The sequence below is a fragment of the Dendroctonus ponderosae genome, unplaced genomic scaffold, assembly GCF_020466585.1.
Source record: "Dendroctonus ponderosae isolate FM_Combo_2020 unplaced genomic scaffold, Dpon_F_20191213v2 Dpon_F_20191213_1, whole genome shotgun sequence".
NCBI classification, from domain to species: Eukaryota; Metazoa; Arthropoda; class Insecta; order Coleoptera; family Curculionidae; genus Dendroctonus; species Dendroctonus ponderosae.
Window position 1 is genome coordinate 27,916,106 of NW_026017110.1, and position 53,778 is coordinate 27,969,883.

At 36.2% G+C, this 53,778-nt stretch overlaps 3 protein-coding genes across 4 annotated transcripts in view; 2 read left to right on the forward strand and 1 right to left on the reverse strand.

The window, feature by feature from the left end:
- Positions 1-27,404: 27,404 nt before the first annotated feature.
- On the reverse strand, positions 27,405-35,664 carry LOC109536089 (peflin). Of its 2 annotated transcripts, XM_048660572.1 has the most exons (5): positions 35,551-35,664; positions 31,025-31,201; positions 28,291-28,374; positions 27,906-28,119; positions 27,405-27,846 (listed from the first exon to the last, which is right to left on the reverse strand). In XM_048660572.1, exons 2-5 carry the CDS (start codon positions 31,044-31,046, stop codon positions 27,483-27,485), a joined length of 684 nt encoding a protein of 227 aa, XP_048516529.1. In that variant the 5' UTR covers positions 31,047-31,201; positions 35,551-35,664; the 3' UTR covers positions 27,405-27,482. The 2 variants fall into 2 exon arrangements, with proteins under 2 accessions (XP_048516529.1, XP_048516530.1); XM_048660573.1 differs by lacking the exon at positions 35,551-35,664 and having other exon boundaries at positions 27,906-28,083; positions 31,025-31,176.
- A 5,136-nt stretch (positions 35,665-40,800) lies between these two features.
- Positions 40,801-41,757, forward strand: LOC109545281 (glandular kallikrein-3, submandibular). The gene has a single exon (XM_019915870.2). It carries the CDS (start codon positions 40,854-40,856, stop codon positions 41,733-41,735), a length of 882 nt encoding a protein of 293 aa, XP_019771429.2. The 5' UTR covers positions 40,801-40,853; the 3' UTR covers positions 41,736-41,757.
- Positions 41,758-51,247: 9,490 nt separating this feature from the next.
- LOC109536090 overlaps positions 51,248-53,778 on the forward strand; it is an 8,024-nt gene continuing 5,493 nt past the window's right edge. The window contains exons 1-5 of the mRNA XM_048670419.1: positions 51,248-51,311; positions 51,420-51,683; positions 51,740-51,820; positions 51,904-52,014; positions 52,067-52,199. Coding sequence (XP_048526376.1) covers positions 51,491-51,683; positions 51,740-51,820; positions 51,904-52,014; positions 52,067-52,199 — 518 coding nt within the window. The 5' untranslated portion in view covers positions 51,248-51,311; positions 51,420-51,490. The remainder of the gene's footprint in view (positions 51,312-51,419; positions 51,684-51,739; positions 51,821-51,903; positions 52,015-52,066; positions 52,200-53,778) is intronic.

Sequence of the window (53,778 nt, forward strand, 5' to 3'; positions counted from 1 at the left end):
TAAACATGAAAAACTTTCGTAGGACGTATTTTCTTGTAAAGTTCATATTTACTGAGATATCGCACTTTGACGCACTAATGAGCAACCCTGTATAACTCACATTTCAGCCGGAAAAAATGTAAAATTCTGAACATTCTTAGAAAAAGACTCGAGTTCAATGCCTAAAAAGTTTCAAACAATTTCCAGTACCCATTGAGAAACCATTGAGTTTTGAGGGATTTCAATACTAGGTTAAAAGTAGGAGTTTCCCAGTTGAGCAGAATTGACTCTAAAAATTCCGTTGAATAGCCGTTGAAAGTCCAAATCTTTGGGAATTGATCGCAAATTTCTTGGGCTTATTTTGCAGAAGATTTCACTCATTTCGCCCAAGCCGATTAGCACTGGGAATATTTTGAACCTTACCAGAGACAGTGGTGTTTCGATATTGCGCATAACTGCCCCTAAAAATTCATTACTCCTAAATAGTAAAAGCTAAGAGCCTGAAATTTTGAAAAATCATAGTAACAGACGCTAGCTGAATATGTTTAAAGTTGTGGGCACAAAGCTTCACTCGAGCCATCAAATCAAGCTGGAGAAGTGACTGTCGTAAACGAAACACACTTACGCCTAAAAATTCATCATCAATCCCGTCAGCAATGAACCTCCTAAACCTGATGAGAAAAGCTTCAATTTGGCTTCATTGTACGCAGACATTGAAAGTGAAGAACGAAGTTCGTTAACATGCAGCGAATTTCCAAACCCACCAAACTTTTGCAATTTTAATAAAACAAACCGCCAAATGGACGTGGCGGGAAACGTTTTATGTATATAAATATTCAAATAATGTAAATAATCAGATTATCAAGTGAAGTTCTCGTATGTTGTTGTGGTTCTGCCGAACTAAGTCACTTGTTGGCACCTGGCAGGCTCCCAGCGCTTCTGCCACAATTATGCTGCAGTAAAACCCAGTGGCGCACGTTCTGCTGAAAGTTACCACTTCAAGGGGTGTTAACCCTTGAATAAGAATCCAGTGTGCCCGAAAGCCAGTTAGTGTGACAGAAAACTTTTTATAAATCAGGAGCTTTGGGGCCCTTTTTCCCCAAACAAAACCAATCTTTAGATTCCTGCAGGCCTGGGCAGCTACGCCTCTGCTGGAAGATTATCGACCCTCCAATGCGACCGGGGGGGTTGTTTTAAAAACCATCCTGATACAGTTGGGCTTAAACTCTCGCGAAACTTTTAAACATACAAAAAGCTTTCAAAGCTCCCAAAGTATGCATTAATATTTCCTCGGGTTAAAAATGCAAAAACCCACACTACTGATGAAGAAAAACTACAACTGATTTGCTATTGACTTTGGGGGCTTTTTCGCCTTTTGGCAGCTACAATGTATAGGAAATGCTTGTCGCTCAAGTTGCAACACAATAAAATTACAAGCCAAAGCGTTGAAACGGAGTATTAAGCGATAATATTTCTGGAGTTTTACGATTCAACAGAACAGTGATTTTAATTAGAGACTACAATGGGCTTTATCTACAAAAAGCCGTCATTACCATTTCGCATGTTTAACGATGCTGTGTGGATTCCTTGCACTCGTGCAGCAGCATTACACCGGCCATAAATCATCTTTATTCCTCCTAATTGCTATTGACAATGTTTCAAAGCATTCACTTTGAATCTGAAATTTGCAGTTATTGCCGGCCCGAGAGCTTCTGGGGCTTTTGTGCGGATCCTTAAAAACCTCATCAACCAAGCCAAGTTAATTAAATTGAGTTAGAGCCCTTATAAACCCGGTCAATTAAGTCTAAATGCGGCCACATGATGTGGCTGTGCGGAATCAAGTTTCATTGGACGATAATTTACCCGCACAATCTGAAAATAAACAAAAGCAGCAAGCGGGCATTTGTTTCCCTGTGCGATGTTCATTTGGTTCAATCAGGAGCTGTCATAACCGCGGCCGGATGTTTCATTCAGGAAGAGTTTGACGAGATGGATTTGGTCCAGGGATTTAGGTTTCCTGTAGGATCGGCATCATACGGAAATGTAGCCAAATAAATATTGATGAAATCGAGACTTTATTAGCTGAGCAAATCGCGCGGCTAAATGAGAGTGTAATGGAATCGCTACATCTGGCTGCAAGAGTTTAGTCGCTCTAGTCGTAGAATCCGTAAATAGTTCTCAACCTGGCATTCAACATTTTCGCGAAGGCTTCCATAATGAAGCCCGCACAACAAAAGAAGCAAAAATCAAGGAACAGGGGTAGAAAAAATCCTGTTTTTTTCAGGTGCAGGGTGTCCCAACGATAAAGCAAAGTAAGTGCACGTTTAACCGGTTAATGTGTTTCAAAATTCACATCGTCATAACGTGCAGGTACTAAAACCACCCGAAATATTTAACTTTTAAATTTTGAATTATTATATAAATTTCAAGTTTTTTTGGTTTTATAAAATATGAAAAAATTTTGATATTTTTTAAGTTATTTTCGAATCGAAAAAATTGATTAGGAAGAATGTTTCAAAAATGAAAGGTTTTCTTATTCTGAATAAAACATTTTTTCCCAAATTCAAATTCTGTCTGCATCGAGGCCTGCGTCTCTCGAAAATTTCAGTTTTTTGCCTTGTTCAGTGCAGGAGTTACAAATTTTTAGAGACAATTTTGAAAAATCTATTTTTAAGGTTAAAGGAGAAAAAGTTAAGGCATTTCGCACAACTCCAAAGCGTTTGGAAATTGTTTACAGTCTTTTTTCGATTTCTGATCTGCCGCAATAGGGTGTTTTCACTTTTTTTTAATGTTGGTATATAGAAAGTAGTTAGGCAAACATGATATAATTTTTTTGCAAACAAATTCTCCATAATAATTTTAAAGCGAATTTAAATTCAACTCAGATATTTTCATCCAAAAACGCCGAATCCGTATTGTCGGTTGCCTATCCCGATTGTGACGTAGCAGGTCATATCAACAAAGTGTCTCATGTTTATTTTGTTGTTTTTGCAGCTTTGTTTTATTATTTAAGTTATTGTGATTATCATTATTTTATTGACTATTATTATCTTGCATAATGGAAAATAGTGACATGTATGGATCACAAAATAAGTGGTGTTTTGTGCCAGGATGCAAGAATATTTCAATAAGTGCACCGAGCAAACTCTTTCTAACCGTTCCCCATAATTATGCACGTAAAGTTTTATGGTTCTAAGCAGCTAGACGTGATGTTCCTAAATCAAAATCAATGTTTTTTGGTGCGAGGATCATTTTAATAAAAGTACGAACAAAAAGCTAATGGCGAGGCAGACAGAATATGCCTTCGATCGTACTCTGTGTTACGTGTGTTGTACGGGCAAATTCTACCTTGTACAGTGCACAAAGAACTCTCGCGTTTCAATTCCTCATATCCCATATCACGATATTGTTCTCTTGATGCCCAAAATACAAATTTAAGAGATCATTTTATTTTTAAACCAGCCATGTGTATATTATTTACCTAATTTAAACCAATACAGACAGATTAGCATATTAAGGAGAGAGTAACTAATAATGAATTTACGGATTTTCACTTACGCTGCTGCTTTGACACCCTTAAATTCGGCTGAGTTAAAGCGTTCGTCGCTTTTTAAAAATTTGGCAACCATAAAAATATGTACACATGGTAAATTGTTTGTTAACGCTTTAAGGAATCCTTCTGAAGCCATGTTTTAGTTTAACACAAACTATAAATTATTTAAATCTACAAAATAATTAATGAAACACAACCATACAACTAAAAACTATGCACAGAACGTAAACATTCAGTCGAGTTGTCAACAAGTTGTGAGTCGTCACAACCAATAGGATTGCGTTTTAGAGATTCATGAATAATTTGAATTTTAGCTGAATTTGTTTATTAAATATTTAACAAAATAGTTTTGATGGCTTCAAGGCAAGGTTTTTCTAAAAATTGTCCTCAAAATATTGAAATCGAGCCTTTTGCTGTGAACGACCAATATTTGAGTCTGTGATCTAATGCAACTCAAGAGTTGCGAATTTTTAGAAACTCGTTTGCTTTATGTAGGAAAGTCACTGCTTTTATCTGAAGCACTGAAAATTCTGCAAAATTCAGTAACTTTGAGCAATTGAGTGAAACTTTGTACACAATGAGCAGTGGACATTTTATATAAACTCGGACAGTTTGCGAGTTCTATCTTGTCCAGGGTAGCAGATATGAATTTTGAAAAGCGACCTAACGTAATTTCAAAAAACGATTTTTTAAGGGAAAGTTGGAAAATTTGGTAAACCTTCGCAGGAGCTGGAAATTGGCTCTAACTTAACAAATAGTGAGTTCAGGTCCTTTGCTGAAATTGTGCAAAATTTCTGGCTTTTCGCTTGTGCGGTGTCAGAGTTATGAATTTTTACACACAGGTATGCACAATATCGAAAAACCACTTTTTATGGCAAAGTTTAAAAAAATTCCAGAGCTCAACGGCTAGGGCTAATTGACTGCAATTTTTCACTGGCTCCCCTCAAGGGTTTTTCTATAAACTCGGAAAGTTTTGGATTTTAAAGCTCTCAACGTTTGGAGATGAATTTTTAGAGGCAGATCTGCTCAACTTGGAAGATGTAACTTTTAAGCTTTTACAACTTTTTACAAGCTAAACGGCAGCCTTGGGTTATAAATGTTCAGAAGCTCACATTTTCAGCGGCTGAAATTTCTGAGTTATAAATTTAAAGAAACACACATGTTTAATTAAGGACCTCAATTGGTTCTAGATATCGGCTTAAATTTTCCACATTTTTAGCTCGAGTTTTTAACTATACATTTTTAAATATACGAAGGACAATATACAGCGTGTGTAATTAAAAAAAGTGATAGCAAATTGAGCGAATATTATAAGCGACATGTAGTTGAAAAAAATATTTTGCAATTCGGATTTTAATATAGAATTAATCCTTTTGCCTGAAACATTTTGAATTGTGTCTCAAGACGACTGAGAAATTTGCGATTGATCAACATCAAGAAAATGCGAATTTTCATCGTGAAAGCCGAATAACTAAAGAAGCTATCCAATTTGTTTTATTGGAAAACATTTATTCAAGACGGCGACTTGAAAACAGCTCAGGTAAAACAGCAATAAACTCGTTAACAAAAATATAATTACTTGGCAAAAAGCTCTAGAGAAAATCATTGCCTGATGACGATTGAAACTGATGCTTTTCCATGTCAGAAAGATTATTGCGTTTTCCCAAGCAGATTTTCAAGCAAAACAGGTGTTTTTGCGAAGATGTTTTTGAATTATTTGATTATAAGGAAAAGTAAAAACATGTTGAATCTCCTGAGAAACAAAGCAAATTCGTTTGGTAAAATCTCGGGACATTTTGTAGAGACTTTCTAGTCGAAAACCAATAAAAAGACGACTTGAAAACAGCGCAGGTAAAACAGCAATAAAGGCGTTAAAAAAATACAATTTTACTTGGCAAAAAGCTCAAGAGAAAATCATTGCTTGATGATTTTTGAAAATGACGCTTTTCCAGGTCAGAAAGTTTATGGCGTTTTTCCAAGAAGATTTTCCACCAAAATAAATGTTGTTGCGAAGACATTTTTGAATCATTTGATTAGAAGAAAAAGTAAAAAAATGTTGAATCTCATGAAAAGCAAAGCAAATTCGTTTGGTAAAACATCAGCCGATTTTCTAGGGACTTTCTAGTGGAAAATAAATAAAAAGACGTCGAATTGAAAACAGCGCAGGTAAACAACAGCAATAAACCCGTTAACAAAAATACAATTACTTGGCAAAAAGCTCTAGAGAAAATCGTTGCTTGATGACGATCGAAAATGACTCTTGTCAGCAGATTTTCAACCAAAACGGGTGTTGTTGCGAAGATGTTTTTGAATTATTTGATTTTAAGAAATAGTAAAAAATCTTGAATCTCTTGAAAAACAAAGCATGTTCGTTTGGGAAAACATCAGGACATTTTCTAGGAACTTTCTAGTGGAAAACAAATAAAAACAGCTCAGGTAAAACAGCAATAAACCCTTTAACAAAAATACAATAACATGGCAATTGCTTGATGACCAATGAAAATTACGCGTTTCCAGGTTTGAAAGTTTATTGCGTTTTCCCAGGCATATTTTCAACCAAAACAGTTGCTGTTTGCAAGATCTTTTTGAATTATTTGAAATGTTCTGCAGACTCACAATGTTCGTTCAGTTGAGTAAAAAAATTGGTTTGAAAACAATTGTAATGCGAAATGTTACTGGGCACATTTGCATAGTGAATTTAGCGTTTGATAGACCACTTTTTAGGAGGGATTATTGGTTCTGATTACTGATGATTACGGTTCTGGCTGAAAGTGCGAAAACTAGACAATCCGGATCACCTGTTGTTCTCTTCTCGCAAATAGCGATCGCCAAAAAACGCAACAAATGCCCCCATAACTCATCGTGTCATCCCAGGTATATCTCGGTTAAATTTACTGTTCCTAATTGCCGGGATCAGAGCTACTCTCGCCCTGGAGGTGCGACTCAAACAGCACAAACCCGTGATGCATTGATATTTTAAGATAATTATTTCAGTCACACCCATTTAGCACCCGATGCCGCCATGATAGGGACTTAATAACTGGGAACAGTGATGGACAAGGCGATTATAATTAGCATGCACAACGTATTTATTAAGCCGTTGGGCTGCAACCAAGACGTACTTGGGCTGGCCGAGCCCTTTTTCCCATATTAGGTGAATAAGGGCCCTTATTCTTATCACTCTTAAGGGAACTGGAGTTAATTCGGCTGGCGAAACTCTCCAAAGGGTCGGAAAAGGTGAAGCACACACACACACGGCAATGACTTTGATTCTTCCGGCAAATTGCATTAGGATGGGCGAATCACTCGACACTGTTGACACATGGCTCAAATCCGACATCAGGAAATCGATTTGTGAGTCAGCAGTGGCATCTTGGAAATATACCTTGAGGGCGATTAAATGGGGATGGAATTGGTAAAAGGGTCAGGTCTGCGACCTTTCTTAAAAATTGCCCCCAAAAAAGATGGGAAGTGGCAATGAAGGTCGAGTTAATAGTATTTTGCACCTTGTGCCTGTCCCTAGAGAGTTGCAAAGTTGCAAGGTATTACCTGTTCCAGGATAGGTGTTATCAATTTTCAAAGACGAGTGGGTTCAATTTTGATTAATCACTTTTTGGGTAAATTTGAAAAATCCCCCGAAATTCACAGGATATTGGGAATTGAGTGAAACTTTTCACACGTTGATGTGTAAAAGTCTGTTGTAACTGTTGCACTTTCAGCGTCTTACCTTATCCAGGTTAGGAGATATGAATTTGTCGAGGCGGCTGTGTACAATTTTCAAATTCTATTACTCTTTATTGCAAAGTTGGAAAATTTTCCAAAAACACATTTCGGGAATTGAGTGAAACTCTACCCAGACTGAGCTCTAGATGTCGTAATTTACGATGCGCTTTTTCTCATGGCCCTTAAACTGGAAATTTCAAACTTTCTAAGGAGAGTTATTAAAAAAACTGCCACTAAAAACCGAAATTCGGTTGACAATGAATTTTAGCCCTGTTGAAATGCAACAAATGCAATTTTTTGAGGATATAGCTTTGAAGGACTTGGAGATTTTGGGTAATTTTCACGTTCTTTTGAAACTGAGGCTCAAAATTGCAATTTTAAACATTTTAACATACATTTTTTAAAAAGCTGCCACTCAAAATTTGAAGTTTGTCTTGATTTTATTTTAACACTCTTTATGTTGAGAAACTTCGCTCTCTATAAACTGACAATTTCAAATTCTTGCAAGTCTTATAATTTTTTTTCTGGGCGTTTGAACCTGAGGCTAAAAATTGCAATTTCAAACATTTTCACAGAAACTTTTTTATCAAAAAACTTTACTTGAAAATTAAGGCTCGCTTGAAAATTAGTTTTAACAGTCTGTAGATGAAAAAAATGCACTTTTAAGGTTGCAGATTTCAAATTTTAGGAAATTTTTAATAATTTTATACGTTCCTTTGAACCTAAAGCTGAAATGGTTAATTTAAACATTTTATCGGCAACTATTGAAAAATCTGTTACTTAAAACTGAAAATCGACTAATACTTTATTTTATTTCAGTTTTTGTGACAACGTTTCACTGTTTTGTAACTGGAATACATATCGGCTTTGTCTATGTTTTGAGGCGCTTTTGAACCTAGCGCTGAAAACGGAAATTTAAGCCTTTTTAACAGAAGCTTTTCAAAAAGTCGCCTTTCAAAAGCCATATTTGTGTTATTTAAAGCTATATAAAGTTATGTTAAGCCATATAAAGTTATTTTAGCGCGGTTGAAATGAAAAAACGTTAGTTTCGTGACATTGCAAATATCACATTCTTGAAGATTTTTAATGATTTTTCAAGTGCTTATGAAACGGAGGCTCGAAATGATAATTTTAGACATATAAAACATATAGTTTTTATAAAGTTGTCACGTAAAATTGGCGTTAGACTCAATAATTGATTTTAATACTCTTTATATGAGAACGCAAGACTCTTTAGGAACTAAAAATTTCAAGTTCTTGAAAGTCTTCGACAATTTTTTATGTGCGTTTGAATCAGTTGCTGAAAATGGCAGTTTCAGGAGGTTTATTCCAAAAACTAACATTTAAACCTTGGATTTGCTGATAATTTATTTTAGCTGAAAACGTAAATATTTGAAGTTTTAATAATTTTGGACGTTTTTTGAGCCTGAACCTGAAATATTTTAACAGAAACTTTCCTGAAAACTCTTGGAGATTTTCAGTAATTTTTAACCTGCACTTGAACATAGAGCTGGAAACGGTTCTTTAAACGCTGGCACACCAAATTGAAGCTTGACTCAAAATAGCAAAACTTAACCCTTTTCAGTTGGGAAATTCAATTTCGACAATTTTAACAGAAGCTTTTTCAAAAGCTGCAACTCAAAATTGAAGTTTGGAGGAAAATGGAGAAATTTTCAAAATTTTAACGCGATTTTTGATACGATTTTTTCCGTCCGGTTGTACATGAGGATAAACATAACAATTTCAACAAATCTTACAGAGGCTTTTCAAAAACTGCCACTCAAAACTGAAGCTTGACTCAGAATAGCAAAACTAACTCTTTTGAGATGGAAAATTTCAAAGTCTTGACGGTCCGAGACGATTTTTTACGTCCGTTTGAACAAGACAGTAAAATTTCAATTTAATAAATTTTTGCAGCAACTTTTTCAAAAAGCTGTTACTCAAAATTGAGAAGCTACTCCAAGTTAGTTTTACCATTGTTTAAATGAGAAGACTTCGCTCTTATAAAGCTGCAGATTTTGAATTCGTGCAGGAATTTGGCTTTTTTTACGCGCATTTGAGCCGAAAACTGTAAATGCAATTTCAAACATTTCTAAGGTTTTATTCAAAAAGCTCACATTCAGTTAATTAAGAGTCCGAAAATTCAATTTCGAAAATTTTATCAAAAGCTTTCTCAAAAGCTGCCAAGCAAAACAGCAAAACTTCAACTTTTTGAGTTCGAATATTTCGAAACCTTGACCATCTGAGACAATTTTATACGTACGAACCTGAGGGTAAACAACATAACAATTTAAAAACTTTTCAGAAGATTTTTCCAAAACTGCTACTCAAAATTTGAGCTTGACTCATAATAAGAAAACTTCACTCTTTTGAGGTCAAAAATTGTAAAATCTTGGCGATCTGAGACGATTTTTTACGTCAGGGATTACCTGTTCCAGGATAGGAGGTAAGAATTTTCAAAGACCGGTGGGTACAATGTTGATTAATCAGTTTTTGGGTAGATTTGAAAAATTCCTCGAAATTCACGGAATATTGGAAATTGGGCGAAACTTTGCAAACGTTGAGGCCCAGGCATCTGCTGTAACTACTGCAAATTTCAGCCTCTTAGCCAGGGTAGGAGGTATGGATTTTTCGAGGCGGGTGTGCACAATTTTCAATTCTATTACTCTTTATAGCTGGCTTAGCTTAAGTTGGGAATTTTTTTAAAATTCGACCGATTTCGGGAATTGAGTGAAACTCTGCCCAGACTGAGCTCTAGGCGTCGTCTACAAAAGTTGATAATTTGAGTCTTTTCTCTTGTCCAGGGCAGGAGTTATGCATTTTTAAAGGCAGCTTTAAACATCTCTGTTTACGATTAAGTTGTAAGTTTTTCCAAAACGCCATGGCTTGCGCGAAAAGCCAAAATTCTACACGAGTTAACTTCAAGGATTTTTGGTATCATTTACTGAAAATTGGCGTTTTTCTACTGCTGTAGGTTAGAGGTTACGAATTTTTAGATGAGAACGCGATGAACTTGCTTATAAGATAAAGTTGTAAAATTTCGCAGAACTCCAAAGTTTATGGAAATTCTTGAAGATGGAGTTGAACTTTTTAATAAGAACGTCCAATTTTTGGGTCTTTAATCTGCCGCATTTCAAGAACTATACATGTTTTTAAACAAGTGTGCGCTTAGTTTAGAAAGTTGACGACTTCAAGTAAACTTTTTAGTAATTTTTGCAAAGTTTCGCAATTCTCTGAGTGAAACTTTGGCCACTTAAAGCACTAGGCCTTTAACCTTTTAAAAAGTTGGGAAATTTGAGCGTTTTGCCTTGTCCAGAGCAGGAGTTCTGAATTTTTAGAGACAGGCTTGCACAATTTTGAAAAATCGCTTTTGGTAAAGTTGGGAAAATTCCCAAAATTTAATTCCCGTCGGGAATTTATTGAAATTTATTGCAAAAAGATCTCCAGACGTTGTCTATCCATTGTCGAAATTCTAGGCTTCTATCTTATTCAGAGCAGGAGTTACGAATTTTTAGAGTCACGTATGCAAAATTTTCAAACCACTCAATTGTTTTTGAGTTGTTGAGAAGTTGAAATTATTTCCAAAAATCAACGATTAGGATTGATTGATCAATTGTTTTTTTGCAAAATACTCCGAAGAATTTTTCTATTAATCCTGAAAGTTTTGGGCTTGCAGCGGCTCTAGGTCAGGAATTATGAATTTTTAAAAGCAGGCCTGCTTAACTTTAAAAAATCTCACTTTTAAGGTAAAATTTTAACATTTCTCAAAACTCTTCGGCTTCTCAAAGGCCTTTGAAAAGTGACCAAAACTTGCTACACGTTTAACATGAATCTTTTGCCATAATTTTTCAAAATTCTGCCAACCTTCCTGCTGAGATTTAAGAATTATGAATGTTAATTGAGGAAATTCCACTTTTTCAGGTTGATTGGAAAAGATTTGCAAAATTTCAGACATTTCGGGAATTGAGTGAAACTTTATGTTCATGGCGCTCGAGGCGTTTTCTATAAACCTTTGAAATGTATTTACTTGTTTCTTGTCTTATCTGAGCGAGGAATTATATATTTTTGAGTTAGGAGTGCACAATTTTGAAAAACTACTTTTTAGGCAAAATTGTCATATTTTTCTAAACTCAACGGCTAGCGCTAAATAAATAGAACTGCTTGCAAAATACAAAATCAAGCTTTCGATATTCCATGTTAGGAACTATGCATTTTTGGAACCATGTCGGCTCAACTTAGAAACGTTCGCTTTAGAGACAAAGTTTTAGTTAAAAATTACCTTTAACTGAATGGCCAGATGATTTAGTTCAAACTTTGCACGGATTGATCGGGATTCATTTTCTATAAGAGCTCAAAATTTCAGTTTTCGATCCCGTGCATCTTAAGACTTATGAATTTTTAGAACCAGGCTTGTTTAACGATCAAAAAGAGCAGAATGAAAATAACTTTTTCAAGCAGCATGAACTAAAAAATTATGGACATTCAGAATTGGGCCAACTTTGCGCACATTGAGATACAGTGCCATAAATGCTGAAAGTTTTAGTCTTTTCCCTAGTCCTGAGTAGAAATTTTGCATTTTTAGACGCATATTTTCACAATTTTGAAAACCCATTTTTATGGTAATGTGGGAAAATTTCCCGAAGCTAGTAAACTAAAGTTAATTGACTGGAATTTTGCGCAAGAGGAGCTCAATATTTTTCCTATAAATGTGAAAGTTTTGGAATTTGGACTGCTTGAGCTTGAGTTACGATTTTTCAAACGCAGGTCTGCTCAGCTTGAGAAAAACTAACTTTAAAGGTGACTTTAAAAAATCTCTCAGCACTCGATTGTTCCTGAAAATAAGTTTAAAGAAAATCACCTGTTGAGGCAGATTTGAAAAATTTTGCAAAACGCAATGGCAGTTGGGAGTTTGCTGAAACTTTACGTATGCTGAGCCTTAAGTGTCTGCTGAAAATGTGCAAAATTCGAGCTTTACGTCCTGTCCAGGGCAGGAGTTGTGAACTTTCGTAGACCGATTAGCACAAGTTTGATAAATCACTTTTCAAGGTAAGATTGAAAAATGTCCCAGCCCCCTTAAGCCCTTAATTGCTGACAATAATAACTGAACTTTTGTGGACATTTAGTGGAAAGTTTCATCTATAAAAATTAAAAATTTCAACTTTATTCCGGGTTCGAGATGGGAGTTGTGAATTTTTATAGGTAGGTCTGCTCACCTTGGAAAAAATGTCTTTTATGTATTGATATCGAGTCCTTTGCTCTCAGTAGAGGTGTGCTTAACGGTTATTTTTCTGGAACAAGGTTACAACGTTGCAGTTTCACTTTGGTATTAGGTTCAAAATGCGGTTTTAAAAGTAACATGTCCCTTTTTAAATTTTTCATTAAAAATTCACAATGATGATGGTAGAAATAGTGGTGATAAATAATGATTTAGTTTATTAAAAAATAATTCTTAGCATTGGTAAACTAAAAATAATATATTCTAAAAACGAAAACAAAACATGGGTCATAAGTAACTACTTAAAGGAAAAAAAAACTGATAATAAAATCGAATGGTGTAAATAAAATATACGTTTTGCATGCAAAAATGTTTAAAACTATAAATTTCATTTAAACTGAATTAACATTTAAGAATAATCTTTATGCGCATGTTTTTTGCTAAGTCTAGTTCTTCGCTGGTTTATGATCGCAGTCGCTTTGAAAAATAATAAAAATAAGCTCTCCCATGAAACAGAAGCACTAATATACCTGTCTTGTGTTTTTTGGTATGAAATAAGTTTGTGAAAATTTTGACAAATTGAAAAATCTTCTTCATGTCTATCTTTAAAACATTAAATAATCTACATTACAGTTCTGTGCGAAGTTCGTACCACTGTTTCGGTTTGATGAGACGGTTCCAAAAACAACCGGTTAAATCGGCTCGCTGTAACTACGGTTCCAGGTTACACGTTTAGAACACTGTTATTTTAGCGGTTACGTTAAATATCGACCATCCCTAGCTCTCAGCCTCCAAAACTTATCTCTCGGATCTGCTGAAATTTAAGAGTTATGAATTTTTAGAGACACGCTTTTTTAATTAAGAGAAATCACTTAATTCGATTACTAATGAGACCATGTGGTCGTTTTCTGGCTGAAATTGCTCCTCGCATCGGGCACGATAATGAATCGTGTAAAAAAGCCCGAATGTTCCTCTTCTTGTAGTGCGAACAACAAGAATATCTGTCATGTTGTCAGTCGGATTTGATCGAGTGATTCATCCCGTGAACCGTCCGAAACTTGTGCCAATTCAGTTAGACCCCCTTGTTCGGTTTCCTTATTGTTTCTATCAGATTGATTTTGTGTTTGATTTGTACGGAAACAGGCTGCTAACTATCGGATTTTATTACTGCTGGTGATTATTTGCGCGAATGCCGATCAGTGTCGTATCAGGTTTCTTTGAAAGTGTTGCGTTCTTATTTGGACTGAGAAGCATTTAAGCGACTTGGGAAAATTGTTCAGTAATGATTGTAAACAATCAGCCCCCGTTGTCGGAACAAACGCTAATCCGTCAAATAAACAATTTAGCCGATGGAAACCATTCCCAAACAAAACACTTTATTCAGTGCAAACAATCAAACGGTAGCAAGAATCCGAATTTCGTTTCGTGTTGTTGAACAGCCGATGTGCTGTGTAATCCCGAGGAAAGGAAGCGAATCAGCAGACGTTTTGCATATGAACGCCTGATGAATATTAACGCAAAGCCACGTCCGCCGATCCCCATCTCCACCCCATTCAAAGCCGAAACTTTACAGTTTACTTTATCCGCAAATTCAATTCAGCGATTCTCAAATCCCCCAACTTCTTAGTTAAATGATGGCATGTATTCGTAACGAGACGGCGCAAAATATACGGTTCACTCGGGATGTTATGTAGATGATGCTGAATTTCTTTTCGATGAATGAATGGGCCAATTCGAGGTGTCGAACGCCACGTTAAATATGGAAATTGCTCCATTTTCACACGATACATTTTACTTTATCGATTTTATTTTATTGGGGGAGTCTTAAACAGGCAAAGCATTCAGCTCAGCTTCATGATCATTAATTCTTTTAAACCAAGTTTTATGTGGTTTCTGAGCTTTTCAGGGTTTTACCCGCGTTCCAGTAGTATGTAGAAGTAGAAACAAGGCACAACTATCATTGTGTGCATCTGACAAGGAGCAACGCCCCCAAAGTACGCGTACATTTAGTTCTCTTGTCTGTTTTCTAGCTCTTCCCATACCGTTCAAGCAGCCAACTTCCTTGTCTGACTTATTGCCTTTTTACAGTTTAGCTGCTTTTGATCACATTTTCCATGTCTCTCGGACTGGAAAGGTTGAAGCTTTCAAACGAACTCCACTCAGCCGTCTTTGGGTTGCAATGGTTTTCATTTTTTCCACAATTTTTAATTAATTTTTATAAGTGAAACAAAATCAGGCAGACGCAACATCTTACTAATTTCATGCGTTTTCCTGCTCTTTTGATGACGTCCATTTGGTCAACTTTCTTGTCTACCCCATTTCAATTTTTTTTGTGTCTTCAAAGGCTCTCAATTCAATAAGGGATTAGGGATCAATGAGCTCAACATAACACATGAAATAAAAACTATTTTTGCATGGATTAGGCAGAGACTAAACATATTCAAGTCCGCAGCAACTGACTGATTTTTTGGGTTTTTAGCTCTTTCCATTACGGGGATCCGACCAACTATCTTGTCTCACTCCTTTGCTTACAACGAAAAAATGAAAATGTTATTTGTATCCGTTCAAGGATTTTTACACTGGAAAGTTTGAATTGCCGAACAAATTTCGTTTTGCCACTGTTGACCAAAGTTGTCAAATTATTTTAGCTGTTACTTACTGCACTCAATACACCGTTTCAATAAATTTTCAATCAACTGCATTAGACAGAAACCAAACATACCCAAGTGAGCAGCAGCTGACTGCGTGCATTCGACCCACTTTCTTGTCTCTCTCAAGGCTTTACTTCCAAGAAAAATTTAATTTGTCTCTGTTTTAACGAATGTTAGGCTAGAAAGTTTCAACTTCCAAACCATTTGCGTTCATACATCGTTGCGTAAAGTCTTTAGATGATTTTCCCTATTAATGCACTCAATCCACCATTTTAAATACGGAAAACAAAAACAAGACTGTTTTTGGATACATTAGACACAGACAAATTCACCCAATTGCGCAGCAGTTGACTGATTTCTTGTTTTCCCTCTCTTTCGATGCTGTGCATTCGACCAACTTCTTTGTCTCACTCATCGGTTCAATTCCAAGAAAAGTGGCTTTTGGCGCTGCTCACTCTTATTGTCTCTCAATATTAAATAAGGAGCTCCACAAACCCTAGTAAAAAAGTTTCAATAAGTGAAACAAAGACAAAATTATTTATGCAAGAATTGGATAGAAACCAACCACACGCATGCGCGCAACGTGTTCCTCATTTTAAGTGCTTTCGGCTCTTTTATAACGTGTATTCGACGAATTTCCTTGTCTTACTCATCGCTTCACTTTGAAGAAAAATGCCTTTTACGCTGTTTGAATCAGTCTTAGTCCAAGAGGTTTGAATTTCCAAACAACCGTTGATGGAAAACAGTTGCGTGGAGCCTGCATATGATTTACATCATTAATTAGTGAGTTAAACCCATTTATTTCACATATTTTTCACTCACCAGGCCGAAAATGGAACGATCCTTGCATGCTGTAGAAAAAGTCGTAGTGATTTCGTGTTTTTTTCTCGCTTTTTCTATGACGTGCATTCGACCAACCTCCTTATCTCACTCATCCCTTCAATTCCGCGAAAAGTGGCTTTTGCCGTTGTTCACTCTTATGCTGGAAAGTATGGGAATGTAAACAATTTTCGTCGCATAAAGCCTTTGGATCAATTTCAATATTAAATAAGGAGCTCAACAAACCCTTGTAAGAAAGTTTCAATAAGTGAAACAAGGACAAAACTATTTATGCAAGGATTAAACAGAAACCAACCATACGAAAGTGCGCAACGTGTTACTCATTTTAAGTGCTTTCGGTCCTTTCTTTAACGTGCATTCGACGAATTTCCTTGTCTTATTCATCGCTTCACTTAAAAAAAATGCCTTTTACGCTGTTTTAGTCAGTCTTAGTCCTAGAGGTTTCGAATTTCCAAACAATTGTTGAAGGAAAACAGTTGGGTGGATCCTGCAGATGATTTACACCATTAATTACTGAGCTAAACACATTTATTTCACATATTTTTCGCAACAGACCGAAAATGGAACGATCCTGGCATGCTGTAGAAATAGTCGTACTGATTTGGTGTATTTTCTCGCTTTTTCCATGACGTGCATTTGGCGAACTTCCTTATCTCACTCATAGTGGTTTTATTTTCAAGCTGCTTAATCGCTGTCTTCCTTGTCTCACCCAAATAAAGTCTAGTTTTCGCACTTCCCATCGCTTTGGGCCGAGAAAGTTTGCCGTTTCCACTTTGTTCTCAGGCAATGTTCCCTGTTATTTAATGGTCTAATCACCCAACTTTCATCCTCCTTCCCTGGCCAACAGCAATTTTTTCAGTTAAAAATCGCCCAACATCCCATTGAAGCTACGCAACGACAACATGCCACCGTTGCCGGCGCTGTAGATCACTTAATTCCGGCAGTAGAGCCGCTATGTCAACCCAACAGCCTGATTACTTATGTAAACATGATCTCGGGGGTGTAATTGGGCATGCAATCAATGACGTTTGCGGTTTAGGGGGGTCTTCGTTTGGCATTGCAAATGAATGTACAGAAGCTGCGGCTTCGTTAGCTCCGGACAGTGGCGGTCCGGGGTTAGTTTGGCCCGCGGAAGGTAAACGAGCCATTTCATAACCAAGCTGTTGAATCCTGCAAGTCATAACTACTTAGGTCTGGTGTTTGTTCAGGCCAACTGCCACTCAGCGGTAAGTGAGAGCTTAATTTCGACTGCGGTTTAAAATGCAACTCGTTTGATGCGTTTTGCCTTGTTCTGGGGTGTTCTGATGGAATGCTACCTGAGATTCATTTGATTGAAGTGGAAAACGGGAGATTGCGAGTAATCAGAACAACGGAAAAGTTCACTTCTTTACAATTAGATGATTTTACAATCCGAAGTCAGTTTAGATGGTTTAAAATCTCAATGATTTTCTTCCTGTGAAGAAGAACAGAAAACTTGGTCAGTTGAAGATGGATGAAGATCTGGCAAAAAAGGCTTTGAAACATTTATCTTTTACCCACAAGCATTTGGAGAGAAAGCAGATATTTGAAAATTGTGCATCAGTCTCTTAGAGACTGAAAGTAAACTGTGTAATCAATTCGGAGGGAAGAACCTGCTCAGGAGAAAAAACGCGTTGGAAAAACCCAATGAAAAATAGATCGTTATTTAGCCACAAGGAGATGAGCTCTGGAGCGACTCACTTCTTCACAATAAGAATTTTTTAAAATCTAAATTGAGCCCAGATGGCTCAAAATCTCATTCACTGTTTTTTTTAAGAAGAACAGAAAACTTGGTCAGTTGAACATCGATGAAGAACTAGGAGGAAAAGGTTAAAGGAAGTTAACTTCTGTCCACAAAGATGGGACTAACCAGAAGCGATTGCAGAGAAGGAAGGAACTTGAAAATTGTCCACAAGTCTGTTGGTCAGACAGAGTAGATGCTGAAGAAAAAGAACCTTTGAAAGACCCAATGGAAAACGCACTGTAGATCCAACAAGAGTCTGGCTAGATGTTTATTGGGCTATAGTACAGAAATGGTCCAGAGCTTTTTGGCACCTTCGGGAATAAATACTTAAACAGATGACATGCTGGAAATCGTGGACAAAATCAATGGACTGGTCATTGCTGCATTGAAAGAAAAATCTGCTCTTGCACAATAGAAAAAAGCGTTGGAAGAGAGCGGCATTAAACGATCCCCACATTGTCTTTTCTAAGGGCCTTCCGGCTACTAATCTGCTTCCTCCCATTACGTTTCTATTAAAACTGGCGGTTTTTTCCACGTGCCAAAAAATTACCTGTCAGACCGACTTTGGCACCCCAAAACCGCATTTTTTAATCAACCAACACACCATTAAGACGGATTTGTAACAAATGACGCACTTTTGTCAGCTCCATGCCCTAATTGATGATGGTTCGGTGTTCGCAAATTACGCCATCTGATCCATTAGCCCCCGTTCAGCTACCAAGCGCGCAAATTTTATTTTATTATTAATATTATTATTATTTTTTTAATTAAAACCAACAGATCGTTTGTTTTACGCCGAAGAGCTTAATGGTCATTTGCCATTTTTCCACGGGTCATAAAGTTTAGCGTTAATGTAAAGAATCAATCATCAATCATCGGGGCCGGAACGAATTTTTAGCGCAGGACGCGTATCATTAAGAAAGTCGTGCGTGCTGTTGAATCTTCCAGTTTCAAAGATTGGGCCTTGTGTCCCGGCTTAACTATTGTACAGGTACAGAATGGGCCTTGTTCTACTGAACAAACGTTGTTTAAACCGAATTTCTTAACAGCGGAAGACGATCGCAGTTTAGGGGTGCTAAAAGTGTACACGGTTTTGCAAATGGGACTCAATTTGCTGAAGTCCTTCGCAAGACGCCGGACGCTTTCAGCAAAACAGAGCCGAAAAGTACATTTCGTACTTGACTACTCGAAATGTTGCGACATATCCAAATATACAAGGCGATTTACTAAAGTTTGCCTAATAGAATATGAGCAAGTCATAGACTGTACAATTTTGCGAAAAATATATTATTGATCAAATAAATAATTCGCCAGAAGACACAATTACTACGATGTAACAAGGAACCCATTTCTTCTTAAAAAGTCAGTCGAACTCGACCAGTTATTAAAATTAAGAACATTTTTGAACATTTTTGAGTTGCTGGTGGCGCCAAGAGCATGACAAAGTTATAGTAACTTTTTCGAAAAAGTAAAAGCCGCCCATTTCATTAGAAACTCTTCCAAAAAAGTTACTACGATTTAATTATTAATCAGATAATTTCAGTTGTTTGCGTAATCCTTGACTCAAAGTTTTGCCAAATGTTGCTGCTCAAGAGACTGTTTAGTAACATTGGAAAAAGGGTTTTTAATACTAGAGTCCTAAGAGTTGAGCTCCTCAAACTATCCTCTGTAATCTCTCAAAAAGATCTAAACAATCTCTCCAAGGAGGGCGCCAAGATTAAAATCACTCGATGTAAAATCTATTAGTTTTAACCCAATAAAACTCTATTGTTTTATACAAATTGAAACCAAAAATCGAATAAAGAGAAAGTCTGGAATTAATTAGCTGAATAATCTTGAAAGCTATTGTAGATGTTGGATAGTTTCAATGCAACCGCCAGTCTGGAAGAATTAAATTTAAAAATCTCGAAAAATTGCGCCCATTTTTGTCGCTATAAAACCGGTAATTTTAAAGACTTTTTTTTTAAGTAACACACCCGAATACAACAACCCAACAAATTGTAGAGAGTATTGTGACTTTGAGAATATAAAGGTGCAACATTTGTATTTTTCAAGTTTTCTGTAAAGACTCACTCAGCAACAGAGTAGCAAAGCAGCAAAAATAGCACTAACTTGCAGTTTTTCGAACCAAGCTAAGAGCATGGCAAAGTGAGTCCAAAACCAGCTTTTTCCTTTTTGTTGCTTGTTTCGTAAACAAAACTGAAAAAGCTTTTCTGTTCCCAACAGCCTGTACTATTAGAAAATGGTTTTTGTTTGCAGAAAATTGATTAGATGCACCGTGCTTCCGGTTGGGGATTATTAAATGTTTAAAGTCGTTTTAATTCTATGAGACAATCCAAAGGTTTTATTTTTTTAGTCAAAACTGTGCCCTTTAGAAAAATAATCTTAAAGCACTTTTTTATTTATTGTCAACTGATGATTTTTTAGTCGAAAATTCATTCGTTTGCAACGTTTTTTGCTGGAATATCAGCGCATTAAATAAAGTATCAACTATTAAATATAGCGTTAATTTTCGACAGTTTACTTTTTTTCATTGAAAACGAGGCATTTTCGCGAAGCAACCAAAAGAGATTTTTGTTCCCAACTAAATAAGAAACTAGAAAATAATTTTTGTTGCCAGAAAAACCTGTTGTTTGCTCCGTGTCTTTTTCAGCGAAGTATTAGATGTTCAATGCAGCTTTAATTTTCTCGCACCTTCTAACGGTTTTCATGTTTTTAAATCAGAAATTTCAATTATAAGTTGATTTGAAAAATTATTTTTATTTGCAGAAAAACTATTGGGTTGCACGAGTTTTTCTTTGCAATTTATTACGCTTGTGTTTGCAGCAAAAACCCCCAAAAAATCGTTTTTCCGAATGAAATGTAAAATTACAAAATTTTTTTGTTTACCGATAAACCAATGGCTTGCACCGTATGTCTTCTGAAAACTTAAGCATTAGTTGCCGCTTGCAATATAACGGTTTTAATTTTTCAAATCTGAAACTGTTTATATTTAAAAAAAACTTTAAATAACGTTTTTGTAACGAACTGGATGCAGATTTCCAAAAGAAGTTTGTTTTCAGGAAAATCAATGGAATGTAACTTCTTGCTTCGTGGAATGCATTCCAATTACCCCTTGGAATCACCACTCGACAGTTTTCGTTTCTTAAGTCAAAAATGGTGCTTTTCAGCAAAAAAACTTAAAAACAATATTTTCTGCAACTCAATGTACGATCAGAAAATAATTTTTGTTTGGCAAAAAACCGTTGGTTTGAAACGTTTTTTTTTGAAAATTATTAAATGTTTAATATAACATTAATTTTCGCACATTGAACACACAGTCCAAGAATTTTCAGTTTTTTAACTAAAAACAGAGTATTTTAGCAAAAACCAGCCAACTAAATTTTAAATTAGAGGATATTTTTTGTTTGCAGAACAACCATTCACAAGCACCGTTTTTCTGTCTCAAAAATATGAAATGTTGAATATGTACAAGATTAATTTTCTCGCACAATCTCATGGTTTTCATCTCTTCAACCCAAATCTCTGCATGTAAGCAAAAGCATCGAAAACAGTCTTTTTGCTCCAAACAGAATCCAGAATTAGAAAACAATTTTTGCTTGCCGAAAAGTCATTGGCGTGCACCGGGTCTCTCTCTGGGGAGAATCAAATGAAACTGTTGGGTAAAATATAAAAATTTGGGACCGATATTTACCAGGGAGGCAAACATTCGTTTTGGGGATGATTCTGATGAAAAATTCCGCATATTTAAAGCCAAGTTTCATCTAAAGACAGACAAAGTTTTACATTAGTACCTAATTGCTTTAGTTTAGACGATGCAAACTTCTGAATGGAGAGCAGTTGCGTTAAAAATTCCATTATGAGATCTCAGCCTACCTATGTTAACACCCATATTTACTAAACTGGCCAATATCAGGATTATTTACGATTTCTATGAAACTTTCAGGAAATTTAGTGTCAAGTACACTCTAGAGATAGTAAAACATTCAAGTTCCTACACATAATAGTTTCGAAGATACCAACTTTTTTATGAGAGAGCGCACTTTAGTCAAATTATCTATTTTCAGACCGATGTTTATTTAGCACTCAAAAATCAGTACTTTGCGCGATATTTGTGACATTTTGAGTATATATAGATAGTCAAGTTCTGTAAAAAGATAGTGAAAATATAAAATGTTTAGCTGTTTTAGTGTGGAAGCTACGATCTGTTTATGAGAAAGCGCCGTCGGGTAAAAAAGTTTTTAAATCAATATTTTCTAAGCTGGAAGAAACAGTTCTCGAGGCGATCCTAGTCCGACTTTCAGTTTCCGTATAGTCAAGTATCTTTCAGGCTATGGCCAAAAGTCGAAATTGCATCTTTATATATTTTAGAAGAAGCCATTTTTTGAACAAGAGAGAGTAGTTGCGTTAAAAATCCATTATAATTTTGAAACCCATTTTTATATTTTTAAACCCATATTTATAAAGCTTTCAGTGCCTTAAGATTCAAGTATTTTCTAAAGATAGCGAAAGATAGGAAAAAATATCAATTTTGAAACCGATATTTACTACGCCATCAAAAAGCACTTTGGATGATGCTGATCACACTTTCAGCAATTGTAAATTTAAATATATTTTAATGAATGCGAAAATTTAACAATTTTACATTCTTTTCTTTAGAATATGCGATTTGTTCAGCGAGCAGATATTCCAAACTAAAAAGTTTAGAAACCGATATTTACAGATTTACCAAAACTGATTTTTCAGGGCGATTCATATAAAATTTTAAGCATTTGTATGGTCAAATGTTTGTTAAAAATGTTGAAATTTTCCTTTGGTTTGGAGGTTTCTTTTGGTTTGGAAGCCAGTTTTGAGCGAAGAGAGGGCAATTGAACAAAAAGATCAATTTTAGAACCGATATTTATTATTATTACTTACTTACTTCCTAATTCGGAAAAAATCTTGATTCTGGGCGTTTTTCTTGGAACTTTCAGTATCTGATGACTCAAAAGTGTCTTAAAAAGATGGTATGTATTTCAAGTTGCTGCTTGCTCTAGTTTGAAAGATACACAGTTTTAAAAAGAGGTCATATTTTTACTAGCTTTTCATTTCCAACTGAATATAAAATAAGAAAATAATTTTTACTTCTGTAACAACGACGGGCATGCCCGTTTTTCTACCTGGAAAGTCCCAAATTTGGATATACGTAAATTGAGGGGCAACGGTCTTTGTTTTTTCGCAAAAACCGTACATTTTTTCAAAGAACCCAAACCAGCTTATCTGTTCCCAACTTGATTGAACTCATTTTTCCTTTGGGAAGCATTTGAGAAGGAAATAAGTCATTCAGCCGTGGATTGTTTTACGACTATGGCCAAAACATGAACAAATAATGCACATATTCAAAGAGTTTTCTGATAGTGAAAGTTTCCCAGTGCAAGCCGATGCATCGAATCCAAACGCAGCTAAAGCTCTTGAGCATATTGAAATCATGCACAATACCATTGTCTGGATGTCTTCGACGGCACAAAACCGCGGAAGTTGAATAGTGGTACCCTTCCAGTTGAAGAGCTGTGAATTAATGAATTGAACGCTCCAGCAAAGAATCTAAGCTCGTTCTAGACTCATTAATTATGGCGATGATAGCGACTTTTACCCATACAATATTTTTTTAATGATTTAATGTGTACGCCGAATGGACAACAATGGCACAATGCGCGCTGGTAGCTCAGCAGCAATGACTTGCAGCTCCTGATAAACCATTCTGGTGTCACAACATGTCTTTTGTGTGTGATGAGGACAGAAGCTGATGGCATTAAGGGCACGGTTCACTTATATGGCACACAAAAATCTTTAATTGGAAGAACGACTTCTTGTTCGGATAATTGGCTACCGGATAATACCGTGTGAATGAAACTCGGACGATCGCATCAATTTAGATGTCTACCATGTTTATTCATAATATTTAGTTATCAATGCAGGCTTAATCAAGCGGAGCGCAGTTAGATCGGACGAGCGCAGATGGCTTTTTCTGTCTTAGTATGGGAATTCGTCTTGTGTAATTCGAAGTTTAGACATGCAGGCTTTTTGTTCTTGTCCACTATCAAAAGGAAATACTTATCGAGTGGCTAATTGGGTAGTTCACACTGATTACTGATTAGATACTCTGTAGTTTTCGACTGCAAATTGCATTTTAAATTGGGGAAACATTGTAACTTTTGCGCCAGCTTGGCGGCACGGTTTTTGCCAAATGCTTGATGAGGAAATGTCTGCTAAATATCCCTAAATTTCTAAAGAACAGGGATTTTGCACTGTTAATAATTATGAGACACTTTGGAGGAGGAAGTGGGTGTACACACACTGAATGAAATTCCCTCAAGCAACCCTTTTGTAGTAATGTTACTGTGATTTACGGGCATAAAAAAACCCTTGAATATTTGTTTACTATCTCCAACACAAGACAAGCTTTATAATTATGTTTTAGTATGTTGGATAGAGAAGCCAAAACTATGTATGTGGTGCAAAGTTCCTTCCTTCACTATCACAAGGGTAGTTTCCATAACTTTTTAAATTTCGTCAATTTTGCCAATTTGAACATAACCAACTGCATAAATTAATTCCACCAAAACTATGCAAGAGAGAAACATGAGGTTCAGACTGTGGGATACACAGGAAGATACTCTACATTTATTGCAGATTTCGTGGCCAGCCCATCATCAGACTTTGATCTACAAATATTTAATCATTGATCATTGAACAGACGTTATCGGTGAACTCTAGCGAAATAAACGATGTCTCCAAGACTGAAAAAGTCTCAGCGCTTTGCTGTTGTACATTGGATAGAGAACAAAAAACTATATTTGTGATGAAAATTGCTTCTCTGATCATCAACAGGCTTTTCTAGCCAAAGATTTATTGATTTTTTGATGAAATTTCGTACATCTCTGGATAAAAAAATATTTTTGACAAAACTGCAGGAGTCACAAAAATGTACCTCCGTGTCTGCGACAGCGAAGGAAATTCTCTACATCTGCTGTAAATTTTGCTGTCTGATCATCATCATGATCTGATATGTTTGAGTCGATTTTGCAAAACACGCAAATCTAAAACTTTTTGAAATCAGGACTTTTTAAAGAAAACTGCCAACATTTTCTTATCGATAGTTCCCTTCCTAAAAACGCCCATTTATTTCTCTCTGGAATTATGTTAAAATGAGCATTCTTGCTCAGTTTGCTTCCGAGAAATGAGCAAAACTTTTGGCAAAATCTTGCACCCAAGTGTCTGATATTCAAATTTCGCTTTCTGGATCAAAACTACTCGAATTTCCTCAATTAAGTTGTTATGCCAACGATGACAAAACGATTTTTTTGGCTCAAATGGTTCTTGAAAAACTTCGAAAAAAGCAGCGTCATGTTTGACTCGTTTTTGCAACTAAAAAAAAAACACACAAATCTAAAACCTCTTGAAATCCTGACTTTTTTGAGAAAACTGCCAACATTTCCATATCGGTAATTCACTTTCCAAAAAAGCCATTTATTTATCTCTGGAATTATGTCAAAATGTTGTCTTTGCTTCCTTCTACAAGTCTTAGTAATAAAACTCTCATGCATGAGTTGTCGGTTAGTCAAAAGGGTCTAGTGTTTTGATACAAAACTATGGATTCTTGGCCACTCCTCTTTGTCAAGACGGATTGAAGCTGTTTTATCAATTTAGTCTTGAGTACATTTTCTCCACTTGTCCACAAAACATGTCAAACAGACCTCAAAATCGCTAAAATAGTAGACAATAAACCGACTATAAGACCGACTAAGATAAACCAAAAAAAGGCATTCGACTGATGAACCTTCACAAGCAGATGACCAGTCTGATACCTACAGATTCAACATTACATACTAATTTTGTGGACCCTTGAATCACATACACACTGTATTACCAATGGCTAGTTTTTGATTGAACAAAACACTTGGCCTATCACTTGTTCGTGATACCCGATCTTTACTGACGCCGATTATCTAATAAACAGGTGCGAAAAGAATGGCTCATTTGGTGGCCGAAAATCTCTTTAAAATACCCGTACACCTGCATATAATTCCAGTTCCCCAACAGTAAATCCGCATTAATTCGACATTACCGGCCTGTTAAACGGTAAGTAGGGACAAAAGGCTCAGGTCTTAATGGTGAACATTTAAAAAAGAGTTAGTTGGTGATGTCACCTCGACCTCACCCAGATGGTTAAATTGATGGTTCTTTGGTGTTCCTTCCAGTTTACCGTTAGAGGTGTTAACCGAAACGAGAAAACTCCCTTAATATGATTATCCTTAGAACCAGACCACTTTCAAGTGGAGGCTTTTAGCTAAATTCACACTCTACCCTATACCGTTATCAAAAGTGCACTTGTAACTTTGTCTCTTTTATTTAGTCTGCTTTTATTTTAACTTAGTCTGCTTTTATTTTCCACTGTTTGTCAAGCAAATATTTTTATTTCACGGAACAACCGAAATATACTCAGCTCTTTCAACGAAAAATATAAAATGCTAATGCTAAACACGATCAAGATGTGAATTTTAAAGAAAGCGCATTTGAGTTGAGAAAACACCACTTTTGATATCCAGTTTTTTTAAGATGCCAAAACTGATATTTTTTATGAAGATATCAGCGAGTTTGGTCTTACAGCTCTTCTAAAGGTGATAAAAATTTGAAATTCCGACTTATTTTCTTTATGAAAATACAATTTTTTAAGAGGGAACTGCATTCATGTGGCCGATATTTACTTAGTTTCAGATCAATATTGACCAGGCTTAAAAAAAGAGACTGCTACTCGTTTTAGTTTTGAAAATGCAGACTTTGAAAGGAGAGAGCGAATTTGAGCAAAAACATAAATTCGCAGATTGATACTTTCTAAGCCGGAAAATCAGAATTAATGAAAATTTGAAATTGATGTTTGGTTTTATCTGGAAAGGAGGATTTTTCAAATGTAAAAGCATTCATTAGGTAGATATATGACCGAAATTTACTCATTTCTAGATCCACATTAACTGGGCTAGTAAAAATCAGAATTTTGAGCCATTTAAATGAAACTTACCGCAATTGTAGCTTCAAGTGTATCATTAAAAAGCGAAAAAATTGAGTATGCTACTGTGTTTAGCTTGGAAAATGCGAATTTTTAAAGAAAACTGAGGCACGTTTGAGCCAAAAGATATTTTGGGATCGATACTTACTAAACTCGCAAAACTCAGCATTCTGCAAAAAATTGTTGAAACTCTGCGCATCTTTATATGCAAATGTTGTCTAAAGCCGATAAAAATTTCGAGTTTTTACTTGCACTTGTTTGGGAAAGAAGAACTTTTTAAAAATTGAAATTAAGTAAAACATCGATATTTACCAATTTTGAAATTCTCATTTACTAGGTTGGCAAAAATCAGCATTTTGAGTCATTTTCATCAAACTTCCAGCATCTTTAGGAAGAAGTGCCCTATAGAAATGACGGAAATTTCTAGTTCGCATTTGCTTTTGTTTGGCGGAGATTTTGAAAGAGAAGAATGCCTTTGAGGAAAAGCACGAAGAAACAACTTGAGGAACCTGGAGAAAGTTCAGCAAACTTTCAACATATTTAGAGTGAAATGTTTTGTAAAGATTAGTAATTGAAATCGCGCAATCAAAATGTTCTCAGCTCTTTCATCGAAGAAAATAAATGAAAAACTTTCGTTCTTTAAAGGCATGTACTGAAAGTAGTGCGACAATGAACACTGATGAACCAACCAATCAGATTTATATCAAAACCCTTCAAAGGCACCTCAGAATCATCTCCAAAAAGTCGTCGTACTTGATATTGATGCTGCCCGAATAGTTGATGTCTCTGTTCTTGAATTCATCGGTGAACCGCTGGATCTGGATGCAGGTGATGATAAACTGGTCCAAAGACATTTTTCTGGCCTTCGGATTGTTCTTGGTGATCAAAAAACGTAGAAATTGCTCGGTAAAGTTGATGTCCAGCTGCTTCAACGCATAGTCCAGTTCAGTCTCATCCAGAAACCCCGATTTATCGCGATCGTATGTGTTGAATGCGGTTATCCACTGTCTGATGCAGTGGTAGAGCGATTCGAATTCTTTGATATCCAGACCACCATTCCGATCCAAATCAAGCAACCTGAAAATATCCGCACAAAAACACCAAACCATAAGAATAAGTGCCCAATTTTTGCCTACCTGACGACAAATTTGCAGGAAGTGTCGGAAAAATGCTTGCCCTGGTACACCTCGAAAGCCTGCTGAAGCTCCTTGGAACTGATCTGGCCTTCCACTTTGGTTTCCATTGCTTTGAACCATTTTTCCACAGCTGGATGCACGGTGTTTACGCGATTAAACTGGCCAGTTACAACCTTTCCTGCAATGGGCGAGTATTTTTTGCGATCGTGGGCATCTGGAAGAAGTTCCGCAGGTTATAAACAGTAGTGGAAAAAATGACTTGTGAATCAGAAAATTGCAATTGTTTTCTTTAAGTAACATCTTGTGCGATTATGTTGAACAAAAATAATGAATTTTCCACCAATTTTGAGGAGGAAATCATTATGATGAAGAAACTTGCACATACCTCGGAGCACGTCGGAAATAAACAGTTTTCTTCGTTCTTCCACTGTATAAACTTTGGGATTGCAACAGGGCTTTTCGGGCCTTTCTGCAAAAAAAATTGTTTCAGCAAACGAACCAAAACTAAATGAGTAAATGCAGCATTTTAACCACGTGATGAAGCTATTTACACACAAAATACATCGCATAGGAGACCCATATTTCCTAGGCTGGCAAAAATCAGCATTTAATGCAATTTTTATGAAACCTACAGCATCTTTAGAGCCAAGGGTCTCCTAAAGATGTTCAGAGTTTGCAATTGCTATGTCGTTTATTTCGGAAGATAATTGATGTAAAACTTCAATATAAAACCAAAGTTTACTAATTTTGAGACCCAACAATTTTAAGCCGTAAAAGTCATCATTAAGTACCTAGATTCGTTATTAAACATTCAAAACTTTTTGGGTCAAGTATCTACTAAAGGTGTGGAAAGATTCTGATTGCTACTCGCATTAGTTTGGAAGATGTGAATTTTGAAAAAAGAGAGCGCATTTGCACAAAGTTTCAATTTTAAGATCAATGTTTTCTATGCTGCCAAAACTCAGAATCTGCGAAAATTGTTGTGAAGCGTTTCGCATTGTCTTCTAGAGGTGGTCAAAATTTCAAACTTCCGGAACTGTCCGGAAGAAGCAGAATTTTAAACAATAAACTTCAGCTAAACACATTTTCAGATCCAAATTTACCAGGTTGCCAAAAAACAAGTTTTTGAGTCATCTACATGAAACTTCCAGCATCTTTAGTTTCAAGTCCCGACTAAAGATGTGCAAAGATTCAGATTTCTACTCTTAGTTAGTTTTAAAGATGCAAATTTTACAAACAAAGATTGCACTTAAGTCAAAACATCAAAAAAACAACTTATAGCTGGGAAAACTGAAGTTTCCTTGAAATTTTTGTGAAACTCAGTATATTTATAACCAAACGTTCTCTAAAGTTGATAAAAATTTCAACTACTAGTGGCTCTTGCTTGGCACAGGCCAATTTTTTAAAAAGAGGCTGAAAACAAGCATAAAGAAAAGATTTTACAACTTTGAGATTAACATTTACTACCCTGGAAAAAATACAGTTTTTAGCCACAATTAAAGTCTGAAAACTTTCCTAATAAAAATTCAAAAAGATTCACATTGATACTAGCGTTAGTTTTGAAGATGGGAATTTTTAACGGAGAGAGCGCAATCGAGGGATAGATTGATTTTCACTAGTTTTGAGATCAAGGGTTGGCAAAAATCAAGATTTTGACTCACTTTTATAAAAATTCTCAAAACTCTTCTGAAAATGTGGAAAGATTCAGATTGATGCTCGTTGGTTTTCAAGAAGCCATTTTTGAAAGGGAGAACGCATTTGAGTATAAACATCAATTTTGAGATCGATATTTAATAAGCTGGAAAATTCTCATTCCTCTCATGGAAAATGACTCATTAATTACGGAAAGTTTTTGAAGCTTTCAGCATTTATAGTGAGACATGGCGTTTAAATACGAAAACAATTTCAAGTCGATACTGGTGATGGTTTGTAAAAATAAATTCTTAAAATGATAAATTGCAGTTAAGAAACAAACTCAAGTTTCAACAAACAGAAAAAGTCAAAGTTTTCAACAAACTTTGAGCTGCATTAAGGTCAAGTATGTTCTATAGATGATGTAAGTTTCTGATTCCTACTTGCTTCAGTATGGAAGTTACAAATTTTAAAAGTAGAGAGCGCATTAAGAAAAAATATGAATTTTTAATAATAAATTCTAAGCTAGAAAAATTTGGGATTGCGCAGAAAGTCCATTAAACTCTCGGTATATATAGAGTGAAATGTTGTCTAAAAATTCCGAAAATTTCATAATAATCTTTGCTATTGGTGGGAAAATGTGAATTTTTAAAGGCGAGTGTGTGGAAATAAAAGTGAAGATATCCATTACGAGACAAGTACATATTAACAAATTTTATATTTTAATTTACTAATCTGGCAAATATCAGAATTTCATTGAATTTTTATGAAACTTCCAAGGCTCAGACAGCGAAGTTGCGGAAATACTGAGATTGCTACTCGATCTAGTTATGAAAATGTAAATTTTTAAATAAAATTTTGCTTTTTGTAAACATCAATTTGAATATTGATGTTTACTTAGCTGGGAAAACTCATGATTAACGGCTATTTTTATTAAATTCTCCGCCGTTTTAGAGCAGCCTGTCTTCTAAAGATAGTGAAAATCTCAAACCACTACTTTCTCTGGCTTGGAAAATACGAATTTTTCAAGGAGTGAGCGCAGCTGGCTAAAAAACATTCATTACGTTTTTGTTGACTTTTGATGCCAAGTTTTTAAGCTCTAAAAAATCAGGATTTGGTGCTTTATTCATAGAACTTTCGCCACTTTTTGAGTCAAGTCATGCGTCTTCTAAAAATCACCGAACTACGAAATTATCATCTGCCTTGGTTTGGAAGATGCACATTTTCAAGGCAAGAGCGAACTCACTTGAGTGAAAATTTGAGACCCCCATTTTCACAGTTGGAAAAACTATGGATGTCGGCATATTTTCCTATGCAACTTCCGGCATCTTTAGAGTCCAGTAAGGTCTAAAGATGCTGAAAATTTCAAAGTTTTACTCCCTCTACTTTCCCAGTTGCGAATTTCTAAACGTGAGACCGGAGTTGTTTTTACTCTCTTTTCTCAGAAAGTAGTGTTTGCAAGGTGCATTAAAAGTTGAAAAACTCACCTTGTGGAACATGTTCTGCCATTCTGATGCTTTTTGGAATATTTTTGGGGAGCTATGAGCTTTTCTGATGAAAACGGTACTGGTTAATTTCGACTGCAATGAATGACAAATGATGACAAAGTGACGCCGGGTACTTGGATGGTGCCCTCAAATCCACCTGCTTCTATTCTACAATACCTGAAAAAACACACTGTACAGGATGGTTCTTAATAACCCAAAGATAATATCTGCAAGAGCAGAGAAAATTGAATGGGATCAAGACGAAGTGGACAAAGTTAAGCGACCTGAAGAAGATTATCATCGAATTGAATCTTCAGTCTGGACACTTCGTGTCGCACTTAATACGTTGATGAAGATGCGGAAGTGGTTTTTGAAGATACTGCAGAAGCAGAAACGTTGAATGAAGACCTGCAAGCTAACAATATTGAAACAGTAAACTCTTATTCTTCTGGAAAAGCTCGCAGGAAACCAACAACCATCAAGTGTGTCAGTAGAAGAAAAATGCAACATGAGCAAAATCTACAGATCAGTTAGAACTGAACATCAGTTAGAAATGAAGAACTGAAAGTGCCTGATGATGATGGTATACGAGCAGAGGCCACTAAAAGAGGCGGCTACACTTTATTATGTACCATAACACCTTCGCTGAATAAGCTACTTGGCAGAGAAAAAGCGTCTGTTTTCCTGAAACTTTACCCACTAACGATGTGAAGTCTTCGGCATCCAAATAGCTTCTCCCCAACTTTCCCTGGTACCAGCCCGGTATTTTACCCGGTGAGTTCGAAATGTAAACCAGCATCTTGATAAGCGAGTGGAACGCATGGCGATGTTAATAAAACAATTTAGATGTTTTCTCGTTGGTCCGAAACAAATGATTTATGAAGGCCCGGTCCTGATTTGACAAGTCATGGAGCCCATAATGAAAACATCTCATGGACAGATCGCTAGTCATTTCGCCGCCTACTTCGTGACTTTTGACGCTGACTCCGTCTGATGATGGATTAACTTTAGGTTCCTCATACATATTTATGGCCAGCCTATATTGTCTTCAATTAGCATTTTGTTTAATCATGCCATTTTAATTTGGAACCACTGAGTGATTTTATTTCTTTTTTATTTAATGACGACGACCATCACGATGCCGATGTTGTTGATGATGATGATGATAATGATGATGATAATGATATTAAGCCGGTTCATTACAGGTTTTAATTACTTTGTACTTTGAGGAAATTGGATACTAATGGAGGGCGCCGGTCTGGCAGATGCTGAGTTTAGTTGGACAACAACAAACTGGTGCAGAGGACTTCAAATTACGTCATCCATTAATGGTCCATAAAGAAGTATCGGAAGGTCGCCTGCAAGAGATTGCAGGATGTCTAAGGAAACAAGCTTCAAACTTTAGGAAGACACTTGGAAAAGTGAAGGATATTGAGGATTTTCTAAAGAAGACAGAAATATCCCCCACTTTTCAAGGTCTTCCAACTGGTTGGTGTTGATGCAAAGCTGATCGAAAGATGGCTTTCCATGGAGGATGCTATGAAATATTGATAAACGGGGATAAAAGATAAAAAAGAACAAAGATGCACCCCTTGGTTTTCCATTCTTTTGACGAACTTCTTAGGCCACCGAGCTCAGACAGCTTTTTTAAAAAGCTTCCAAGACAAGCGATGCTACGAAAACGATCTTCAAATTTCAACTTCAAATATCAGCAAAAGGAACTTGAATAAGAGGAGAAAATTGGGAATTTGCTGAATACATCAGAAATATGCTCTTCTTAAACAGTTTAGCGTTGATGGGAAGCTGATGGATGGTAGCTTTTATAGAGGAAAGTGTGGAATATTCAGGAATGAAAGATGAAGAAGAACAAAAGAGCAACCTTTCGGTATGCTTTTATTTGATCAACTTCTCTAAAGGCCACCAGAGCCAGAAATTGAAAAAGGCAACAATCTTCAGCTTCTAACATCATCGACAGAGACTTGTATGAGCGAATGATATTCAACATATGCTGACTGCAGAAATATTCATTACTTTGCAAAGTTTTTCAACTGTTCGGTGTTGATGAAAATCTGAAAGAAAGTTGGCTTTACAAGGAGGAAATCCACCATTCAGGAACAAAAGATGAAGAAGAATAAAAAAGCAACCCTTTAGTTCAATTTTCATTTGATGAACTTTTTCAAAGGTCATCAAGACCAGATGTTATAAGGAAGAGTTGCTGAACAAACGGTTTTCAATCTCAACTTCTAACATCATTTAAAGAGACTTGCAGAAGCGGAGGATTTAAAGAATTCGCTGAAGAACACAGAAAAAATAACTTGTTCTCAAAGTTTTTAAGTTTCTAGCTGATCGGGGTTGATAGAAAACTGATCGAAAGAATGCCTTACACAGAGGAAGCTTTGATAGATTGATGAATGATAATAAAAAAAGCAGAATTTATTGGTTTCGATTGATTCGAAGAACGATTCAAAAGGCCACCCAGGGCAGTTTCGGTCTGAATGAAAGGGATTTTGATATTGACCTAAAACGAATTAGAACATTTGGTTACGAAGGATGATAGCAAAGCAAAAACATTAAATTAATATACTGATGCAACAAAAATAAGCGCAGAGGAGGTTTCTACAGCGCATAATCCATGTTAGAAGATTCGTTTTCACGACGGTCCGAAAGTCCTAAAAACTCATCAGTTTCGATTTTTTTCTTTTGCAATATTTTTTGGATAGTTTCGCAATAAAGATTGATATTTAGTCTTCACTTTACAACTTGAACAGGAAACAATTAATGGAAATAACCAGACAAAAACAGAAAATAATGCAAACTAGAAAAAATTAAAACGTCTCAAGATTTCAACATGCTTTTTTCGGAAAAAGCGCGGGAATGTTTCTTTCAGGAGAAGTTAACCTAACACTGAAAACACCACAATAATTTCATGTCGAACATCTGAAAAGATCAGGCTTTGCTCTTCCTGTAGCGCAAATAATAAAAATTTATGAATACTACACAAATAAAACTGTTGAGTTTTTCTTGGTTGTAGGCCGACGGGAAGCAGAATTTCCTCTGGCAGAGAAAAGCTTGCTAGGCGCAGCAATCATCTCTGAAGATGCAAGCCACTCGTGCTCGCGAAACGTCAGGAAGAAATCCTTTGCCCCAACGGCCTAAGATCCTTAAAACATCAAAAACTTTAGTTTGTTCAAGACTGTAGTTGTTCTGTTTGGTGTTGATGAAAATCTGAAAGAAAGTTGGCTTTACATGGAGGAAAGTTTGGCCCATTCAGGAACAAAAGATGAAGAAGAATAAAAAAGCAATCCTTTAGTTCAATTTTCATTTGATAAACTTTTTCAAAGGTCATCAAGACGAGATGTTATAAGGAAGAGTTTCTGAACAAACGATTTTCTATCTCAACTTCTAACATGATTTAAAGAGACTTGCAGAAGCGGAGGATTTAAAGCATTCTCTGAAGAAGATAGAAAAAATAACTACTTTTCAAGGTTTTTAAGTTTCTTTTGAAAGTTTCCTAAGAAAATTGGATTTACATAGAGGAAGCTGTGGTAGATTCATGAATGAAAATAAAAAAGGTACAATGTATTGGTAACTTTTTGGTTTCGATTTATTCGAAGAACGATTCAAAAGGCCAACAAGGGCAGTTTCGACCTGAATGAGAGGGATTTTGAAATTGACAAATCAGAGCGTTTGAAAACGAAGGAGGATACGAAAGCAAAAATATTTAATTAACATACTGATGCAACAAAAGTAAGCTTACTAAAAACTTTTAGAAACAAAGAAATAAAAATCATAGAAAATACATTATTGACTCGAAACTGGTGAGTTTTTCAAGTTTTTTAGACACTCAAAGGAGGTTTCCTCAGCGCATAATCCATATTAGAATATTCGTTTTCACGACTATCTGAAAGTCCTAAAAACTGACGAGTTTCGATTTTTTTCTTCCGCAAGATTTTTTGGAGAATTTCGAAATAAAGATCGAAATTTAGTCTTCAGTTTATAACTTGAACAAAACACAATGAAAGCAAAAAACCAGACAAAAAGAGAATAACGTAAATCAGCAAAAATGAAATCAAATCGGTTTTGGGCCGACGGAAAAACAATTTCCTCTGGAAAAGAAAGGCTTGCTAGGCGCAGCAATCACCTCTGAAGATACAAGTCACTCGTGCTTGCGAAACGTCAGGAAGAAATTCCTGGCCACAACGGCCTAAAATCCTTAAAACTTCACCACTTCACACTAGTGCAATGGCCGCGAAAGGTGAATGAACTCGTTTAATGTTTACTTGAGTTTGGTTGAAAGGATGAAGTAGAAACGAATAGAAAGAGTTCAAAAATACAGCAGTTGCACTATTAAAAATCCAATTTTTCCTGGTCGTGTGGTTCTAGGCGAGAGAAACAGTCGGTAGCAGGAGGTTGAATCTTCAAGACAAATTTGTTTTCTCTTGGTGAATTGCTCATAAGTTTTTGCCAAAAAACAGCAACTTTTCACTCCATTTCCACGCCAATGCATCAAACAGTCAGTAAATTACCTTGGAATACGCCAATGTAAATCACCGGCACTCGAAACACGATGATGGATGAGATTTTCCACGTTCAGATAAACCGACTAGTGATACGTCTTGCTATTGTGCTGTAAATCTTGTGTCTCTCTAAGGTATCAAATAAGTCAATTGCCAATAACTGATTTTATTTGAGACCCGGATCAGATCATTGATCTTAATCTGAGCCTTTTTAAAGGTCACTTTAGACGTTGCGATTGTAGTTGGGAATAAATAAAAATCAACAATGACATCGAGACATGGAGAAATTCATAAAATCTCCGAAAATGCCTGAAGGCGGTCGATTAAATGACCAATTGAATCCGGTAGCAGTGTAGTTATTTAATGTGGGCTGGCTGAAATCGTTGGTAAATTGTCGAAAATAGGAACACACCGTTTATGGCTTTAAATGATGTTTAATTCAATTCTTCACCGACCCAGGTTGAGGCCCCCGCTTGATTGGGTCATCCGTTAAAAAATATGGCGTTCCTTTGTTGTTCCGTAATTGTTTCAATTTCTGCCTTTGGCACATGAATAAGGAACTTTGAGTCATCTGAACTAATTCCCTTAGAGCTCATTTTCATTATAACATTCCAACCTAGTAAATGAGGATTTTATACGCATATCAAACGTGAAAACCCGTTTTCCTTTAGAAATCCCTCAAACAATACCAGGGTGGCCACACTTCGCACCCTTCATGTGGACAACGAGACGAGTTTCAAGAGCCAATGAATAAATATAGGACGCAGCATCTAGATTCTAGATGGACCAGTCATCCGATATTGAGCAACACCTCTTTGAAAGCAACTGGTCAGCTGTCTGTGTTATTTCAGGAGGACAGTTTGATGTAGAATGTGCAGATTGTGATAATGGATTGTAATCGAGGGTAAATAATTGTTGTTAATACTCAGCTTGTTTGATCATCGGCCAATCTTCAGTTAAATCTAAGTGTACGGTACTAAAGCTACAGTCGAGCAGGATCACAACTTTCAAGTAGGGTCATTTGCAAAAATTCTTCACATTCAAACTGGTGCGGCTAGGTTCCTGAAATTTTGTCCAGCTCTAACTATGCTCGGGTCCTGACAATGTCCAAACTTTCAATTCATTCGCACGGCAGAATGATTTTGCAGGAATTAACAAACCTACAAGCAAACCCACAAGACTTGTCAAGGTGCAAATTAAAAAAAAAATCGTCCCGTCCAAACCGGAAACACTGGACACTTGAAATTTTGTCCGGCTCTAAAGACCGCGGTGACGCTCAAAGTGTACTAAATTTCTGTTTGAAGGGAGGGCAGAACGATTTTGTAGGAATTAGGAAACTTGCCAGACTTTTCAAGGTGGACATTTTCAAAAATTCGTCCCGTCCATACCGGAGCCACTGGATACTTGACATTTTCTCCAGCTCTAAAGACTACGGTGGCGCTCACAGTGTCCTACAATTCTGTTTGAAGGGACGGCAGAATTATTTTCCAAGAATGAAGGAACCAACACCTTTCAAGGTGGAAATTTTCAAAAATGTGTCTGCTCCAAACCGGAACCAATGGACACTTGACATTTTGTGCAGCTCTAAGGACCACGGTGGCGCTCAAAGTGTCCTAAATTTCTGTTTGAAGGGACGGCAGAATGATTTTGTAGGAATTAAGGAACTTGCCAGACTTTTCAAGGTGGAAATTTTCAAAAATTAGTCCCGTCCGAACCGGAGCCACTGGACACTTGAAATTTAGTCCAGCTCTAAAGACCACCGTGGTGCTGAAAGAGTCCTGAATTTCCATTTAAACGAACGGCAGAATTATTTTGCAGGAATTTGGAAACTTGCCAGACCTTTCGAGGTGGAAATTTTCAAAAATTCGTCCCGTCCGAACCGGAGCCACTGGCCACTTGACATTTTGTCCAGATCTAAAGATCCCCGTGGCGCTTGAAGAGTTCTAAATTTCTATTTGAACGGACGGCAGATTGATTTTGCAGGAATTAGGATCCCTACCGGACCTTTGAAGGTCGAAATGTTCAAAAATTAGTCCCGTCCAAAGTTGAACGACCGGACAGGGATTTTTTGGAAAATTTGTCCAGTGATTTCCCGAGTGGAGTCCTGGACGTTCGCAATTTCGATCTAAGCGAAATTCAGAATAATTTCCTGGAATTAACAAACTTGCAGTTAGGCCTGACAAAAACTTTAAATTTTGTGAACCAATTGAATAGGCGAAGTTTGAAAGTCTACTAAGCTCCAGAACAACTTTTGGAAAACCAAGCTGAAAAAAAATTTAGATTTTCGGTGAATTTTATAAAACTTTTAGCAACTTTAGAGCCTAGTCCAAGTGTCCTACTTGCTTTAGTTTGAAAGCTGCGAATTTTTGAAATAGAGAGAGTAGTTGAGTCAAACAACCATTTTGGGACTGCCATTTACTAACTTTTGAGCCTATCTTTAGCTAGCTGGTAAAAATCGAAATTCTGTTAGATTTTTCTGCCACTCTCAGCATCTTCAGAGTCAACTGTCTTCAAACGATGGTGAAAATTTAAATTTGATACTTGTTTCATTTTGGATAATGCAATTTTTTAAGAAGATGCAGTACTGGAGTGCAAACGTGGATTAGCAGATTAATTTCAAATTTTGAGGCCCATAAAATCGGGCTGCTGAATGATTTCTATGAAATTTTCCAAACATTTAGACTTGATATACAGGGTGCTCCGTAAATATGTTAACATATTTTAACAGCGTGTTCTCCTAGTCATTTTAGAGGGGGGTCTTCCTGAGAAGGTTTTTAATTTGAGGTTTCGTTAAAATATTAGTTTTTGTTGTTGTCCTTTAAAACGATTAAACATAGAAACTTAAATTTTCGTATACATTATAAGCTAATTGAGTTCCATTTTATGATAGTGTTTCGCGGTCCAGTTTGCTTTTATACAGGGTAGAAATGTAGAACGCATACTTTTTTTTTGTTCAGAACTTTTTTGTGTGTACCTAAACTTTTCTTGACATAATCTTGTTAATTACTACAGTTTATTTACCAACTTTTCTATCTCTTATTGTTTATTCCTAAAACCACTAGTTTGTCCGCACAAAAATAAAATCGTTTTCTTTGCCATTCTCAAAATGTGTAAGTAATTAAGTTATTTTTTTTAAATCCAATAACGTTTTCATATAATAATTTTGGTACAATAGTTGATTACTAACAACCTAAATTATTTTTCTAAATTGTGTATTTTGGTTCAGATTACAATTATTAAGTTTGAATAAATTTTACTTAAATAATAACATGGTAACAATATGCGCAACCATGTAAATAAACAAAATTAAATTTAAACAACCATTGGTCGCTTTGACATTCTTGGTATAATCGCAGTATTTTAATGAAATTTAAATTTCCAGACCGTACAGTTTGCACTGAAGTTCTTATTTCATTATAAATATTAAATATGTTTTCCTGAAGTTTTTCGATTGTACCTATTCACTTCTGTTGAATATACCGTATTTTTTAAATGGCCCCAGAAGTAAAAATCAAGCGCATTTAGATCGGGAGATTTAGGAGGCGAGTTTATAGGAGCTTCTTGACCTCTCTCAATCTTGGAAGGCTTGGAAAGTTTTGATCAAACCGAAAAGATTTAATTTTTTTGCCGGCAAACTAGTGATCTTAGGAAAAAAAACAATATGAGAGAAAAAAGTTGATAAATAACTTCTTCTATGTTTAACCGTTTTAAAGAAAAACAACAAAAACTAGTATTTTCGCCATTTTGGAGATCAAATATCTCAAAAAGAAGACCTCAAACCAAAAAAAATTCTCAAGATGTCCCCGCTCTAAAATAAATAGGAGAACACGCTGTTAAAATATTTTTAAATATTACGGAACACCCTGTATAACAATATAATAAAACACATTTTATAACTATTGTAAAAACTTCAAATTTCTGCTTGTCTTGCTTTGGAAAATGCTCAGTTTTAAATCAGATGAATCATTTGAGAAAAAGCATCCGTTATTATTAAGATCCACATTCACCAAGCTGGAAAAAATGTGAATTTTCGGCAATTTTAATGCAACTTTGGACCTTGGAAAGAGTGAGTTTTTCAATCACGGAGAGCAGTTGAGTCATGACGTGCATTATTTTACGGCTAATTAAAAATGTTGAGGCCCATTTTTAACAAACTGGAAAAAATCGGCAATTTCTGCGATTTTTATGGTGCTTTCAGAACAGTAAGGCCTAGGTGCTCTTCGACGGGTGGTAAACATTTCAAGTTTGTATCTGCCTTATTTTAGAATACACGAGTTTTTAAAGAGAGGGCGGATTAGGGCAAAACTTTCTATTTTGAGACCCATATTTGCCAAGCTGGAAACTGTCCAACAGCTTTAGAGCTGCGTACCTGCTAAGCATAAAAAAATTTCAAGCTACTACTTGTATCAATGTAAAAGTTGCAAATTTTTAAAGCAGGGAGTTCAACTGAGTAGAAACGCACAATTTGAGACTCAAGTTCGCTTAACTGGAACAACCTACACAAGAATTCAGCCGATTTTTGTGACATTTTTCGCATGTTTAGCGACACGTGGTTTCTGAAGGTGGTAAAAATTTCAAGTTGCGACTTGCTTGACTTTGGAAAGTGCGAATTTTTCAAGCAGCGACAGTCGTCGATTATGAGGCGGCTATTTACAAATTTTGAGCCCGACATTTAACAAGGTGGCAAAAATCAGGAACATGGAAAATTTTTAAGGCACTTTAAGTGCCTAAGAACTAAGTGTTTTTCGAACCGTGGTAATATTTTCAGATTTCTCTCTGTCCTATTTTGGAATGTACGAATTTTGCAAGAGAGGGCAGATTAGGGCAGAAGTTTTATTTTAAGACCCCCATTTAACCAGCCAGAAAAAAATCAGGATTTTCGAAAATTTTTGTGCAACTCAGCATTTGTAGGGACGAGTGCTGTCTAAATATCGCAAAATTTTCCAGTTGAGACTTGGTTTCGTTTGGAAGTTGCAATTTTTTAAAAGAGAGAAAGCTTAACTGAATAAATGGCACCATGTGAAACCACATTTGCAAAACTGATAAATTTCAAGAAGACGGCCGATGTAACTTTCGCAATTTTTATAAAACCGTCAGCATCTTCTCATTGAAGGTCTTTTGAAGTCATAGGCCAAAGAAGTTTTTTCTCTCGCTTTTTCTCGTTACTTTTACTGGCTCCACTTCACTTCCTTAGCTTGCACTTATAGGTTCAAATGCACGAAGGATCAACAAATCAAAAATTACTGGATCAACAGATCGCTCCTGCCAGATTGACTTCCACCTAACCACCATTGTGACAACGACATTTTCCAATGGACCTTTGGGTCCATCTCATCTCCTGGTTCCTCTCCATTAATTCCATTGAATCTAATGGGAAAGTCCTCACTCCTCCCCCCGGGGGCAATGACACAGAGATGCGAGTGATCAAAGGCTTTCCTTGTTCAACCAACGATTTCCCCTTCATGGTGCTGCTGGCTGGGAAATCAAAGCCTGCAGGATGGGCGAGACTGTGTGGAGGATCCCTGATAAATGCGGTTTGGGTGTTGACTGCAGCTCACTGTGTGGTTGAAAACCGTGATTATGCGGTCTTGGTTGGGCTAAACAGCCCTGGAAAAGCACGAACAGATATCGTGTTGGTTAGAGGAATCTACTCGCATCCGCAATTTGATCGGCTGGATTTTTCCCATGATATTTCCATGCTGAGGTTGGATGAACGCGTGGAAGTGTCCGACTACATTGAGTATGTGCAACTTCCCAGAGTCCTTGCAACGAAGGAACCAATCGTCCCGTGCTCCCAAGCGATGATTATGGGCTGGGGGAAAACTGAGTCCAGCATTCCAGACTTGGACAACCTGCAATGTGCATTCGTTCCCATGTTGGCGATAGATAAATGTCAGGAAATCTTCAGGAGGCACCATGCAGTGGATATGAGGGACGACTTCTTCTGCACATTGTCAGCAGATGGAGTGGACGCATGCCAAGGAGACTCTGGAGGACCGCTTCTGTGTGATTCGGTACAGGTAGGAATCGTGTCCTGGGGTATCGATTGCGGGAAACCGAACAATCCCGGCGTCTACACCCGAACAGACATCCACCTGAGGTTCATAACGCACGTGATGAAGAATAAAGCGGCTCCACCCAACTCCTTGCGACTCCCCCTTTTTATGGCTGCACTGTATATGATAAAACGCTAATAAAATTACGCCATGTAACCGATCTGCCTTATTGTCGAATATCAATTTATAAACCGAACCCGCTTTTGGTTCGGATACTCCACATTTCGCCACGTAACGCACTAATTGATTTTTTTGATGAACTCTCCGATGTTTGGACAACTCTATAATGTAAACCAGCTCACGGTTCAGATACACGAACCGATATACTGAAATAATTGATTCGTGTTAGATTTTTGCCAGTCATTCGACAGGTACATGAAAAGGTGAACGTTAGGACATCACATTGCATGTCAAGTCGGCTGAATTCTTCAGCCCGATGTCTTCATCATCAACCATGCGTGTTCAATGTTATCTAAATGGTGCGCTATTAGCTACAAAAGGGCACTGAGAAGACCACGTTTATTCACATGTTTTCCTTATTCCGCTCTCGGTAGCTGATTGGTTAATCGGCGAAATAATGAAGTAATCATTTTGGTGGCGATTGGCCATTAGACAATATCTTGTGCATGAAACGGGTCGATTAAGAAATGTTCAACTCCAGGCAAGATAAGGTCGGTGCAGTCGCATTGGCCTGCCCGCAGGCCTGATTTGTATCCAATTGACGACCATTGATTAGTTTATGAACTGTTTTGAGCTTTTAATTAAATTTCGACCTCATTAATTATAAGCAACATTGCGTGTAAAATACAGAGTGATTTGAAATTGGCGTTTTTCTGAATCTGATTTCTGCATAGCGATGAAAATTCTCAATCTGCGCAAAACCGTTGAATGCCTTTTCAAAATTTATAAGGAACATGGTGTTCGTATGGTAATGAAGGTATTTATGGTTAGTTTTCAAAGTGTGGTCTTCAAAACTTAAAATGTATAACAATGTCGACCCTGCACAGAGTTGTTGTTTTGGAAGCTGTTGATGGAGCCGAAATCAGGTTCCATATTTTGCTACTGTTTCAGAAAAATTGCCTCATTTTTAAGGCAACTTTTGAATCTTGCGCAAGAAAGCGTTTTATCATCATTTCTAGAAATCGTTTTTCCACTTTATGTTGGAGTTTAGTCGATTTTTATAAATCCTGCTGCCTCCGTATAGTCACGTGTGTTATAAAGGCAGGGAAAATTCCAATTTGCTACTTTTACACGAGTTTGCAAAATGGAGAGAGAGCGCAGTGGGGGGATAAAAATATCAACTTTCAGATGTCTCCTAAGCTGGAAAAAATGCGTATGCAGCGAGATTTTCATTTCAGTTTTGTTGTGTCTCTATGTTCGAGTGTCTTTTAAAGATGATGAAAACTTCAAACTATTAGTTTCAAATTATTCGTTTGGATACAAATTTTTTTTTGAGAGAGCGCTTCTGGGCAATAAGTAAGTTTTCAGACCCACATTTACTAAGCTGGAAAAACTGAGGACTTATTTATTTCTATTTCGGCTATTTCGATAAAACTTTCCACATTTGTAGAGCCAAGTGTTTTTAAAAAATGGTGAAAATATCAAATTAGTGCTTATGTATTTTCAGAAGAAGCTCAATTTTCCAGACCCATCATTAACAAGTTGACAAAAATCGGAGTTTGGGGCGATTTTTATAGAACTTTCACCATATATCGAGTAAAGTGTGTTTTACAAATTGGGCAATTTCCAAATTAGTATTTGTTTACAATATGCACATTTTTTATGGTAAATGCAGCTGGGTTTAAAACTCAATTTTCAGACCCTTTTTACCTAATTTCAAAATATCAGGATTTGCCCAAATTGTTATCAGATCTCCAGCGTCAATCGTGTTTAAAGAATGACACAAATATCAAAAACATACGTGCATTTGTTTGTGAAATACGAATGTTTTATGAGAAAATGTAATTGGAGAAAAAATTCCAATTCTAGACCCAGGTTATTTAAGCAGACAAAAATCTGGATTTTGGGTGATTTTTATAAAACTTTCCAGATTTATTGTGTTAAATGTCTTTAAAAACAGCAAGAATGTCAAATTTTCAATTGCATTTGTTTGCAAGATGCGATTTTTTAATAGGAAAGCACAGCTTAGTGAAAAAGGTTAATTTTCTGAGTCTTAGTTTCCAAGCAGGTAAAAATGTGGATTTATTCAAATTTTTATAAAACTTTTGCTATCCATACAGTGAAGTGTCTCTTAGCAATTCAGTTAATTCAATTCAAGTTATGGCGTACTTTGGTTTGCAAAGTGCGATTTTTTAAAATAAGCCGCAGTTAGGTAGAAACTTCTATTTTCAGTCCCATATTAACCAAGCTGGCCAAAATAACGATTACAAGGGATTTTTAAAAATTGTCTATATTTATCGAGTCCTGCGTGAGTTCTAAAAATGCTGAAAATGGCAGGTCACTACTTGTATTTGTTCGCAATATGCGAATTTTTGTTGAGAAAGCGCAATTGGGTAAAAATTCAAAATTTCAGCCGGATATTTGCGAAGCTGCCAAAAATCAAGATTCTAAACAATTTTTGTCAAACTTTACCTGTCTGCATAATGAAGTGTCGTCAAAAAAATGGCGAAAATTTCAAAATATTTCTTGTGTTTATTTGCAACAGGCGATGTTTTATGAGAAAAGCGGTTGAGTGAAAACGTCAATTTTCAGACCCATATTTGCCAAGCTGGTAAAAATCAGGATTCTAAAGAACTTTTATCAAACTTTCCACATCGGTGGAGTGGCGTGTGCTTTATACATGGTGAAAATTTCAAATTCCCACTTGCACTTTTGTACAAGATACGATTTTTTTCATGAGAAAGCGCAATTGAGCAAGTATTCCAAAATTCTGCTCCATATCTTCAAAGTATGCAAAAATCAGGACTTTTCAGCAATTTTTGTAAAACTTATCTACTTATATCAAATTTTCAGCATCTGTACAGCCAACTTACTGTTAAAGATGAGGAAAATTACAAGTCGATGGTTCCGGTATTTTGTAAGTTGCGAAAATTTCCAGCAGAGAGAGCAGTTGAGCAAAAACTCCCATTTTAATATTGCTATTTACTAATTTTGATTCCCACAGCTAGCAAAGTTAGAAAAAAATCAGGATTTAGGGAGATTTTGCTAAAAATTTCCGTCTGTGTAGTCGAGTGTTGTTTGAAGACAGTGAAATTATCAAATTGCTACTTGTTTTTATTTGAGAGATGCGCATTTTTTACACCAACAAGTTTAAGGGTAAAAATACAAGTTTTTAACCGCTATTTCTTGAGCTGGCAAAAATCCGCATTCAAGGCAAAGTTTATAAGACTTTCAATATCTGTGCAGCTAAGTTTCCTTTAAAGATGGGGAAAATTTGGAATTGCTACTTGCTTTATTTTGGACGATGCCAATTTTTCAACCTGGGAGAGAGCAACCGAGTTCAAACTTCCATTACTAGACTGCTATGTACGCATTTTAAGGCCCATATTTGCTCTATGCTGGAAAGAATCAGGCCAATTTTGGCGTCTTCCTTTGGCTAAATTTTTTTATGAACCAATAGAATCGTGTTGGTTTTTTGCCTGTGAATCGTTCGAGATCAGGAATAATCTACGCAAAATCTTTAAATAATTTTGCGATTGTCATAAGCACCATTGCATCGGATTTGGGGTAGTTTTCAAAGTGTGCGCTTCAAAATTAAAAGAAAATATTACAATATCAAACATACAAATGCAAAACAAAATAGTCAAAAACAGCCTGCCAGATTTTTTCCACCGTTTCTAAATGACAATCATGCATTAAAAATAATTGTAACCGCATTTCCTGAAGCAGTTATTCCACTTCTTCAGTTTCCGCAACTGTTTTGATGAAAACAATCCCCGAATGAAAACAATTTTCACCCTTTTGAATGAAACACGGCTTTAGGGTTCGATGCGTAAAAGGATTCCGCCGTTCACTTGACCAACAATTTTACCCCTTGGGCAGTTACCCTTTGACGGAGTGTTTTCACAGGGGAGTTTTATAACCGCCAAACTCAATAATGAGTCGTATTAGGCCACTTGAGGTGGCTAACTGGACGGAACAGTTTCCCGCTTTTATCAAGTCGTGTGAAACAACAACAAATGCCCGAATGGTCCCTATATCGGTTGCCCTGAAGAGCAATCACACCGAATGGTTGACGGATGAAGCTTCGTGTCCATCAATCAGGACATCAAGAGCCAATTTTCGGCTCTGTTTGCAAGGTTATTTGCTGATGAGTGTCCAAACAACGAGTTTGTGCTTGGGAAGGTTTGGGATTTGTTGGCTCATCGATCTATTAACCTAAAGCCTTTTTTTTTTCTAATAACCTCAAAAGTTGGGAACCGAATAGAGCCATTGGAAAGTTATTAAGACAATTCCAAATGCTGCGACGTTTTCCTGTGAAGTGTATGGGTTTGTTTTTATTTACCATGTCTTGAAGAGCCCTTCTGTTATTGTTCTCAATGTTTCACTCAGGACGGTCGATGGTGATGGCGCCGGAATGCACGAAGGACCATGACGGGGCTTTTTGAACAAATATACAGCTTTCCGACTCGAGTGGGGTATTTAAAGATGGGATTTCTGTCCATTTTTGTGTAGGTAAATATTTGGCTTTATACGACTAATAGCCTTTTACTATTGAGGCTTCTCCACTGGGAATGAGGGTTTATCAATATTTGCCTTCTTGGCTTTTTTAATTGGAGAAGAATTCGCTGCATTCAAAATTATTTAACTCGATTGCCGGGTATCGTTTCTACTAATACTGCTTCTAACTAGAGTTGTAAGTGATTATCAATTATGTGTGAAATTGACCGCGGGAATAACTTCTTCATTTACATAGTAGTTGTTTGGCTTTCGTCAAACGACGTTCTCAATTGACCGATTAACTGTTAATAAATTTTCATGCCTGGGAATTAGATTCAGTTTCCATGCTGTTTACACGGGAACTATTGGTTTCCTTAATTTAATTGGATTATTTAAATATTTGCTTATGGAAAAATTGAGTGGCAATCATTTCTCTGTTTAAAAGTGAGAATTTCGTCTTCTCTAAGGGATTTTTTCTTAACATCCTGTTTTTACCAAGCTGGCGAAAATCTGAACTTTGTTTCCGATTTTTATGCGACTTTGAGCATCCTGGGAGTCAAGTCTCTTCTATAGATTGTGAAACGATTGTGAAACTTTCAAGTTACCACATGCTTCAATTTGGAGGACACGAATTTTTGTGCGAAAGCGCAGTTGGGTAAAAATATCAATTTTGAGTCTTTTGTTTACTAAGCAGTCAAAAATCAGTAGTTCGGGCGATTGTTATGAAACTTCAGGTCTCTGCTAAAGATAGGGAAAATTTCAAAATCTTGTCTGCGTTACTGAAGAAGGTAGGATTTGTTTATGTGAAAGTATAGTTGGGTAAAAAAAGCTTTGTTGGAGTTGTTGAAAAAAAAAGTTGGAGAAAATTTGAATTTTGTACGATTTTTATGAAACTTTCTACGTCTTTAGCCCGCAGTGTTTTCGAAAGATTATAAAGTTTGAAACTTTACACACACATGCTACATTTTTAAATATACGCATTTCAAAGGGACAGCGCAATTGGGCAGAACCTTTCATTTTGAGACTCACATTTACCAATATGGAAAAAATCAGGATTTTCGACTATGTTTATGAAACATTCGAAATCCTTAGAGCCGAGTGTGTTCGAAGCACTGAAAAAATTGCAAGTTACTAGTTGCGACAGTTTGCATGATGCGAATTTTTTAAATCAGAGAGCAGTTGAGTGAAAACATCCATTATGAAACTACATTTTACCAATTTAGAGACCATTTCAGCTTGGTAAATAAGCTGATAAAAATCAAGAGGTTTGCCCATTTTCATGAAAATTTCGCCACCGTTAAAGTCAAGTGTATTCTAATATTAAATCAATTCTAAGTTACCACTGGCTTAGTTTGGAAGATGCAAAAATTTAAAGACGAGCCCAACTGAGTGAAAACGCGCACTTTAAGATCCACTTTACCAAGCTGGAAAAAGTCTAAAGTGTTGGGCGATATTTCGCACACTTTGAGCATCATTTGAGTCATGAGTTTTCTAACGATGCGACCAATTGCTAGTTACGAGCTCTAAAAGACCGGAAATTACAAATTGTTAGAGAAGGTCTCAATTCAATCAAAACGCACAATTTGAACATTTACCGAGCTGGAAAAGATCAGAAGTTCCATGGATTCTTATGACACTTTGCGCATCTTAAGAGTCAAGTATCTTCTAACGATGGCACTAATTTCAAGTTCCTACTTGTATCAGTTCGGAAGTTGCACGCCTTTAAAAAGAGCTCAACTGGTTAAAACGCACAATTTGAGATATACATTTACCAAGCTGGAAGAAATTAGACAGAAAAGTCCTGGGAATTTTTAAAAATTATAGTAAATTGTTTGCTAAAAACTGGACTAGTTGTAAGTGATTACTTAGGTCACTTCGGAAACTTCGAATATTTAGAGAAGGTTTAACTGAGTAAAAAACGCACAATTTGAGATCCACATTTACTTAGTTGAACAAAACAAAACTAGGACTTTTGGAGATTTTTATGAGACTTTTAGCGTCTTTAGGGTCAAGTGTGTCCTATTGATTGTGAAACTTTCAAATTCCTACATGCTTTAGTTTGGAGGACACGAATTTTTATGTGAAAGCGCAGTTGGGTAAAAATACCAATTTTGAGCCTCTTGTTTACTAAGCAGTCAAAAATCAGCAGTTCGGGAGATTTTTATCAAACTTTGAATATTTCAATAGTCAGGTGTCGGCTAAAGTTAGTGAAAATTTTAAATTCTTGTATGCGCTATAGCATTTGTTTATGTGAAAGTATAGTTGGATAAAAAAAGTTTTGTAACCACAATTTACTACGCTTATCATGCTGGAAAAAAACTGAGTTTTGTTCGATTTACATGAACCTTTCTACATATTTAAGCCGCAGTGTTTTCTAAGGATTATAAAAGTTGCAAAATTAAAAATGCTATATTTTTGAAGATGCGAGTTTTAAAGGGAAAGAGCAATTGGGTAGAACCTTTAATTTTGAGAGTCACATTTACCAAGCTTGAAAACGTCAGGATATTTTCAACGATGTTTATGCAACATTCTAAATCTTTAGACCTGAGTGTGTTCTAAGCACTGCTTTAATAATATGCATAATGTTGCATGATGCGAATTTTTAAAATCAGAGAACAGTTGAGTCAAAACATCCATTATGAGACTACAATTTATCAATTATAAGACCATTTCAGCTGATAAAACGCAGGAGTTTTGCACATTTTTATGACAATTTCTGTACCATTAGATGCAAGTTTATTCTAATATTACATCAATCCCAAGTTACTACTTGCTTAGTCAGCAAGTTGCAAAATTTTAAACAAGAGCTCAACTGAGTAAAACCTCGCAATTTGAGATCCATTTTACCAAGCTAGCAAAAGTCTAAAGTTTGGGCGATTTTTCTCACAGTTTGAGCATCATTTGAGTCATGTGTCTTCTAACGATGTGAGCAGTTGAAAGTTACGAGCTCCAAAAGATCGGAAACTACAACTTTTTGTAACTTGAACTTGTATCAGTTCGGAAGTTGCATGCCCTTAAAGAGAACTCAACTGGTTAAAAACGCATAATTTGAAGTCCACATTTATCAAGCCTTAAAAATCAAAGGTTTAGGCGATTTCTATACAACATTCACTTAATTTCGACCCAAGTATTCATTATTGTACTTATTTCAAGTTACTACTTGAACAAGTTCAAAAATTGCAAATTTTCAAAAAATAGCTCAACTGAATAAAAACGCACAGTTTAAAATACACTACCAAGCTGTAAAAATAGAAATTTTGTGCGATTCTTCTCACACTTAGCATTGTTAGATTCATATGTCTGCTAACGATGCGACCAATTTAAAGTTACGAGTTCCAATAGTTCAGAAACCACAATTTTTTAAGGAAGGGCTCAATTGAGCGAAAACGGACAATTTCAGATCCACATTTACCAGTTGGCAAAAATCGGAAGTTCAAGGGATTCTAATGACACTTTCCGCATCTTAAGAGTCAAGTAATGGCTAACTTTGGTGCCTACTAATTCGAAGTTGCTACTTGCATCAGTGCGAAAGTTGCAAGCTTTTAAAGAAGAGCAACAGCAACTGGTTAAAAGCGCACAATTGGAGATCCCCATTTACCAAGCTGGACCAAATTCGCAGTTCTGCGGATTTTTATCACAATTTCAGCAAATTTTGAGTCAAGTGTTTGCTACAAACTGTACTAATTACAAGTTACTACTTGCGTTCGTTCGGACATTGCGAATTTTTAGAGAAAGTTCAAATGAGTAAAAACTGCGGAATTTGAGATCCGCATTTACTTAGCTGAACAAAGCAAAATTAGGATTTTCGGGGATTTTTATGAGACCTTTAGGATGTTTAGTCAGGTCTGTTCTAAATATGGTTCTGAATTCCAGTTACTACTTGCATTAGTTAGTAGACCGCTTTTGCTAACTGTTTCAGCTTCTTTAGACTCAGATGTTGTCTAAAGATTGTGCCAATTTCAGCCTACTACTTCTATTAGTTCGAAAATTGCAAAATTCGCTTTATTAGGCTGGCAAAAATCGGTTCAGGCGATTTTTAAAATACTTTTAGCATCATTGGAGTCAAGTATTTTCTAAGTATTGAAAAAATGTCAAGTTGCAACTTGCTTGAGTTCGAGAAGAGAAACTTTTATGAAAAATCTCAGTTGGGTATAAATAACAATACCGATTTTTTAATAAAACGAAAAAAAAACAGGATTATTTTCGATTTTAATGTAACTTTTGGCATCTTTACCATTAAACATGGTGATAGTTTCAAATCGTCGGTTGGCTTAGTTTTGAAGATATGAATTTTTGAAGAAAAGGTGGCAATTGTGCAGATTTTCATTTGAAGACCGATATTTACTAAGCCGGCAAAAATCAGAATTGCTGAATATTTTCATGAAACTTTCACCACTGTTAGACTAATGTGTCTTCTAAGGATGGTGAGCATATGGAGTTGCTATTTGCTTTAATTCAAGATGCACATTTTCAATCGACTGGGAGAGAAAAGTTGCAGCGTTTGTTAGCAATTTTAGGAAGAAAAGATGCATGCAAAGGATATATATATACATATACATAAAATGATTAGTCGAGCTTTTATTTGAGGTGAGTCGAGAATGCAGAATATGCAGTGAAATGCTTGAAATATTAACTAATGGATAAATTAACTGCTGAAATAAATTCACTTAAAGTCAAATATTTTCCATCGATATGACTTATCAGTTCTCATTTTTTCCGGGAGTAACCGCTTAATGCAGCATAAAAACTATTTTTGATAAGATTTGAAGGGTTCTATTTTACCACTTCCTACTTTAATTTTGCTGAATATAGTATAATGCAGTCAGACTTCATCATCAGCCACGATATTTCTCTGGTAGGTTGCAAGCTTTGTCTCTTTTCTGTGTTCCACTCATTGTCTGTTTCCGCTTTTCTATGGCTTCCCTCTTAACAATTATTTCATTAAGGAAACACGTCAATATCATGCCAATCGTGATAAAGAAGTGCGACTCATTTTTATCTGTGAGTAACAATGAGCCCACACTAATTAACTTGTTTGGTGCTTGACTGTTGGTGGTGATTTTACAAGCACATACCCAAAGGCCCGTCAAAATAGTAATCGATTAGCATTCACATTCATCATAATCCTTAATCTTATCTGTGTAATGGATTAGCTTAGTCCAATGTCTCACTAAGTCCCAAAGTAAACAAATCTGCTTTCAGAGTGTCTAATCTTCAAGTTGGCCATTTGTGAAGCAACTATTCGAGTGTGTTGTTCACTAAGCCGGAAAATAATGGTTCAACACCCAGTTCAGGTCTTCTGGGGCTTTCTGTGTCTGATTTGTGTGAAACTGACTGTTGGAGAAACGTGCCCCACTCTAATTACCAGTTTGCATCAGAAGAACTGCACCGATAAGTCAGACAACAGAACAGCTTACTACCTAGATAAAACCAGCTGCATTCCTAGATGCAGCATTTACCCTACAGGTACAATCAGGGAGCTGTTGGTAGATCTGCAGCTTACCGAAGTCAATTTGTTCTAGAGGTGCAAACTAGAACATGTCCGAACGGGGTAAGTGACTGCATCACCGGATTCAACTGTGAAGGCAGATGTTCAGGTGGAGGTAAGCAGAAAAATGCATAATTTAGTAAGCAGCCACTTGCATTCAAAAACAGCGACGGCTCAACTTATTCTGCTAATTATCAGGCGGTGAGGACTTTGCTTGCGAAAAACAAGCTGATTGCATACAATTCGGTCCAAGAGTGCAATGTGGCAAATATTGCGTGCTTCCAGCAAGTGTCGATGATGGCCAGTCGGGTAAGGAAACCTGAAAAATCAACATCAGTATTCCAATTCGGACTTACTTTAGTGTCGTGCATGGCGTATCACTCAAATTTACCCGAATATGTGAACTCCTATTGGACTGCTCAGAAATTCAAACCGGTGTGTGATGATGATGGCAACTGGATGCCCAAACAGTGCAAAGGAGGGCTGCAGGGAAGGTGCGTTGTCTTGTTTTTATTGTTTACATGTTTAAGTCTTTGTCGGCTGCTTGGGGGAAAGGAGAGTTTTCTCGTGATGAAACAAGAAAATAGATAGAAAGCTCGCAAAAAAATCAGAATTTTCTGCGATATTTATGAGCTTTTGAGCATCTTTAGAGTCAAGTGTCTTTTAAATATTGTGAAACTTTCAAATTCCTACATGGTTTAGTTTGGATGGCACGAATTTGTAATGCGAAAGGGCACTTGGGTTGTTTAACAAGCGGTCAAAATTCGGTAGTTCGGGCAATTTTTGTCAAACTTTGCATTTGCTGATAAGAAAGCAAAGTTGGGTGGAAAAGTTTTGTAGCCACAATTTCCTACGCTGGAAAACATTATTTTTCCGATGAATTTTCTGCAACTTTCAGCATTTGCTTAGTCAAGTCTCCTTACAAATGGTAGAAAATTCAAATTACGTCTTCCCTTATTTTAGAAGATGCAATTTATTCAAGAACAAGCCTACATACAGTCGCAAAAAAAATATAATTTGAAACCCATATTTACCAAGCTGGAAAACATCAGGCTTTGGGGCGATTTTTATCACACTAGCAGCATCTTGTGAGCCAAGTGTCTTATAAAGATCGTGAAATATTTTTATTATAAGTTTTTTTTCGTGGATACTCCTTTGGACCAAAATTTACAAAACAGGCAAATATCAGATTTTAAGGTGATTTTTCTAAAGCTTTTATTATATAGTGGAGAGTCATTTAAGGATTTAAAATTTTAAATTTTTTTCACGATTTACTTTGGGAAACAGTGTTTGATTATGAGAAAGAGAAGTTGTGCAAAAATGAAAATTGTTAGACCCTGGTAAATATTAGTTTTGGCGCAATTCTTATCAAACTTTCAATATTTGTTTAGTCAAGTGTGTTTAAAAGATTGTGGAATTTCCTAATTGCGTCCTCATTTAGTTTTAAAGATGTGAGTTTTTGAGGAAAACACAGCAGGTGCGTTAAAAAATTTCTTATGAGAGGAATTTTACAATTTTTTTATTTTATTTATTTCTTTATTTCAAATTACATTCTGATACATACACATGTATAAATAATACAAAATGAAATGGCGTTAAAAAACAATTGACAAAGGACATATACTAAAAGGTACTGTTGTTACATATTTAAATAGTCTCTAATACTATAAGGATCTAACTCAATTAACATCTGTTTTAATTTATTCTTAAACAATTTTTCAATTCTTACTTTTTTAATGTTGTTTCCTAGTTTATTAAATAAGTTTATACCCATATAGTACGGACTCTTTTCAGACAGTGTTAGTCTGTGTGTTGGATACAAAGTGTTTCCCGTGCGGGTGCTATGATTCTGGTTAACGTTGTTATCATGTAAATACATACTCTTAAAAACACATAATATTACCTCAAAAATGTACAGACCGTATACAGTTAAAACACCCTTTGATTTAAAAACCCCCTGACAAGACTGCAAAAGAGACATTCCGTAGATAGTCCTTAGTATACGTTTTCGTACTGTAAATATATTTCGAGTCCTCGAGCTACTCGCCCAAAAAATTATTCCCTGCCTAAGTG

Coding starts and splice junctions, on each gene's coding strand:
- LOC109536089 (XM_048660572.1), bottom strand. CDS start 31,046: ATGGCAGAACATGTTCCACAAG. Junction 28,375..31,024: donor GGCAGAACATGTTCCACAAG/GTGAGTTTTTCA, acceptor TTTTTTTTGCAG/AAAGGCCCGAAAAGCCCTGT. Junction 28,120..28,290: donor TATTTCCGACGTGCTCCGAG/GTATGTGCAAGT, acceptor AACTTCTTCCAG/ATGCCCACGATCGCAAAAAA.
- LOC109545281 (XM_019915870.2), top strand. CDS start 40,854: ATGGACCTTTGGGTCCATCTCATCTCCTGGTTCCTCTCCATTAATTCC.